At 37.6% G+C, this 72,089-nt stretch overlaps 1 protein-coding gene across 2 annotated transcripts; it reads left to right on the forward strand.

The window, feature by feature from the left end:
* The first annotated feature begins 8,884 nt into the window (after window positions 1-8,884).
* Window positions 8,885-40,637, forward strand: SLC17A6 (solute carrier family 17 member 6). 2 transcript variants are annotated; one of them, XM_061999718.1, is made up of 13 exons: window positions 8,885-8,970; window positions 9,046-9,048; window positions 11,831-12,083; window positions 13,159-13,277; window positions 29,692-29,806; window positions 31,434-31,521; window positions 31,621-31,707; window positions 32,609-32,751; window positions 34,781-34,930; window positions 37,568-37,700; window positions 38,336-38,446; window positions 39,820-39,947; window positions 40,308-40,637. In XM_061999718.1, exons 1-13 carry the CDS (start codon window positions 8,885-8,887, stop codon window positions 40,635-40,637), a joined length of 1,746 nt encoding a protein of 581 aa, XP_061855702.1. The 2 variants fall into 2 exon arrangements, with proteins under 2 accessions (XP_061855702.1, XP_061855703.1); XM_061999719.1 differs by lacking the exon at window positions 9,046-9,048.
* The last annotated feature ends 31,452 nt before the right edge of the window (window positions 40,638-72,089 follow it).

Raw genomic sequence — 72,089 nt, forward strand, 5'->3', positions numbered from 1 at the left:
AAGTTATGGCTAACTGTATCCAGAGACACCTGCAAAGGAAGGGGAAGGACAAGTGGATCAGAATCTTTCCTGTAAATGTGTGGATGTGCTTGTCCTTAATCTAATAGATCCATATATAAAATTAAGGTGCTAAATAAGAGTCCAGAAGCACTCCACTCATTGAGTTTGTGTCTGCAGAGCCTAAGCATGCCAGAGCAATGCCATTGTGGTGTGGCTGTCAAAGCTGGCATCACCTCATGGCCCTGCACAACACATCTGGAGCCACAGCTTCCTCTGGTGGAATCACAGAGTTAATCCACCTGATCTGTAATGTTTTGTTTATAACAATGAATAAGAAAAAATAGTTATAAAATGCTTACACTTAAATGTAAGATTATGAAATTAAATATACACGAAGCCTAAGTTTGAGGGTGTTCCCTGTGACATTTAGAAAAGAGATCTTAACTGATATCTTGGTATTTTTAGTTCCTTTTTGAGATCACAGATATCTTGACATGGATGTGTTGAGTGCTTTGGCCCAAAGCTAGCTATGTGATACCCCAATCCTGCCCCCTGCTCTGTGGAACACAATGTAAACACCACTGAGCTCATTAGCAGTGTCCTAAAATAAAGCAGAGATTTTCCTGTCATCCTGAATTATTTGCTGCTCTAATGCTTCCAGAGGAGAAAGAACATCTTATGTATTCCACAAACCAGCAGTGCTGTGCTCAGATTCCCTCAAAATCTTTTACAGTGTGCTTTTCCTTTGTATTTTGTGGTAAGAAAAAGAACATTTGGACTTTTATGCCTTCAAACCCATGGACATGTTGTTCAAAGAAGGTATCTAGCACTTCCTAAGTATTTATTGTGTAAAAGATGTAAAATCTTTGTGGTTTATAGAAAGCAGAAGAACAGTTTCTCAAAAGATAGGGTAATATCCAAGATAGCTTCCTCTATTAATGAAACATGAGATCAACAAAAACAACCTCATCTAATGATGATTGTTTCAGTCCAGTTTTCTAATGAAATGAGACTTACACCTTTGTGTGTATGTTGATGTGTATGTTGAGTATTTTGATCAAATTTGCCAGAAACATAAAAGTGACAGAGATAGGAATTCCCTACAATTTTCAGAAAAATAGTTTACCAAAAGCAGTTTTTTAAATAAAAGAAGACACAGTGAGGGAGAGGGAAAAGGCATGCTGATGACATGACAGGAGCTGACAAGAAAGTGTTAGGGAACATGCAAAGGAGTACTGGAGTTCTCATAGATCCCAACCAGGGCCTCTACTACCCAGGAAAGGGTAGTAGAAAAGTTGGAGGGGTACTGAAGACAGGAAGCCTCAGGGAGACAAATGTGTTCCTCCTGATACTCATGGGACAAGCAATATTTGTTTTTATAATATAAATAAAAAGATGAGAGTCTTTTGATTAAAATATTAGTCATGTGAGGATATGCTGGCATTACTAGCTTGGATTAGTGTTGTCTGTTGCAGATGGAAGCACATGACATGAGAAACCCTCCCAGATTCCTTATTTTCCTATTTTGGATCCAGATTGCAGACAATTCTATTAGGATGATTCCAGGGAAATTTAAGAGATGAAATGTGATTACATTCAGTCTTGAATTCATCTGATGGTTGTCAGCTTGTCAAGAGATAAAACTAAAGAAGGAAACATAGGATGGATGGAAGCCTCCCTCTGTGAAAACCATGGGTTTTTTTCTTGGGAAGACATAAGATTCACTTTATAAAGACTCCACTAACCCCAAACATCAACTAAAGACATGTGTTTCCTCCTTATTTATGTTTTTTGCTGCAGTTATACACACTGTTTCAATATCCTTCTACATAGAAAAGCCATGGTATAGGAGACAAAAATGTACAAGTGTCCTTAGATCACTGCAACCTGTTCTGGCAGAGTCTGGTGGTGAAGGCGGAATGTGTTGGCTGTATCACTAGCAAATTGTACTTTGTGGGTATAGATTACTAATTACAGATTTATGTATGTGTTTCTCCTTAAAGAAACTGCTTTACATGTAATAGAATCTCCATATAATCTTCTTACACAGCATTTTATGTATTTTGGTTGAATTTAGTCTATTATCAAATCAGTATTTGTCCTAAAGGATTATTCTCCCTTCTTAATAACCAGAAAAAATGAGGCATGCAAAAGAAGAGTGACAAACTCAGACTGTAATATCAATCCCAGACCTAACGGTGTAGTCTAAGAGTCTGCCTGCAAAATCAGGTGTCAGTTCCCTGTTGTACTATGCACAACTATTTTCCACATATCTATTGTGAATTGTGTTGGGTTGTTTTTCCCCACAGGAATGGTTTCCTGATCAAATGATGTATCCAGAATTTACCTTTGGTGTGTTCTCCTAGCAAATGAATGTCTAGAATAGATTTAATCTGTTTCAATCAGAATGGCCTGTGATCTGAATCAACCGAAATTCCACCACAGACTTCTCTTAGTCCATTTAAAAAGAACAATAAGCAACAAGTAATCAGAAATGAAAGGACTACTGCAGCCTTAGAAAATCTGGTTCCAATTTTCTAATTCTAGTAATGAAAAGGCACCATAACACAGTCTTCTATTTGAACACTCCCTTCCAGGTTTTTCATGCAGTGAGAAGAGACCTATCGCTAAGACCACACTGGCTCTTCTGTAAAAGCCTTGCTTAAGCACTTAAACAAATGATGGACATCATGGAACAATAAAATAATGATATAAAGGATCATTAACCATCATGTTAATAAAAGACAGGATAATATGATGCAAGCCTTGGCTAAATTTCATTGTGGGTAACTGCATCCCACTCACCAAGTGTTGCTTAGCTTCCTCATGTACTAAGAGAATTGCTGCTCCGGCCCACCCCCAGAGGTGGGTGCATTTCTGTCTAACATGACAGATGGCTTGAAGTCCTTTGGGATCCTTTGCATTTAACTCATGGAGCAGTACAGGAATCCAAAGGAACAGATGTTCCTGTAATATCTGGGAAGAAGATAAGGCCTCCCATTTACTTTTATAAGATAAATAGATTTGATGCTGTCAAATTTCCCCACAGATATAGATATGTATATATAAAAATAATAGATGAATCTAATATGAATGTCATTGCTTTCAAAATGCACTTGCCATTGGGTGGATTTTTATTAGATTTGCTTTTCAATCTAGTTGCTAATATTAAAAACAAACTAGATTTTAGACGGAAAAGGGAGGACAGAGGAAATAAATAAATATTTCATGCAAGAGGGAAATTTCCAGCCATGGAACAGCCATATATGGTAACTTCAAACCATCTAGTGGCTTTGGTGGTTTTTTAATTCCCAGTGAAATAGGCTACACTAGTAGAACATAAAAATTGCCTGCACTTCTGGTGCCTTAGTGGCTTTTACCACTAGACAGCTGAAGCAGCAGCCTCAAATCGAAAAAGAACCTGCCCTGCTACAGGAGCTAAATACACCTCATCTGAAAATTAGGCATTGCCATTACAGTTAAAACTATTGATTTATATATTTAAAATTAAGATATTCCTTAATACAAAAATATGCAGCTTTCAGATACTTTTATGTCTTTTTTTTTTCCCCTTCTGTTTAAATGACCATTGTTACTTCCACAGAAAGCAACAGCAGCCATTCAAACACTGTAGTTTGTGGCAAGTCATTAGAGTATTTCATCATCTATGTTAGTGCAGAGATTACTGGGCAAATTATCTACAGTTCATCTTAAAACTAAAACTCACCCTGAAATATCAGTGTGCAACTTTGGTCCTCTGTTATGTGCCATTTCTTGTGCTTAGTAGGCAAAGCAATGGGATTTCTAGCAATTGAATGGGGGCATCTGAAAGAGAGTAGCCCAATTTACAAGCTCTAAGCTGTCATATATCACATTTAGCTGAAGTAGTGGAAAAGCTACACAGCTTTGCTTGACAAAATCCATAGTCATATTTTACTTTGCTTCTGCAGCCAGCTTCCTGATAGATTTTTCTATTTGTCTTTGTGATCTTGGCCCAAAGTTCCAGATTTCTATTTCCAAGCAGTACGAGCTGGTTGAAAGTGACCTTCTGTGTGAATATGTCTGTTCTGTCCAGCCACATGCATTCCTTAGCATGTTTCAGCTCAAGTCTGTTCAGTTTGGAACAAAACATGAGAAAGATGAACAATTTTTGTACTATTGTAGAGATACAGTGCCAAGATCTGACCCAACAGTTGAAGTTCTGCCATGTTTGTTTTATAGCATATAAATTACCCATCTGGCCCACAGTTCAGGAAATTAAAATCCCATTCAAGATGTAAGCGAGGCAGATCAGGAGGAAACAGGAATTCTGTGAACTTTTGGCACCACAGCACATTACAGCTACACCATTGTGTGATATGCTTCTCAGCAGGACATCACAACCACATGTGCACACAACCTAGGTCTGGAGTTACATGCACAAAAAAGAACAAGGCAGTTTTGTAAAATGCATGTTTAGCTGCTGGTGGATAGATCTCCAAAACCAAAAATCATTTGCAATGTATTGTCAGCCCAACTTTATGTAGTCTTAGCTGCAGTTTGGGAATCTTTACAGGTTGGAGTGCAGGACTCAGCATAGACATATCTTTAATGTTTCAAAAGATGGACACTACATCTAAATCATAGAATCATAGAATGGTAGGGGTTAGAAGGGACCTTCAGAGATCATCTAGTCCAATCCCTCTGCAGAAGCAGGTTCACCTAGATCAGATCGCAATCTAAATCAATCTAAATCTTCAAATCAATCTAAATATAAATCTTCAAATTGCTTGATTATATGATTTTATAATTATGTGTCCAGTTGTGGCTGTGAATCATCATGACACTGGAGGCTACAACAGCCGCCCACTTTAAGTTATTCTAGGAAGTGACCTTCACAAACTTTCTAGGAGAATGAGGAAGCTCCTGGTTTAAAACCATCTTTGTCCCCCTTTTCTCCCTCTTCAGTCGGGGGCTTGGCACAAGACTTTATTTCACTATTTTTAACTATTTAATAGTTATTTTCAAGAAATAGTTTACTGCAAAGGAGTTTACAAAGCTGTTGCTTCTTCCAGACAATTGTCTTCCTCGTGGTCTGACAAGCAAGTTCATTATTTTGGCATTGCTTTGGGATTTTGCAGTTCCCTAGTCTCAAAGAGCTAAAAAAAATGCTGTGCTCTTAAGGTGACATCAAATACCACTGGATTCAGAAGACAGCTACCATAGACAGGAGTGAGAATTAGATCATCATTTTTGAGCCATGCTTATGCCAAATGACTCTGTATTACAGACATGCATAACTAAGATATACTAGATAACTAAGATAACTAAGATATAACTAGATAACTAAGATCACTTTTGAGTAGATGGGGAAAACAGTTTCTTAGGTTTTATCTATATGATCATATAAATCTAAAGTAACATAGATATGTTTGTTTATCAAAATGGATCCTTAAATATGTATTAATTTAAAAGCTTAGAATGCATGACACTTGAGAAAGAACAAATCCATATTGCAGTGTGTCAGCAGCAAAGATCAGATCAGAGATGGAATTTCAATATTCTGTAGTTTTAAATCTCTGGTATGTACCACTGATGAAAATTTTAGCTTAGGATATAGTTTGCTTCAGCAAGACTAAAACTTAGAGAAGAGAAAGATATATTGCTGTGTTGACTTTGTAGTCTTCTAAAAGGATTACACTATATTTAGACACTATTCTTAGTGTTATTGTGGAAAATTTTGATAGCAATAAGAAAAACCAAGCTAAGAACCACATCTGTAATTCTTTCAATTAACTTGTTGAAATAGTTCAATCAGAAACTTGCAAAAAGGAACTATTTATAGAAATGAAAGGGCAGGTAAGGACTCAATCCTTTAGCCTTCAGGGATGCAAAAGAAAAAGAAAGTTTTATCAGGTGAAGAGAATTGTATTTAAGTACAAGATTTCAGGATTAAGCAATAAGCTTTCTGCTCCATGTGAAAAAACTGTTGGTATCTGCAGCATCCTGCACCACACCATATGACCCCACAGGAGCTTTTTCAGACCCGCTTTTTTTTTAGTGGGTGACTTTTGACTGAATCTCATTCCTTCTGGTCAATATGTGAACATTTAACAGTGATATCTGAACTAGAATTTTCTGCATAGCATCCTATTTCACCTGCCATTGACACGAGTGGAAACAAGTCACAGGGATTTCACTGGAGCTTGAGTTAGGCCTTTTGTGAGAGGAGTCTGTCTGTGACAGATATTTGTTATAGAAATAATTCTTGCTTCTTATTCTGATAACATATATTAACATTGTGTGTTATTTCTTCTAGATATGGTTTATTCTACCAAGGCTAAATAACTAATATATAATGTTACTAAAAGAAGACAAGTCTGTACATATTTTAAAACACTAAGGATATTCTTTTTCTACTGAGGCTATTAGTGTTGGTTGCATGTGAAACCAAAACACCTGAGTTTAATAAGGATGTGAGTCAGTAGAATAGTCTGAGTATAACATATGATAGACTTAAAATTTCTGCTTCAGGTGGCTACAGCAGCAGCCCAGTCATTACACCATTACTACACCAGAGTTGTTTGCTATTTTGCATATTTTATTCAATTAAGGACCAACTAACGTTCCTGTAGTGAGAGACTACACCCAGGAATGTCTAATCTGGCCTTTAAATTCATATTTGTGTGATATGATAAATTATTTATCTGTCCCAAATCAGTCATAATTTACTTATTAAATGCTATTATTTTAGCAATAATTATTGCTGCTACTTAGTAGCCATAGCATCAAAAACACACCAGTGCTGAGCTTTCTAAAAAAAGGGGCCAGAGCTCATTGTGCATGCAAAGAAACAAAGCACCCTTGCCCTGCAGACTTTGCAGTCTCAAATTCCAGCTAGGAAAAGTGCTCAGTACTTTCCTGAAAGGCTTGTGTTACGGAATCCAATCCCATTTCATCCTTGCTAAACAATTTCCTGCTCCTGCTGCCCCTCCGGAAAATCTATTCATACGGGTTTCCTTTGAGCATCTGCAATGGCACACTGGAGCCATGAATCACTGGGAAGACTTGCTTATATAACTGTGCAGCTTTGCATGTAGAGGGAAAAATCCTTTTGGTAAAATGGTAGAGAAGCTGCTGTACTGAAACCTATGCCAAAAACCACATTCAGTACCAACCATGATTTAGAAATCAGCTCTGTGTTATGATGCTAATTAGCAACATTTCGATTCCAGAGAGTTTAAATTTATTTTCTACTCTGTACTTTATAGTTCTTTTACAACTTTGAAAGGAAATATTGTAATTCTACATGGATTAGTCATGATTGGAATTTCAGTATTAAAATAATGGGTCTTGTAGAAATGCACTTTGCTGTTGCAAAACGTCATTAACCCCCACCAGAGGGCAATAGCAGGAAAAATATTTATATAAGTCCGAAAAGCAGTTAGATGTGTTGCAGCTACAACACATGTTTTCGTTGGGGAATCTTACTTTAAAAACACATTGTTTATGCTTTGTCACCAACTAGACAAATTGCTAGTTGATGTTAGCAACTAGACAAGTGAAGAAACTTAATAAAATCAGAAGGATTTGTTTAGAGCACAAGTTATACATTATTTTCTTTTTAATTAATGAGTCTACAGAAACTTTAACATGAAGGATAAAAAAATACAACAGTTATGACTTAGAAAGAAATACTACATTTTGTATCTTCAACCTACTTCAAAGTGATTAAAATTGGAAAATTAATATTAGATCTGGAGAGAAAAATAATTGTCTTCAGAATGTGCCCAGCTCATTCCAGTGCTGTAAATACCACAAATCAAGACTAAATTGTCTGGCCTACTCAGAGGCATGGAAGCAATAGACAGGCATGGACACAAAAGAAACATAAATTATTAATTGCTCGAGAGAAAGCGGACGCTAACGGATGCCTCATACGGTATAAAATACGCTGTTTGAGTAAATATAGGGATCGATGTACCTTTAGAATAGATGTTACCTATTTATACCAAGAGCAGTATTATTTGCAGCTAACGCCCCGTTTCCCCAGACGTGCTGCTGCCTGCACGAGGGCCACGTCCTTCCTCCGTGCCCACAAACCGGCACCCCCCGCCCCGACGTGCGCAGCCCCGCGGCTCTGCCCGCGCCATCCATCCGCCCGACCCGGCGCGGGCGGAGGCGCGGCCGCGGCTCCCCGTGGGCCGCCGAGCGCGGCGTGGGCGCGGCGCTGTCCGCGGTGCTGACGGGGCGCGGCGCTGACCGCGGTGCTGACGGGGGGGGGCGCGGAGCCCGGGGGCTGCCGCTCGCCGCCGCCGCCGCCTCGGGGCGCGACCTTCGCTGAGGCTAACTCGCTGTCCGAGGGTTTTAGTCAGCGGCTCTGGGGCGCGGGGGACTTGGCCGCTATCTGCCTACAGCAGCGAATGCACCCCTCCCCCTCCGGCTCTACAGCCGTGGACACCGCCAGCGCCAAACCGAGATTGCTCTGAAACGCTCCGGCAAAGGGCTCACTGTCCCCCTCCCAGCAGGGCCTGCCACTGCCTCCACTCGCCACCCCTGAACCCTTCAAGGCCGAGAAGACTTTCTGACCGCGCCTGGCAACTCCGCGCTGCCGGGAAACCCGGGGGCTGCCTGCAGAGCTCTCCGGCTCCTCGCTCGCCGCCTCACACAGGCGCGCTCCCCTAGCCCTCACCCTCTCCCCCCCCGGCTCCGCACGCCGTCTCTCCCTCTCTCTCACACACACACAGGCGCGCACGCTTGCTCTCATTCTCCCTTTACCCGGAGGTGCACTGTTAGACATTTAATGAGGGGGGAAAGTTAAGAGATTAAACCACTATGAACCATCATTGCTCGTAGCAGTGCCCTAGCCAGAGCCCAGCAGAATCCAGCGAGCAGCCCTGCACGAATGGAGTCGGTAAAACAAAGGATTTTGACCCCTGGCAAGGAGGGATTGAAGAATTTTGCTGGAAAATCGCTTGGCCAACTCTACAGGTAAGACTGAGATCTCTTATAGGACTCTACTTCCTAGAAATAATTGGAGCTTTACTTAACTGCCAGTTGCTGAAGGAGGTCGAGTGCTTTGGGGAGGTTAGTGACAGAAGGGCTGGGAGCTGCTGAGATCCTGCTGATATTATCTGGATCTTGGAAACTAGTGCTGAAGCTTGTCAATATGGCACCCTCGTAACTTCTCTATCTGATTCATAGATGGTGTCGGTAAATATGTAGGGAAAGATAACTCCATCTTTCTCCCACAAAACCAGGATCCCATCTTGAAATCACAATCAGGAGGGAGAAGCCCCTTGTATTTTTGTTCTATGTTAATTTTTCAGTGCAGTCACAGGATCTTTCCCCCTGCCCTTACCAATCATTAAATAATAATAATAATAATAATCTTTCCTGGTTTCGATTAATCTTGTCCCTTGTGTAATTTGTCGTCAGAGGAAGATAAACATGGAGATGTATAAATAATTGATATTCGAATGATTTTTTTTTCTCCTGAAGCTGAAACATATAGGAAGATGTGTTTAATTATTTATCCACCTGCTTTGAGAAGCATCTACTTGTCTTATAAGTAATACACAGCTGCAAAAGCTAAATCCAAAAGCACCACTCAACAGTATGTTTCTGTGTGTACAGAACATTTCTGCCGTCTTCGAGCTCTGTACAGGCGGATAAACAAGCCTCAATTCTAGCACACTTAAAAAGTGTCTGCACTAAAGTTGACACATCATTCTCTCTCCATCGAATCTGGCGACTTTAGTGACCTCCAGGACGATTGAGAACAATGTGTGAAATTCCAATCTATTTTCGACTATCCTCTCTGCTAGAAATTATCCCGAACATTGGGTTGGGTTGGGTTTTTTTTTTTGAATTTCAGAATAAAGGTAACTGCGGATTTATCCGGCTGGAGTAGGTCACGTAAAAGTCTTTTTTCCCCCATCTCTCTGCGGCAGTGCTGGGCACAAGCACAAAGCTCTTCCATCGTGTGAGTCACAACTTCTGCTGCCATTTGCAGGAAAGGGGACACATCAGTTAAGTGAGAAAGATGAAATTAAGATTTCCATTTTAGTAGGAAGGGTACATTTTCGAAAAGCCAAAAGCAAAATCAAAGTCATCAACAATGCAGTGAATATCCAACAGTTTTTCGTCAAATTTAAGGCGTTTGCAATGGTCAGAGAAAGAAAAACACTGCTAAGCCAGAATAATCGCTTAAAGTATAACCAATGAAATAAAACTCTTTTTTTTTTTTTCTCCTCAAAAAGACTACCACATATAAATAAAACAATTGTGTCTCCTCCTTTTTATATAGCCACACAGCAATAATGGAGAAACAGTGAATATATTTTCCAGCAAAAGTCCGTTTGAACTTCTCCCTTGATTAAAAAATGCGTGATTTACTGTTTTTCTACTCACGGGACTGAAGTATTTCGTTTCCGATTATTCGAATTAAAATCGTTTTCACGTCCCTTACACGTCCCTTACACGCTATTTTCAGTGTCTTCCCGAAGACAAGAAGCCCATTCAGGGAGAAAATACTTCCACATCACCTTTTATTCGCACGAATGAATTTGGAACTTAAATCCATAGTGTTTTTATTTTATTCATAACTGTTAAAGCATTTTTTAATGCTGTGGTCTGTAACCATGGAAAGAATTCTCCCAGAAAATAAAACTGGCTAACTATTGGAGATCATCCCTCTGTTTTCTCCCAAACACGGAGAACCTTTTGAGCCTTATTCTGCTAATTGTTACTGCCCCATTAGCCGAGTGAGTTAACCTCAGAGAGATGCTCCTCCGAGAAGGCTTTCTGACGTGAGGAACCTCTCCTGGAGCAGAGGAGAGGGTGGAGGGAGGGGAACTGCAACACCTCACTCCCCAGGACGACAGAGCAGGGGGAAGCCGTTTTCTGCCTTTTAAATACCTCAGTGATTACAAAAGAAGATTAAGAGATTCAGCACAGGACACTTGTTCGAGAAATTCGATCTTTACCACGGACACAGCATTTTAAAAGCTTTTGCACCGAAGAAGAAACAATATTAAAAGGTCTAAGTCACCTTTGGTGGATGGTAGAGTTTGGGGTTTTGATCGGTATCTTCCTGTTGATTCGAAATACCTGTAAAAACACATTTTCTCCCGCACAATGGAGGGATTCTAGATTTCTAGGAGCTGGGATTTTCGTGTGAAAACAAGGGAGTGGGAGAATGAAATCTAGTTTAAAGCTGATCTGAGAACATGAAACCTGCTAAGGGATCACACATTCACATCGTGAGGCTGAGCAGATGCGAGGAGGTGCCAGTTTTGTAAAGACGGTCATGTTTTCTTCCAGTGCATGTGACAGCCATTTTGCAAGTGGCAATATCTCCCTCCTTTTGTAAATATTTCTTTTGTTCCCAGACCTGAAGCACGATGCACACCAAGGTAACTCCCCTCGGTGTGTCTAAAACAGCAAGGAGGCAATAAAACCTTCTCCAAGAGACTGTTTAGCTGCCCATACTCTGCCTCTTAGGCTACCCAACATGGCGCCTCTGCAGTGGTTACAGATGATGTCTTCTTAACGCGTCCTACATATTTCAGTAGAAGTCTTTAATGATAGATGAGCATTTCTCAGTCGGAGCTCCTCCCCGGGCTGCTGCGGCGGGGCGGCGGGGGGAGCCGGGGGTGACTAACCGTGACTCCTACAGGTCATTGCTAGAGAGCACTTGAAGGTGAATGGAAAACAAGGAGTAAATCCTCAAATCAATCCAAACCAAGCCAAAGGGGCGGGGGGAGCGGTGAATTTAAGCCTTCAGCTACCTGAAGGGGCCGTGCGTTCAGACGGCCAGGGCTTGACTTTCCTTCCTTGTGTCGGGCAGAGTCCTAGAGAAGCGGCAGAAGCCCGGGGACACCATCGAGCTGACGGAAGATGGGAAGCCCATGGAAATGCCCGAGAAGAAAGCCCCGCTATGCGACTGCACCTGTTTCGGGCTGCCCCGGAGGTACATCATTGCCATCATGAGCGGACTGGGATTCTGCATTTCCTTCGGGATCCGATGTAACTTGGGAGTGGCCATCGTGGATATGGTCAATAACAGCACCATACACCGAGGAGGAAAAATTATTAAAGAGGTGGGAACCCTTCCCTCGTAATTCCCGTGTCCTCCCAGTACAAACTCTCAGGTCAAGCAGCTTCGCGCAGGCGAGGTGGGCTCGGTGGTTCCCGGTGGTTCCCCGCGCTTCAGCCCGCGGTGCTCCCGGGCCGGGGTGGGCGCTTTCCACCTTCACTGCCCGAGGGCCCTGCACCGCCCACCCCCCCGCACTGCCAGGCCCTACCGCTGTTTTTCGTAGGACGGAAACACCCTTCTTGAAGGAGAAACAATTTCTAGCTATTATTCCTACTTTTTCCTTTTCGGTTCCCAGCCCCATTTCGCGGTACAAATTTGTGGGCACATTTTTATTTTCCATTTTGCACACCATCTTGAAAAACGCGGCTATCTCGTAAAATAAATGTAGGGGCCAGGGAAAGGAGGGCGTCGAACGAACTACTGACGGAGGATGCGCCAGGCTGTAAAGAGGACACGGAGGTTGTGTAGGAATGTTTGGGGGGGAAAAAAAAAACCACGGTGAAAGAATTTGCGTTGATAAAAGGCATTAAATGATAAGATCCGTTTCAAAGTGAGTTATAGCATAGTGAGAAAGAAGTGAATTCCAAATATAGATGAGTGTTAAATATGTACGTCCGGAGACAAACCAACCCTATAGCTTAGTCTTTGCGCAGGCAAGAGGTAACTCCGTACAGCCACGGCCGTGTGGGAATCACCCCCGCCCCCCTACGCCCCTGCAGGTCTCTGCTCGCCAGCCCGGGCCGCTCCAGGCACACCGGGCTCCGGTCACTCGTTAGCGACCCTGCCCCACTCCTGTCCCACAAAGGCACTATTTTAATTGCTATCATCGAAATTGTTCTGCTGCTTATTTATCTGGCGGGCAGCTGGAATATTTCCTGTGGTGGTCTAAGACTGGGCGAGCAGCTTTGGGCACTCGGAGCCCTGCGTCCCAGTGCCGCGGCCACAAAGTGCAACCGCCGGCGTTAGAATCTTCCCCTAGACTTCCCGGCGTGAAGTTATAAAGCGGATGAATAATCTGGCTCGATTACAGCCTTTCTCTTCTCTTTTTCTTCTTCTCTCTCGGTCCATTGCGTTGGAAGAAAGCGAAGTTTAATTGGGATCCTGAAACAGTCGGCATGATCCATGGCTCTTTTTTCTGGGGATACATAATCACCCAGATTCCCGGCGGGTACATCTCGTCCCGGCTGGCAGCTAACAGGTAACGATGGCCTAAAGAGCTCCAGGCTCCCGAACGAGTCCGAGCGGGGGAGGCGGGGGCAGCACCCTCCGGCCGCCGGCACCGAACCCCCGGAGCCGCGGCGGGGAGGGACGGGCGCAGCCGGGACTTCCCCGCCCCGCTGCAGCAACCTGGCCCGGGTTCAAGGGCAGTGGCGTTGAAAACGGCAGGGACGCCTGCATGAGTTGTAGAGCCGCGGATGCCCTGGTGGGCTGGTGATTCACCTCCAGATCTTCTGGGTTTGCGGGGGATGTCTCGTGTTTTTCTTTAAAAGGGCATTTAAGGAGGTTGTGGCAATGATATACACACAAACCCCCATTCAGAGCCATATTCAAAGATTCGTTATTTCATCAAAGCTTCAGGGAGTTGTTTTGCTTTTGTTTTTGTTTTTCCCCCCCCGTGATTGAATGAAAGAACGTTATGATTTTTGTTTTAATGAAAAGGAAAATCATCAGCAGGAATTTTCCATTAATGCACAAATGATTTTAGAATGGTGGAAAAGCATTCTTCAATGAGACTTCCCCAATCAAAAGAAAGTGCAGATGGTGCAGGGACTTAAGGACTCGTTTCTATGGTGTCTGGCAATTTTTCAAGCACCGAGGGTGCGATTCTACCTGTTAATTAGATCCACTGAGTATTCAAGACACATGAGGCTTTCACATTCACGCTTAATGCCATAGGCTCATCGTTTGCAGAAGTAGCAAAGGTCCTAGTGCCACTCTTCAAAACAACAACAAACTAAGTATAAATGGATACTAAACCCAGTAATATATAACTTTAAGTCTTCCTAGGAGTGTTTAACATCAAAAGTAGGCCTGGAAAGGGAGAGAGGCTGTTGAGAAGGATTCCTCATGTGTCTTTGAAAAAGAGAAGGAGAGGGGAGCTATAGCAAAAACACTCTCTCCAGTGTAAATGTCTTTTAGTCAGAGACTCACATTAAAAAGAAAGAGTACATACTAATGGAGAGATGCTCTGTAAGTGAGACAACCCTAATATTCACCTTTTTAAAGCAAATAAACCAGAACACACCACTTATCACACTGAGGTATCTTTTGCCTGTTTACAAGTACCATCTTTCTGACAATGGTTCATAAACATAAAAGGCTATTTCAAACAGCAATTAACAGACAGTTAAAGAGTTCTTTTCCTTTTCTTTCTCCTATCAGCATTTTTGCATTTTGAGACAGTCTGTAACTCCTCAGGAGCAATTGGTGTTTCCCTTGAGTAAAGACTGTAGAATTTGAATGAGGGAATCAAAACTGTCATTCACCTGAGCACCAGTAACCCCATTTGAATCAATCCAGACTTAAAGTGATGCAAATACAAAGATTTGCAAGACATTAGCAAGGACATTCCAAGGAAAACTTGGTAGTAGAAACACACAGCCTGGCATAATTTTTTTCTTCTCTTCATAAACATTTACATTTACAACACTTAAGGAAGGCTAGTTCCAGTTATTAAACTGGGTGTATTTTGACTCGGCAATTCTCACAGATTAGGGACTAGCTATTGCTATTGTGGAAGTCTCTGAGACAACAGATGATTATGTAAATCACAGATTTAATTAAGGAACTATCTGCAACATGCATTCCAGTAACTGCAAATAGCGAAATATGGATAGTGGCTGTGATTTATATTTAGTGGGTAGATTAAAATGACAGAGAATAGAGTGCTGAGTGGTTAGATGTGGTGGTTGGAATAACAGGGTATTGAAGAGGTGAAAATACAAGTTAATTCCTAAACTCTACAAAGAGATTTTGACATCTACATATTCAACTTGGAGTGAACAGGATGACTCTAGGGTAAAGTGGCACCCAAAGCAGGGTGCAAGCCTTGATATCCACCCCTTATCAAGAAACTACATGAGAAGATGTCAGACAAGTGAGTATACAGCCCTAGAGGCCTACAGCCCCCATGGAATATGAGCTACTATAAAAGTCTCTGCTGATTTACATGTCTTGTGCTACAGCCACATCTGGTCCCTCTACACTGTGGTGGATCACAGCCAAGTAACCTTTTTTTTTTTTTTTTTACAAACCACACTGAATAACTCCATGGTGTCAATGGTTTTCCTTTGCATTCAGAGCAAGTCTGAATTTATACAGAAAACCATATTCAGACGTGCTCTATATAAAATATAATAGACTGCAGAGTCTATCTAGAGGGATATTCAGAGTGATCTGTGAGAAACTCAGTCTTGAGCTCAAGAAAAAAAGAGATTTTCAAGTGATTAATTCTTTGGAAGGGGGGAAAAATGATTATATGGAAAAGATGGCATGAATGGAAAACTGTCATAAATTGAGACCACAATGGATCATAAGCCAATTATAATTTTATTAATTGTAGCAAGTAGAATAAGAGCAAAGACAGCGCTGGACGACAGGGGAGTCTGCGCTCCGCCAACTGCCGTACTGATTAGTTTAAACAGTCCTTTTTATACATTTTACATCCGTGGCTGTGAAGTAGGAAAACTGCTCTGCGCATGCTTCAGTTGCTGTGAGGGGTCGGTTTTTTTTCTTCTGTTTTTCGGTGGTTACTGAGTAAGAAGTTTTCCTTCTTTGTTCTCACTTAGAGTTGTTTATTTTATCTTCGTCAGTCCCTTAGAACATCTTGTAGTCATCCTTGAGCAGTATCTCTCCTGTTTACACAAATGGTGTCTGGTATGTGAAGGCAATTGCAGTTATCTTATCTCACATGAGTGATGTCCTGCAGCTGTTCGCATAAGTACTTTCCTTTCTTTTGTCGCTTAACCTTTACATTGAACTTAACATAAATTTTAATAAACAATACCCTAATTCATAGTTTCTTACAAAAACTGACTTCCAACTGAAAGAAACTGGGAGGAGTGTTAAGGTAGGCTTTGCAAGCTTAATTTGTTATTGACAAGGAGTTCCTAAGTGTATGGCACTGAGTTTGCTTGACATTAAGATTCAGTCTAACAACCAATTACATAAATTGGGTTGACATAATCTGAAAGTTTCTCTAAGATGTAACACATGGAAGAAATTACTCTCCTGTGGTATCAAGAAAAGCTTTCTCCACAAAATGCAATAGCTTCAAACTGAGCTGATAACCTTTATTTTGATTCTGACCCTGTTTCAAAATGCTTAATGCCAATCAAGAATTAGCAGCCCTCAGCTCTGAACTCTCTAACATATTTTCTTCAACTGAGGCTGTCAATGGGTAGCATTTTACTCAGCTCTTCTGCTAGTTGTAGAACTGAAGGCTGCTGCTGTCTGGTTATTCTATTCTGCCTTGACCCACTGCTCTTATCACGACCACTACTTGTGACAGATCACACTTAGTGCTTTACAGATTTACCAGTAGTAAATGGAGTTTTGCACTTGATAGCTTGGATTCCAATTTATCTCATTTTGCATCACTGGCAATTTTCTGTTCTAGAGTATTTTCAACTCAACAGTAGGAAAATGCTTTACTTAAAAAGAGGTTTATTTATGCTGCTGTAGCACCAACAAGGTCAAACAAAAAAGTGTTCAAAAATTGCAGAGAACATTCAGAAACAACACATCTCCTGAGCATTTACCTCTCAGGTGGGCAGGAGAAGCTGGGCCAATGTTACAAAGGTTTGTGCTCCCAAATGCTTTCAACCTCTGTTGACTTCCATAGGAGTAAGGAACCTTCAGGACATTGCAAGATAGCACAGTTTTCCAAAAGACACGGATTGGACCTCAGGTGCTCCCTCATTTGTAATCAGTGAAACTTTACACTTGCATCCCTTGAGTAGTGTGTGAAAATAGAAGGATATAGACCTCTTCTCCCAGAGGAGGATCTGCCTCTGGAATATGCTGGTGTGAAACCACTGTGCAATTACCCACAGCAGGCTGGAGAAACAAAGGAAGCAATGCAGGGTCCCATGGGCAGAGTTTATTACAGATACACCTTTTCTCGGGGTTAAGTTCTCAATGAACAATAAACCTTGCCATCACTTCAGCATGACACAATGATAGCAGAGAGTATTGAGTAGGCTCTAGTAGTTTAGAGAATTATAGAATCATTTTGGTTGGAAAAGACCTTTAAGGTCATCGAGTCCAACCATTAACCTAACACTGCCAAGCCCACCACCGAGTCATGTTCTTTGGCATCTTGACACACAGACATCCAGGTTAGCAACTGATCTAGGTTCTCTCTCCTATTTGAACATATGTACAGCCTTATAAAAAACACCCTTCCTCACAGGCTGCAGTACACTGGGAGTAGAATTCCCGGTCCCTGCAGATATGTTTATGTGACTGTCTATGAGCAAAATTAGTTTATGATTCAGAGCTTTAGAGACTGTATGGGAAAGAATAGACAAGCAAATTCCAGAGGCAAATCCAAAATAATATAGGTTTATTGTTTACAACCCCTTCTAATTAGTAATAGTAAAGCTTTCTCCCCTAAAAGTGGACAAGAAGTGAGACTCTGTTTTTCAGTAAAGCACAGTGCATTTTGACTAGTGTGAGCAAGGTTTCTATGAGGAAGTAACTGAGTTGCTTTTTTATTGTTTAAAAGTATTTTCCCTTGTAAAATACAAGAAAACATAGAAATTCAAGTGTGATGCCCTAGTAGCATGTATCCACAGTATTTAATTAGCTGAGCTATTACTCATAATGGCAGCTAATGCCATTTAAAAGCACATAAATCTAATTTGAATGCTTTTAAACTACAGGGTTTAATATCAGCATTATAGAGACTCTCACCAGAGGAGTTGTGATTATATGATTACAATGAGATGTGAACAGAAAAGGTATGAAATTCTAAGAGTTCTCCAACCCCACCTAGTCTTAGTTTCTTCTTAGTCCCTGAAAAGAACTTTTTCTTGGGCTAGTCAGAATTCACCTAATCTTTATAGATTTTAAAAACCAATCCTCATTCTCAGTGACAGACTTTCTCAGAAAGAAAAATAAATTTGTGGCTTGGTGGTTCTTCAACTTTATCATTCAAAGGTTGTTTTAAGAGGAATGCATCTAAACATCAACGGCTTAAGAAGTTCAAATGCACAAAGAATGCAATACTCTAATCTTCACAATTGTCATTGAATACTTTTTAGTATCTTAACAGTTATATTATGAACAGATTTTACTATTCTTATGCTTTGAAAATAGCAAACTGGAAACTAGTGGAGTTTTTCTTGACTTGGAGCTCCTCCAGGAAGAGTTATACTCTTTAACTGAGTTAACAAGCACTTCAAACCTCAGGTGTATTGAGTCATTCCCAGTTCATACATATCTCTGCCTGTATACTTTATGGGGACCCCAAATACTTGTGGTATTTGCCCGGGTCATCACGATGTGTGATAGAAACCCTTTCTTTTTGTGTTTTGCACAACCAAGGGGGTGCCTGTAACTGGACTAGTGATACTTATCACATTGGGAGACTGATGATTAACTGGTTAGTATTTATGAACCTTTCAGAGATTGAGACATAGTTATGGTACTGCTGAGTAGTCCAATGAGATCTGCTGTGAATGTCATGATTCATCAGCCACTTTAGGAACATGTATAACTGCTGATAAACTTGTGGCTACTAAAAGGAGCATACAATCAGACTAGACATTAAACACCATTTGGTAAACTGAATTCTATTCCATATATATGACAAGTGCAAAGTAACATCAGGGAGTAGGGAACCACTCCAGAAAGCAGTCACACTGAGTGGGATCTTAAGCCATACTGGACTAGAAATCTCTTATGAGTCTGCAACACAATGCTTTAATAAGGAAGTCAGTGTAATCCTGGGATATTTCTTTTGCTATATTTAGTGCAGTGAATGTATTTAGCTCAATGACCTCAGATTATTGTGAGTAATTTGGGTACATGCATATTAATATGAATGTAAAAAAAACTAGAGACTGATTTAGAGACCTTTAATTACTTAACAGATGTTAGTACATAATGTCACTGAGAGAAAAAATAGCAAGTACTATATATTCAGGATATCAGTATATAAAACCAGAATACTAGGAGGTAGAGTGATTAACAAGTATGTGTATTACTCCACTGGAAAAAGATTGCTGGGTATAAGTGTGTGCTTTAGTCCCATAGAAAAATACAACAAGAATCAGTAAACGACAGTCATGTAAATGCAGAAAGCTTAAATATTAACAATAATGACTAGCCACTCCTAGTCTAATCAAAGAAATTAGGTGCTCAATTCTTCTTTGGCTGTTAAATTCTTATATTGGAAATGATATTTTAGCTATTATAAAATGCTTTCCGTACAGGGATAAATAAGCAAAATATAAGGAATAATCAAGCAAAACATAAGAGTGAGTATCAGGCTAGATGGCCTTAAAACTAGACACTTACTTTGTTTTTAGTGCATAAATAAAATGATTTTATTTAAACTAATGTTTCCTGATCGAAATTCATGCTATTGCAAAGCTACAGCTGTCTATGAATAAACTACCTGCTGTGCAGTCATGTATATATGGAAAGGTGTGAAACTGTTCTGGTTTTTACCATCTCATCTCACGATAATTTAAATATTGTTATATTTTAACTTCTGACACACTCTTTAAAAATCCTTCAAAAACTGTGCTAGAAATCTATAATAAACCCTAACTGTGCCCTAACAAAAGCAGCACCAAAATGCTGTCACAGTATTTCCTTACTGATTTCCTAAGTGAGCAGTTTAAATAGTGGAAATTTTTAGTGACAATTTTGGTTCATTTGTGTACACTCAAACATCACAATTTTTTTACACAAAGAAATACAAAGGGTAGAATAGAATGTAATATTTAAAAAAAATAAAGTCATTCTCTGCTACTGACATGTATTTATTAATATCTGTTAAACTTCAAATCTGGCACTATTCACATTAAGAATTGTCACTACATAACTACAGCAAATTTCTTTACAATGCAATTATCTGTCATCTGTGTTGAACCCTTCATTGTCACATTCTAACCTGAATGAAAATATATAAATCAACCTTTCACTTCAGATTCATCTTTGTTTTTAAAGTGCCATTCTTCTTGTTATTAAAGGCTAAATCCTTCTTCCCAGCAAGTAATCCAATAGGATTATTTGCATGGATAAACTGACTGATATTTCAGACAAATGTGTCACTGCATCTCATCTCATCTCAGTTTCACTGAAACTGTGTTATTAGTGTGTCTGTGAAATCAAAATGTTTCTCCCTAACTCAGTCTTAATAACAACACATGCAAAAAAATGTAAAGTATTGGTTTAGAAATGCAAGTACAAGGATTTCCTAGGACTTTACATCTTTATATTTTTCTGTTTTAAAAAGATAAATTGCTCCCATATTTTGTGGTTTTCTGATTTGCAAACAATGGATAATTCACAGCATGACCAGGGGTTTTGGGGTGGTTATACAAGAGCCAACTCCTGAACTTCCAAAGATATAAGCTGACTTTGCACTTCGAGAGAATCCCCAGAATTGTACTTGCCAACATCACCTTTCATATTCAGTTCAAAATCCTGCAGATTGAGCTCTGATCCCAGGCACTGGTGTTGGGTTTGTCTGTTTCCAGGCAAAGAAGCCAATATTGCACAAAACCCCAAGACGATTTTGTCACCAAATTGTGGGGTCTTTTAAGCACCAGTCACTGCAAGAAGGGGACTGGGGAAACATCTACGGGTGCCTGGTACCACTGCTCCCTCTGCCATATGGCTCAGGGTCCTTTCATTTTTCTGTCATGAATGATGAAGCTGTTTTCACAATTTAATGATGCAACAAGGGATTTGGACGGGGGTTTTGGCTGATAAAAGGGAGCCTCAGATGTGTGACAAAAATTAATAATGTATCCAAGCCCTTATTATAGTGGATTAGATGGTGGGAGGTTGGCTTTTACATATTAATGCTTCATGAAGGGCTTATAATAGGATTTAGTATGAAGGGCACACAGACACAAATCCCCCTCCTGCCTTGTACACATATGAATGAAAGGAACCTGTTTTATCACGTTTAAAAAAAGCCAAATAAAGCTGCTATATTATGGCTGCTGGCCACAGACTGTTATTAAAGAGAATAGGTTTTAAATGGTTCTCTCATGAAGCATGTTCAACCTGAGATTGGCACTTGGGAGTAAGTGTTCTGCTCTAATGTCAAAGGTAGCTTATTCTTTCTGTTTTGCTAGGTAGCTGAGTTCATCAACCACTCTAATACTCGTGGCATAATCCCAGCTTTGCTAGCCCTATGCCATTGCATGCAATCTAAGGGCCCAGTTCAGAAAAAAACCCACTACATTCTGTCCATGATTTATGAAACCATAAACTGTCAGGTTGAGTATTTCACAGAAACATGTCTACAGTAGAGGGGTCAAGAGAGTTATCAGGAAATCAACCTGTACTAGAGAGGAATCAGAATGACGATCTATGTTGCAGAATAGCTAAACAACATCTCCCTATGTTGGGTTTGTTTTCACTTAGTCCATCTCAAATACATGAACAGAAACAGAAGTTGTCCCAACAAAGGTGATCAGCATGATTACAGACTGAATTTTATCAGGAGTATTTAGGTTATTAAACATCAGTACAGGTAATGTAAATGGCAATGTACATGTGTAAATATTCCAAATGAGTGGCTACTCACGGTTTGCAGTCACGGAGGAAACTGTTGATGCAGGAAGAATCATCTGGGAAAAAAACCAAAACCAAATGTCACACTCTATTACAGAGGAAAAACAATATTTTCAGTAAAAGCACTGTTTTTGTTTACATAAATTGGAAACAAGTAAACCATCATTAATGGTGTTGAATATTTAGCCTCCAAGTAGCCCTCAAGAAAGAACATCACAGGCTAAAATATGATTTTCTCTGTTACTGAGAAGCATCTAAATAGCACTTAGGTGACAAATGTGGAGTTTTGGAAGTATTCAGACACAGAATGGCAGTGATCCTCAAAATACAGAGAGCTCAAAAGATCCTCTAAATATGCAGAGAACTACATTTACTCTTGACAAATTACTTCTGGACCAAGTATAATAATTTCAGACTTTGTCCTTCCTTGTTCAGACCTCATCATCAAGAATAGGATTGTGTCTGAAATCTGGATTTGTTTTTGCATTCCATCCTCCATTGATCCAAATCCTTTGAAATTAGTACCTATAGAAAATTTGCTGCACAGTTTATGTAAAATTACACCAGATACTTTCAGATCAAGCTGGTAGAGAAGCCTATTATTTATTGGGATTATATTACCTAGATATGCACAATAATGTCAAAAACTGGTCTCAGTTCTCTCCCAGGCCCCAAGCATCTATGAATCCCTACTGCATGTATGATATCTCATAACCAGAGTCCCTTTCAGAGAGGAAAAGACTAAACTTCTGAAACAGAACCTGCATATCCCTCCAATACAGTTGGTTGCAGACACTCTAACAGGTATCCTTAATCACCTCTACCTGCCTTGATACTTCACCCCAATAGAATATCTACACTGGATTCCATGCAAAAAATACTGTTTAGGTTGCTTGCATAAAAGCACTAATATCACAGTCACTCTGCTCTGAAGTAATCTGCATTTGCTCTGAGCAGTCCAGGTACAATCAGCAGTAAGATGTGGTCCATACATCAGGAAATGCTCCACAGGGCTTTAAAGATGTAGCTTTTGAGTCCAGCACATCACAGTTTCCCCCCAAACAGCTCCAAAAAACCATTTCAAGGGAAAAAAAACACAGGCTTTTTCTTTGATAAGTGCATTATATATCTCTAAATCAACAGAGACAGTTGAATCACAGTCTCAGCCTCAGGACTTGGTAAGGTAATTTGAATGAGATGGTCTTGGTTTGAAACATGATCTAGCAGATCACATATTTAAAGAGCAAGCCATCCCAAAGCTAATGATCTAGAAAGAATGAGTCAGAGTTTTATCTAGGCATATATAGATATAATGAGCTGTAAAATAAAACCACAGGTTTGAGAGATTCCCCAGATGAATTCAAATAGGAGAGAAAGAGGGTTCATAGGGTGATCAAACGAGTAAAGAATAAAGAAGATGAGGTGAAGAGGGCCTGGCTTGCTTGGTGATGCAAAAGAAAGAAGACAGGATTGCTATTTGGGTAAACTGCAGAGATTAAAACTACTAAAATAGAATCAGATGAGTGCAAGATATCTACTGGATGTAGAAGTAACAAGCTGGAAAAACCTCCAAAATAAATAGGGCAAATGCTAATTACTTCTGTGATGGAACCTGATCTCCTTATGAAAGAATGATGTAATGTACTTGCTGGTAAGAGCAATGCTCAGAATTTAATGACCCAGGAGTCCTTTACATTCAGCATTGATTGCAATAGTGTTGTCATCTCACAGTGCCTAAGTTCTTCATAAAATACACAGTGGTATGTCAAAAATAGGTATGTGGACACACAATGGAAGGTGCAGCCTGAAAACTGTTTAGGATCTTGATTTGACCTGTATGAATCAGAAGTGTTAGGGAAGTATGGAGAAGGCAGAAGGTGAAAAGCACTTTGTGTTACTGATGGACATTGACTAGTGCTTTCTCTGGCATTTCACTCTGGTGCTTGATCCAGTCTTTGTATGGCCCATTTTGCTAAAAGACTTGTGAATGTCTTGGGAATACTTTATCTTCAAAGCTGGCAGAACAATCCTCAGCAAATTCAGGCCATCAAAATGTTAATGTTCTATATTAAAGTCTTAGAAGGCCCTCATCACCCCTGACATGGGTAGAGATGCACTTTGTAAGAGGGAAGTGTTAACTGGCAGCTAAACCCCTGAAAGTTCTATACATTCAGTCACTACACAACTCAAAGAAAAGACTAAGTTAAAAAAGATGATCACAAACTGTCATTGCTAACAACATTTGCAGAAGGAAGGATTCCAAAAAACTGCTGCATGCCTACAGGTATTCCAGCTATCTCATGTCCCAGTTCTGCCTAGACATTATGTTTTACTCAAAAAATTAAGCATTTAATCCACCATTTGACCCTGCAGTTCCACTCAGACAAGAAATTCTTTGGGTTGTATAAAAATATAACATAATCAGTTCTATGTTGTGTTGTTGGCCTTTTGCAGGAGGAAGTGTGTCAAAGATGAATGGCAGAAGGTAGAGTTAGAGTAAAAGGTAATAGAAAAGGTAATAGAAATCTTGAGCTGACAGAACAGTCTAAAAAGGTTACTTTGCATGATACGTGTTCAGCTGTTTAGAGCTGCTGCTGTTCTGGAAGCTTCCCAAACAAACACTGTTCAGGAAAGAAAACCAAAGGATAGTCGTTTATTTGATATATATACATATGATAAAATAAGTCTTTATTCAACATATTTTATGTGTTTTCTGTAAGGAAAAGGAATAACAATAACCAACTAGAACCCAAATAAAGTCCTTTTTCTTTTTTTTAATGACAGATTTTTTTCAACTCATCTTTAAATTAGCTTGTGAAAACCTTGCAAGGAAAACCCATGTTTTCACTTCTCTTTAGTTTCCACCCTTACCTAACAGAGTTTTCTCATCTATTAGAAATGTGTTATTGTTGTTTATAGATAAAGTATTTCCTCAAAACAGATATTTAACAATGAAAAGAATGTAATCTATAATGTGATCAATATTACTGTTCAGATTGTCAAGTGTAGAGGTTGGATGTTCCAGAAAAGACCATTACATTTTCCATGGGTTTCTGTTTACAGTCAGAATAAATCACTTAGAGTGTTTTGATTCAATTTATTGTAGCCGTGTGAAATGCTGCTCCTCCATCCCCCAAAAAACCCCCAACCCAAAAACCCCAAACCTAACAAAATAATCAAACTTTCTATTCCATAAATGGGTCTTCCATGAAATGACGATCAGTGACTTTTTGGAGGTGAAAGCTATTCAGTTACGGTCCTGAATTCATTTTCTATTGAAGCCACTGAGTGATACGAAACCTTCTATGTCTTCAAAGTTTTCAATGTTATGATTTTAAAGCATCTGCAATCTTTTTTCTTTAGGTATTTGTCAGTGGTCAACACTTACTATCCTTTAAGTAGTTGGGATTTTAATGAAATGGCATTAATAATTCATTGATACAGCATGTATTTAAGCATCTTAAAGCTAAATTACTCTTTGAGTTTTATTTTTCTTTAAAGGATAAGCTTTTGTTAAGGTACTTCATATGCTTTAGAACAGATGTTTCCATAAGAATTTCCCTTTCACAAAGTTGGATCACTTGTTTAGAGAATAGAGACACAGATAATTGTGGAATTTCTCAACTATATTAAAAATTATATATATATACAGGATTCAGACATATGAGGGATTGTCTCCTCCCCAGATAAATATAAAAGGGGTTTTAGCTTTACAGTCATTGTAGCAATTTTCACTTCCAATCATGGGGGCAAAAGGATGTTTCCAGCCAGGACCCCTGACTTTAGATATCATACGTTTCACCCAATACATCACTCATTTGGCATTCAGCACTTGGCAGGCATTGGTGTTCCCACTGTTCTCAGCTCGCTTTTTCAGCTGGCACTTCTTCCAGACGAGTAACAATATCTGTAATGCACTTCCATGCAGAATGCTCATGTATTAAGAATTGCCAGGAAAAGGTAGATGAGAATAGTGAGGTTGCACAGATGCAGAGATTAGAAATCCAGAGATGAAAATAAATACATTTCTTTCTCTGTAGTTTGTCTCCAAAGAGAAAAATGAGCCAATTGGCTTGAAACCCAAAAAGCTTAATTCCCCCTGCAGCCTCATTCCATTCTAAGCATTTTTCCTGAATTGTCAGAGTCATTTCCTTCCTCTGCTCCCATCCCAAATGTCTCTTAGTCAAATATGATTTTGCTATTATTACTACTTGTATTACAGGAGGACTAAGTCACAGCTCATGACCTTCATATAATGCCAATGTCAGTAAAACACCGAGGATCAATGTTAGATTCTGTCCTTTGGGACTGAGTCTACTGACTCTAGAAATAGAAATAGATAAGCAAAGCATAATTTTTTGTCTCATGTCTTCTTCTGATCACTTATGAGAACCAGGTTTTACCTTTTTTTTTCTTCTTGACATACTGCTACTGTATTTATTAATTTTTCTTCTTCTGTATATGATTATTTTCTTCTATATACAGCTACACTATTGCACATTTTGAGTCAGAAAGGATTTTTCCCTCAAGCCCAGAGGCCACTGAAGGCATGTCAGGGCACTTTAATTCCCTCCTAATGCCGAGGTCAAGATTGATGGCAACGTCATGGACCTCTCTGTGACATATTATACTTTTCCCTGAGCTTCCCTTCATCCCACTAAAGCTCTTCCTTTATGCTCTGGCATTAAAATATGTTTTGTGGGATGTGGAGTGTGTCCAGCATGAAATGGACATTCAGGGATACCTCTGAATGAAAATTCAACAGCATAGACACATGGATTTCCTAGGCTGAGATCAATTGAAGGGACACTATGAAGCAAGGCTTGGCTTACTGTCTCTTTAAGAGACCGGAACTCTAGTGATGTTTGTGCTTGAGGTATAAAGCCTTCTCCATGACCCATGCCACTGCAGCAAGCATGATGGAAGAAATGCACAACAGACATGGAAGCTTTAAGACTCTGCAGTCCATACAGACCATACATGGTGTTATTGGAATATCAAGAGGACAAATTGATACATCTAGAGAAAAATACAGGGAATGTGGGACAGGAATGAATGCTCCTAAACAAGCTGAAAGTCTTGGTGTAGACAGGGATCTATATCTGTCTGAGAATGAACAGAATCTATTTTAATTGCAACAAATGTAAGTAGGGAACCACACATACCATCAATTTGCCATAGAAACATGAGGATCTTAAAGAAGAATGTGGTTTCTAATCCATTGTTGGAGGTATCGATGTAGCAAAATTGAACAAAAGTGAATTGTTTGAGAAGCAGAAATGAAACGTAACATCATAAAAACTCTAGTTTAATAAACATCACAAAAATGTAAGCACAAAAAAGGAATGATGCAATTTTGGAATTTGATATTTGAGTCAGTAAAACACCATAGAAATATCTTAGGGACAATCAAAATATTCTATTTCCCAATTAACTATATTTAAATGTGAACAGTATTCAAATATATACAGATTTATTGTAGCTCAAAATCTTTCTTATTTGAACCAAATCATAACAAATGTAGTTAGCTGAGATATTTAAAACAGTAAGTTTAGGAAGAAGAATTTAGTGTTTATGGAGGTGATATAAATATACCAAGATAAAAAAGCACAAAGGATGAGTATTGATTATATGTATGCCTGTGCATTGAGAAATGCAAAGTAAATGTAGGAAGGTATATTTGCTCTTGACTAAGTTATAGAGGAAACCAACTCACTGAAACAGCCACACACTAAATTAATGGTGCCACGTTTCATATGCATTCAAGAAAAAAAGAAAAAGAAGAGTCATTTCTTATAAGCATCAGAATGTAACTCTAACTTATTCTAACCTTCAATCCATAGATTATTTTTGGGGGTGGAAAATTGATCTTTTTTTTTGAGAAGGCTGTTCCTATAAAGCATAATTCTGAGAGACAATTGACTTACAAGTGACATTGTGGAATTATTTCATCATCTGCTGATTAACTAAATAGTCACTGCTGCTCATATGTGTAAATATGGGCAAGATTTTAATTTGGAAGATGCATGTCTCTGATAACACCTTAATTTAAATTTCCCTTTCTTTTCTAGAAGGAACAGACTTGAGGAAACAGCTTCTTTCTAGTGAATATGAGAACAAAGGCAATTCTGGGAAACACAGCTTTCAGTTGTGGCAAACAGAGTGAAAAATAAAACTAGAGTATATTTCCTCAAAGAAAGCATTGTTACCATAACAATTTTCTAAGTGTCACCCTTATAAAGAGGTGGCATCTTTTAATGTTCAGTCTTCCAGGAATACTGACTTAGAATGAGCTGCAGTGATTCACACCAGCTAAGAATCTGCTCCAGCAAGTCTATGCACAATCACAAATTTAAAACTGTACTGCTGCATTAAGCACTTACCTAAATATCTATTTAAAAAAGAAACAGAAAAGACTACAAATTAAAGTCCTGCTTAAAAGCAAATATGGATTTTCTTGATGAACCTTTAGAACAGTTACAGTCTATTGCTCTTCAAAAATTGCTAAGAGGAACACCTTTTTAAAAGAACTTGTCAAAATCACAATCACAACCTTTCTCATTAATAAATAAAGACAAAAAAGCAAATGAAAACCAAGTCATCGTTGTGGTTTATGTGAACATATGGTGGTATTAAACTGTAAAGAAATGAGCCACACACACTTTGAGAGTAGAAAGTTACACATAAAGAAATTAACAGTAAAGACAGAATTCAGGTCAAAATAGTTCACAGTGCAAATCAAACACATGCACCAAACATCCTGCCAAACAAAGCCAGAAATGTGCTGCACAACCAGTTTGATGTTTAACATGAGCTGGGGATCATGGTGAACACAATGAGGAGACCAGATTTAGAACTGTTTAACAAAGCTTCCTTACTGTGACAAGAAGATTTTTATTCTGCTGCCCTTTAATATTTGTCAAACAGAAGAGGTGTACACTCAGTTTGCCATTTAAAGATTTGTATCAGGCTGCAATTCTAAACAGAGAATGTGAAACATAGATGTCTTTGGGAAGAATTTTTGTCTTGAAACTTAACACGGCTTCCTGCTTCTTTAGCCCAAGGTCTGTTTCTCACTAACTTATGGCACTGTACCAATTTCTGAAAAACATATGCTAAGGTTAAAGGTTTCTGTCAAATCAGTTTCACATCAGATACCCTGATGTCATATGTTAAGACATCTCCATGATTTATCTGAGCATTACATAGTTTTATCTAAAGAAAGTGGCCAGTCATTGCTACTGGCTTCATCCCCTTGCATAGTTCCACTGAAAGGAAAATGAGGGGGAGGGGGAAGATTATTTCTACAATAAAGGAATGAATGAAAATTAAAATGAATATAATAATGCTGGAGAAAAGGCTTCCTGCACAAAGGGCAGATGTTAATTGAATCAAATAAAAATTCAGTCAAAGCAGTAGAACTTTGACAATTATTCATCTCTTCACATATTTATTTAGAGCTTGTGTTTTATTTGAAGCAATTCCTAGGATGCTGTTGGAATTAAAATCAGCAATATTCAATGAGTAGCCCCTGAAAAAACAGCAGAAAGAATGATCTGTTTTCTGTGGATATGTGTTCCAGATTGATTAACCCCCATGTCTAAGAAAATCCCAGCTCTGCTTGAAATTCTTCCTGCTGCTTTGGCATTTACAAAAGTGGATTATTTTCTGCTTTATAAATACAGAATGCATGGTGCCGCTTTCTGAAAATTAAAGCACTAACAGGAATCTCTCTTTTACTCGGCTACCTGTTTAACTAAGTCTATACTGATGTGAGCATATGTGGAAAAAGTCAACTGTAAGAACACTGAAGTTACCTCCTGTCCTTTTTTTCCCCCCCACCTTTGCAGAGTATTTGGTGCTGCTATACTGCTGACATCCTCCCTGAACATGTTAATACCGTCTGCAGCCAGGGTGCACTATGGTTGTGTCATCTTTGTCAGGATCTTGCAGGGCCTTGTAGAGGTATGGACAAATTACAAAATAACCAGTAAATGTGACAGATGTTTGTTAACCTTTAACTAGCAATTGTAACTTTTGGGGGTAATGTACAAAATGCTGTCGGTTTATTACTGTTTATCACCTTATGGATTTCAGTGTATGAATTATAGCTATTTGATTGTCCTTCATCTACAAAATCACATAACAAAGTTCTCTTCTGTTAAGAATCCAGTAAGATGTGTGTTTAACTATGAAGTTTCTCTAAAATCCTGTACTGTATGAGACTCATACTAGTATGATTCTCAATAGTTATTTACTGTTCAGCCTCACAGGTTAAATCTATAATAAAGAACTCAATTTCTATCATAGGTCCTATCCATGCTGTGTTGGAATTAATAAGAAATTTACCATACTTAAAAAGAGAAAAAAATGGAACCTGCCTTCTAAATTTATTTGCTTGATGGTTTCTTTACTGAAAGAGAGATTTTTAGGTATCTAGTCACTGGTTCTTTGTTCCTCAGGGCTACACATTTCTGTTGTGTGAGATTATTTTAATTCGTGCAATTTATTGCATAAAAAGACTGCAAAAGAGGGTGTAGAATGTGGCTGAAAGTTAGATTACTGGCAATCAGGTTCTTAGAGTATGTATTTAGAAGTCTGAATCCATTCCTGAAACTGATCTGTGTGTAGAGAGCTGTGCTTGACTGCAAAGAGGAGAGGAACACGAGCAAGTGTGTGGTTACAAAACAAAATAGCTCCTTTAGACACAGTCATTTCTGTGATACTATTTGAAGGAACTGTGAATGCAAAACATCTCAAACAGGACTGTTGAAAGAGGTTTACAATTAATCATGACAATCCTGAGATTACTTCTTTATATTTTTTGAAAAATTGACAAAAGGACTGAAATGAACATAAAATTTGGTATATGATATTCTTTCAAGACTGTAAAATACAAGAAGAATGTATTTTAGAGCCTTTTACATATTAAGATTTAAAATCTCAGTGTTTGTAACCTTGACATATGCAAAAAGGTTTTTTTTCCCCCTATCTTTTGTATAAGAAACAGAAGAGATTTAGAGAAAAGTGTTTCTGTGTAACTATGCATGCCCTGAATAATTCTTAGGCAGGAATTTTATGGAAAATTGCTGTATATTTAATATCACATTATCTTTTTAAGCTTCAATTGATCTTATTTTCTAGTTTTAGAGCAGTGGAACATTAATTTGTATTTTCTAAATCCAGTTGAATCGTTAGATCAGAAAAAGTTAGAAGGTCACCAAAACTGAGGGTTGGACTGAGCAGCCCAGCCTTAGACTCCAGAGGGTCTGTGCTTTTATCCTTTGACACTGGTACTTGTGCATTAAAATTCTTGCTTTTTAATTCTTTATTGGAGAGTGAGGGCAAAAGGAAATAATTATGTTTTATATTTGTTTCATAAGGCCTCTATAATGATACAATGATATACAAAACCCATTACAACTTTCATAGAAACTGAAGTTTGTGCATGGCTGTGCTGAGACTTTGCTATAGAAATGCAAAGAATTCTCAACTTCCTGTTTGTAGCAATATAACAAAAATAAATCATGCAAAGACAATGAACAGAGTGATTGATCAGCATTAGCTAACTTGTGGCACACCCGTTCTCCAGGGGGTCACCTACCCTGCCTGCCATGGTATTTGGAGCAAGTGGGCCCCCCCATTAGAAAGAAGTAGGTTAGCAACCACTTCCTTTTGTGGTGAGTAACTTTCTACTTTTTCCTTTCTTTCATTTGTAACAAAGAAGTATTTTAAGACTTTTTTTTTCCCTTTTCATCTCCACATATCTTGTTTTGTAGGTTCCTATGCAGGAGCTGTTATTGCAATGCCTTTAGCTGGAATTCTAGTGCAATATACTGGGTGGTCTTCTGTGTTCTATGTGTATGGTATGCATTTTTGCTCATCTCACTGCAACATTGTAGCTTACTCTCTTATTCAATATTTACCTTACCCTACCCTATCTAAAAATGTAAAATCTTTAAGAAAGAAAAAAAAAATAGAAAAGTGTGTCCCTAAAGCCAAAAATACAATCTAGAGAAAAGGACAATGAAAGAACAGAACTTAAACAGGAGGAGAGCAACATTATTGAATGAGAAGCTAGGTCACGGTGAAACCTTCATCACTTCTAGTACAAGAGTGTATAGTGCTATGCAGATCTATAGAATCTCAGACCATATAATGTCACTCTTTCACTTATACAACTCTAAGTTTAGAATATCTGCCCTGACTAATACATCTTGTTTTTTATCTGAAGACCTACATAACTTCATTTACACTACTTGTGCTACCTTAACTTACAGTGATGGAAAAAATTGTCCCAAAGGAGTTCATCCTGCAATGTAAAATTGTTGTGAATGTGGGGTAAACCTTATAGAAATTTAATAAACTACTCAGGAAGTGCATTGTTATGTTGAAAAAAAAAAAATCACAATATTGTATTTTGCAGTAATCAAGCAACAATGGCTTAAAGCAGAATGGAACTTCATTTACAGTCTGGTGAAATGAAATAGAAGCTGTTTCATTGCATTGCATTGTACCAATTGATGTTAAAATATCAATGAATAAACGCTTAGAGTGAAATCATTCTGTAAATGAAGCAGAGAAGACTTCACTGTGCTCCATCTTTGCACAAATATTGTTTGCAGGATCCAGCTTTGTTAGAATGACTTGGTAGAAGGACAGTAACAACAATTGCCATTTAAATTTGTTATAATGATTCACAGATTTTTTGATTTTTTGTTGCTTTACTATGCATTTGGTTTTAAAGTCTTTCTTTACATTCCAAAGGGAGCTTTGGTATAGTCTGGTACATGTTTTGGCTTTTGGTTTCATATGAGAGTCCTGCAAAGCATCCTACAATCACAGATGAAGAAAGGAGATACATAGAAGAAAGCATTGGAGAGAGTGCCAACCTCCTAGGTGCAATGGAAGTAAGAACTCACTTTTTTGATAGTTATAAAATCTCCAAAATCCAAATAGAAAGAACCAAAAATATTAAACACCCATTCTTTAGAACAGAAATGCATGTCTCAAACAATGGATTTTTTTGGGAGGTGGAGGTATCTGAAATCTGCTGATGGATTTCTGGGCAGATATTGCTTCTGCACAAAGAGAATACAAGTTTCAGTTCATCTAGCAGATCACTCATAGAATTTATGCCTCTTCTGCTATTCCAAAGTATAAAAAAGAGCTACAGTTACATTTGAAATTGAAGCTTTATTGCGACTTCTATAGTATTCTGAGGTCAAGTGGTTCATTTCCCTCCTATATAATCCTTTCTGGAAGGTTTTCATCTTCCTCAAAGTAAACTGGAGGAAAACTGCTACTCAGTATTTCTCGATATCCTCAGAATATCAGAAGAAGCAAACCCTGACCATCTGTGTTTCATCTGCAAGAAAAAAAGCAAGTTAGAATAGAGCATGCTAGGAGATCTGCACAAACATTCCCTACTATTTTGATGATTTTGCTGGAAACATGCAATCAAGTATCTCCGAATCTGTCTTGGTTCTGTACTGGTTTAGTTCTCAAGAACTCCTATAAAACCAGTTATAAACCAGATAGAATTCCTAGCTACTTAACAATCTTGTCATGCTAAATAATAATTTTCTTATTTCTGTAACAATTGAGAATCATTAAAGAAACTTTCACCATGCTTCCTCACTCAAGAAAAGAGAAAAAAATGTTCTTTAGGCCTCAGTTCATCTGCCTAAGTTTTTACACCAGTAGACCTTCACTACCACTCTTCATTACGTTTTCTAATGTTGGTCCTTGATCAAATTCCAGAATAAACCATTTTTTTCTCAGTAAGAAAACTTTGATCCTAATTAAACGGGGAACTGGAACTGAGTCATTTGATAACTGACATTTTTAGATGTTCTTGAGGGAGTGTCTGTGTTGATATTCAGTAGTGACCAGTGGTGTTCATAGTTTGTTATACCTGTAAGTGTTTTTGGAAATCTGACATGAAATGAGATACTTCAAAAGATGTCCATATAAAGCTAACCAGGACTATATAATTTCTGTCTATATTTAATTGTTGCTTTCTAATTAAACATCTTTTTTTGGAAGTGATTAGTTTATATCAATGCTTCAGTCACTTCTGAAATATTTAGACTGAAAGTCTTCTCATAGTACCAAGTTAGCTTTTCTATCTGGCGTCTCATTTATTAAGTCACATTTAATCATTAGCTCTCACTTAATTGTAATTTAATAGGCATACAAAGTATTGCATCCATTCATCTATGTGCTATTTTACTTTGAGGAAAAGCCAGTATTCAAACCAACATTAGACTAAATTCAGCCTGAAATCTTGCTGAAGTGATTTTCAAACACTCATCTGGGTCTAGATTTTGTATTTGGCTCAACACAGATGGGCAGAACCCTGGGCTCATGGAGAGGTGCTGGGGCTCAGCAGGACTGTAGTTCTGTCCATCTGTTTGGCTGGTTGTTTTTTTCTTTTTTTCATTGTGTGATTCATTTTAAAAACACAATAAAACAAACAAAAAATATGTTGATCCAGCAGTTTCAAACTGAGGTTTGATGAAAAAAATGGTTCAGAATTCTGTGATTAAGATTTAAATGCTAAAATCCATGCTTAAAATAAATCTGGATGAAATTGTGTGCCTTAGATACAGTAACATTGTGTTTTAAACATCTATGACTGATTTGAGTTTAGTATGTTCACGTTCAGATGATTGAGATAAAGGCAGTTGTGCAGGAGTGTTGTGACACAGCCAAATGTCACTGGGTTTCTCCATTGGTGCATTTTTTAGTGATTTTTACTCATTTATGCTTATAAATTAGACCTTGATAATCCAAATGGACTTTAGCATAATTGAAGTAATTGGAATTCAGATACATAAAGCTCTGTATATATGAGTTTGGTAAAACTATCAGACAGGAAAATATGTAGTTGATAATGACTGAAGCAGTGACTGGATACCTCTTTCTATGTTTCAGAAATACAAAACTCCATGGAGAAAATTTTTTACATCTATGCCAGTCTATGCAATAATTGTTGCAAACTTCTGTAGAAGCTGGACTTTTTACTTGCTGCTTATTAGCCAGCCTGCTTATTTTGAGGAAGTGTTTGGATTTGAAATAAGTAAGGTATGTAAAAATGTTGTAAAGCTTTTATTTTAGCTGTGTAAATATCAGAGCTGCATTTGTGGCAGCTGTTAGAGGAAGGAAAGAAAAGTTTTCTTTGTTTTTATCATGGGTTTACAAGTCTTAAATATTATTTCTCCCAGTTATTATTCCTTTTACCAGCTCATATAAGTGAAGCAACAACAATGACAATGAATTGGATAGGGGTAGGTGAAGGTAGGGTTATATTTAGTAATGATCTACTTGGGGCCATATTACAAAAAGACTTTCCGTTAGGTGCTTGAAACCAGATCATGTATGGTATTAGAAAGGTATCAAAAGGCTCATTACACTTCTGTCCCTGATACCTCAGGAGATGCAGGATCCCACCAAAGCTGTAAAGAATGCATTGGCAAGTGGTTCCACTTTTCCAGGTGCATTTTACAAAGCAAGACCAACTAGTTTTAGGAAGGACAGTACAATTTAACACCTTTCTATAACTCTCTCTAACGTGTTGAGAATTGCTGTCCTTTTTTCACTTAGGAAGTGAAAGAGATGGTGGCAAAATATGAGATGCAAGGATGATCTAAGGTTCTGCATAATTCATATGAATTTTGGATCAGACCTGTAATGTAAATATGTATACATGCAAACAAGCCTTCAAATGTATAATAAGCTTTCTACTAATATAGATTTCCCTCTTGTGAAAGTGATGGGGAGAGACCTATATTCTTTTGATATTGTTCCATGAGGTATTGTCATCCTAAATTGTGTTGTAAGTGACAATTAAATGGGTACCTTCCAAAGTGTTACTGTAGTTAGGAGTACTGTCAAAATTATTCACTACCATCTTGCATTTAAAGATGGGCTCTCATCTTTAGCTGGAGTTATTTTAAGAAGCTTTGCTATGCTTGAAATATCATCTGTTATGCATGCAATAAAAATAGTCTCATGCTATAGAATTAATCTGGTCCTCTTGTTGCAGAAGATTTTTCTTGGAGTGTATTCAAAGAAATATGGAGCTTTGTAAACAATGACAGCAAAGCCAGTTTTCACCTGTCGTGGTGAAGGATGCCCATAAGTGAATAGTTATCATTTATCCAGGAACATCTCAAAGCAGTAACCGCAAGACCATAGATGTGTCATAGCTAATATCTGGCTTATTGGGAAAAATGTCTATTAACATGAAGCTAACTGTCACAACATAGTCGTCACATATATAAACTGCAGAGAAATGCACAATTTCACAACTTTAATTGATGAGTTGGGAAAACTTGTTTTCTTTTTGAGTCTGTGGGTTCTGCATACTGATGTAACCCAAGTCAGACATGATGACATGATACACTGTTCATACCTGAATTATGGAAAAAATACCTGTGCTTAAGCACTTTTTCAGATCTACACAATAATCAGAATTGCCTGTTAGAACAAAAGCCATGCATCATACCAAAGGGACAGAGAACTTCTAGAGAGAGTCCAGCATAGGGCAACCAAGATGATCAGGGGACTGGAATATCTTTCATACGAGGAAAGGCTGCAGGAACTGGGGCTGTTTAGTCTGGAGAAGAGGAGACTGAGGGGAGATCTTATTAACATTTACAAATATCTAAATGGTGAGTGTCAGGAGGTTGGGACATCCCTCTTTTCTATAGTAGCTAGCAACAGGACAAGGGGTGATGGGATGAAGCTGGAACACAAAAAGCTCCACTTAAATATAAGAAAAAACTATTTCCCTGTTCAGGTGAGGGAGCCCTGGCACAGGCTGCCCAGAGGGGTTGTGGAGTCTCCTTCCTTGGAGGTCTTCAAGACCCGCCTGGACGTGTTCCTATGCAACCTGATCTAGGTGACCCTGCTTCTGCAGGGGGGTTGGACTAGATGATCTCTAAAGGTCCCTTCCAATCCCTACCATTCTATGATTCTATGATTCTATGATTCTATCTGCAAGACAGTTATGTTGACAGGTGATAGCAGGTGGCAATTCATGCTATGCTTACAGGTACCCTTTGAAGGAATGGTCTTCACATGTGTTATATCTTGAAACAGTCATCATGAAATTACTAATATTACTAATATATTACTTTGCTAGTATGTATAGCATTTTGAATATTGCCAATGGATATTTAGTGTTATTTCTCTATAAGTACAGAGTTTCTCAGACGTATATTTTACCCATATCACATTTTAAGCTTGAGGGATGGTAAGAAACCAAAGGCAAATGGCCATTGTGCACATGAGCATGATCCACAGGGAATCAGCTTAGCCATGTTAAGTTTGCTGGCTAGTGCTGTGCCAAACACATCACCGACAGAAATGTAGCAACTCAGTTCAACACATTTGATCATAAATTTTCTGAAAGGGTAGCGGGGCTATAATTCAGAGTAAAAAAAAGTCATTAGCTCAAATAGAAACTGTGAAGATAATCTATTATCAAAAAATGTCATGACAGCAGGTGTTCTTAAAAACTCTGTCTGGCCTTCATAAAGTACAATAACAACTTAATATCACCAGTTTTGTTCATTTAATAAACTGAGCTAAGATTTTTAGGTTTAGCATATAGCCTGAAATTGAAGAGAAAGAACTAATTAGTTGCTGAATGCTTTGAAATGAAGAATCAATATTTTCTTATGGTTTAGACTCTGCTAATTCTAACGATTATTTTAGGTGGGTATCTTATCTGCTGTGCCGCATTTAGTGATGACAATTATTGTTCCTATTGGGGGACAAATTGCAGACTTTTTAAGAAGCAAGCAGATTCTTTCAACCACTACTGTAAGAAAGATAATGAACTGTGGAGGTAAGTCATCCTATTTTCAGATCTACACAATAATCTGACTTCCATGACTGTACAGTATGCCATATACATAGATGTACAAACCATGGTTTTATGCACTTATGAAGCAACACTTTGTGTATTTCTTTTGTGTATAATAGATGCATTTACTAAATAAAAGGAAACAAAGTTGTTCCCATTCCAAGTTTCAGTATAGATGTTTGGTGTTTGAAAAAGCTTCTAGGCTGTTAAAGCAACAGATGAGCTTTTGGAGGTTAATTTGCCTATCCTTAGCCTTAAAGTGAATCTTAGCTCCTTGTATAAACAGCCTTGGCAGTAAGAGAGCCCAGACAGCTGCCTGAGATTATGTATCTGACTTCTGAGAGGTTAGAGTCACATGAGGAGAACCTTGCTGTAATAAAGGCTGCAAAATTCATAAGCAGGTTAAGTGTATATTCCCATTAGGGTTGGGTGGAAAACAACCTAAGCAAATCACAGGTATTTATTTTCATCTTAAAACTGACAGGAAGTAACAAATTTGTAGCATACAAAGAATAAAATAAGGATTACCTGAGATAGGAAGAATTTGTGATTATTAAGGACAAAATTTGAGAGGGCATTAAATCTGATGTCTGTGTTTTTTTTAATGATTTCCTCAGGTTTTGGTATGGAAGCAACTCTTCTGCTCGTGGTGGGATATTCTCACAGTAAAGGAGTGGCTATTTCATTCTTAGTGCTTGCTGTAGGCTTTAGTGGATTTGCCATATCTGGTAAGACTATACCACTGGTCCTGGTAAATTATTTTCTCTTAAGAGAGAGAATATCTCATTTGGTTTTGATTCATTGATAGTAATTTAATCAAACTGCAGAATTCCAAATGGCATTACGTATGATCATTACAATCAGTACCACATCTTTATTATTAGGTTATTTTGGTTCAAATACTTAATTCAGCAAATTAGACTTTTTTTTTCAGTGAGGTGTTAATGTACACCATAGATTGCTCTTGAGATCAAACACATAACACAAAGTGAACTGATACAATAATTCCTAAATTTACACTTCTTTGCTAGAATATAAGCTTTTAACTATTTTTTTTCCACTGTATATTAGCCAATGTCTGTTAGTGTTACATTGTTGTATTGCTTTGTGGTGTAATTATTAGTGGTTTCTTTCTGATGTAAAATTCCCCTTTCCTGCTGATATAACACCCCTTTGCCTTTCCCAAACACAAGTTACCTGGCCTTCCTTGTTTTCCCACTGTGATCTTAGTATTCTCTCCCATGCTGCTTCCTTATGTCTAAAACAGGCCCTCTTTTCTTTTGTGACAAACATCTAAACTCTCTTTAATCAAATCTGTCCTTAATCCTGTGTATTCTGCAAGGTATCATGCCTGTTTTGTACGACTTAAAAAGCATAGTGCACCTTATCCATATCACACTGTCTGCTTTTACTCTTTGATTATCTTTCTTTACCCAAAGGTTTGGTTTCTGTTTTCATTTACTTAAGTACTTTTGAGGACAATGAGTTCTGCCACTTCAGAGAAGCATATGTTTTTTTCTAAGATTAATAAAATAGTTACTGCATAAATTTTAACATAATTAAGCTGCTGGAAATGCAAGAGAACAAATATTTCTGAAAATAATTCATAAATCATTTATAGGTACTGTCCTCTTACTCCATTTTACCACTCAAGAACGGAAGGGACCTTGCTCCTTCTGCCCTGTGTGATAAAAAAGAATGTGGTCAATAGGAAAAGAAAGAGGTACATGGTAGAAGAAGAAACAACATGTTATTTACAGCATGAAATGGTCATGGATGACATTGTAAAACATGAACTTTCTCCCTGCCTAAATATCTTCTGGGCTCTGTACTTCAAACAGTCACTCCTGGGATATTTTAAAACTGTGATTTTGGGAAGAAAAATACATTTATTATCCTTTTATAATATATTTTGAAAAGAAAATGAAGACCCAGAGACTCTCTAGGAATATTTAACCATTGTAAGCCTTTTAGAGAAAAAGAAATGTAATTAAACAGCCCAGATGTGTCATAGTAAAATTGTCAAGTGACAACATTACTTTTTAGGATTGAACTAGTGCTCTGCTTTTGGTATGAATGCTTGCTGACCTTTGTATTGCAGGATTCAATGTCAACCATTTAGACATTGCCCCAAGGTATGCCAGCATCTTAATGGGTATTTCTAATGGAGTCGGGACCTTGTCTGGAATGGTTTGCCCTATAATTGTCGGAGCAATGACAAAGAACAAGGTAAACAGCAATACAGTTTTCAAATCTTCTAGCTTAACACTATTGGCTCCAAGGAAATACCTTTTTATAGCACAACTTGCCATAATAGCTGTATTAAAGTCTGGGATCTCCAGGGAATAGTATCTAGGAACTTGCAAATTTGAAGCATGCTTCACTAAATGCTCACCAGGTCAATGCTTTTGTAGTCTAAAGAACAGTGATTTTTCAAAGAAAGATGGATATAAATAACTGGAATCTGGAGACTTAAGTGCTTTAGCTGTGATGACTATCACAGCCACAATCTCTAATTTAAATGTTTAACCTCAGAAGAGTTAGATAAGTCATTGGACTAGTCTGATTTAGCAAATTTGTTCTTTACAGACACGTGAAGAGTGGCAGTACGTCTTCCTCATTGCTGCTTTAGTTCATTACGGAGGTGTTATCTTCTATGGCATATTTGCTTCAGGAGAGAAACAACCCTGGGCAGACCCTGAACAGACAAGTGAAGAGAAATGTGGCTTTATTCATGAAGATGAACTCGCTGAAGAGACAGGGGACATTACTCAGAATTATGTAAATTACGGTACCAAGTCTTACGGTGCTACAACCCAGGTCAATGGTGGCTGGCCTAGTGGTTGGGAGAAAAAAGAGGAATTCGTACAAGAGGAAGTACAAGACTCATACAACTACAAGGAAAGAGATTATTCATAACAAAACTAAATATTGGATATATTTTGTAGTGTTTGTGATTAAATTCATTGTGATTGTTTGCACACAGAAATAAAATGTGGTATAAACATGTAAACACATATCAAACAGGAAGGTCTTACTGTAAAAAAAATACATCAAAGTGCAATCTGTATGAGTTGTGACATGTCATCACTTTCATTAGGTTATATTTGTTCTATAAACATTAGAGTTTTAAGGGTTTACTGGTCAAAATTATAGAGGCAATTAGATACTTACAGTATACAAGAGCTAAAACTCATAACTAAGGATTAAAGCACAACTAAGCAACCAAGTTGGCACATCTAATGCTCTTTTTAGAAAGCCAAAATTACTTGATCGTTAAAAATGCACTTATATATTTGTTACACTGTATTGAAAGAGATTGTGTTAAATACACACGTTTACTCAGTGCAATGTAGGACTTGTGTCTTTAGTCTAAGACAAAAGCTTTTCTAAAGAAGAAAGGTTGAGTCCTAGGCATTTACAGAGGATCGATCCAGTTCCTTTAATGGTAATTGTATCAAGCCTAAGGAACAAATAGGACATATTGTATGTTTATTGTGATTACATGCTGCAGGCTACTCTGTGATGAATAAAGGAATTATTTAGGAGTTTTATACTGAATGTTTGGGCACAAATCCTTCTTTCTATTCTTTACAGAATCTTATGAAATTATAGGCATTGTCATGTTCTTCCCTGCATTTATTGACTAATATAAAACCAATATATAACTTTAAGTCTGACTTTTCATGCAGGCTGTCAAATCCCTTTTAAAACAAGCTTTATTATTCTATTCTTTGCAGTATATTCCAACTTTCTACTGATGTCTTTAGAGAGAGAAAAAAATGATGTAACCTAAAAAAAGTTATAGTCTTTTACAAAATTCCAAAGAGAAATTTACTATGAGCACATAGCCCTAAGAAAAAGGATGTATTTGCTTTGCAGAATATTTTAAAGTCAATAGAAGAAACAGAGACTAATTTAACCCTTATTCTTCCCTTAATAGCTTTCATATTTTTACACATCGTGCCACAGTTGTATACATAGATATAAGTTTATTGCAGATGCTGTTATTATAGAAAATGTTGCTATTTTAGAAATCCCTGAAATTAAAAATATGTATTTGTCTTTCAATTAAAACTAATAATAATGGGCACTGAATATGGGTAACATATACACTCACAATAAACCAAAGTGGTAAATAACTAGTGTTGGGTTGAAGGATGCCAACAAGCATCATGCTTGTCTTTTTAACATAACTCAACGGTGACTGCAACATTAGTGTACCAAGCAATAAGTGCAATGCATTATGAAGTGCATAATCTTCTAGACTATATATTAACCTTCATTTAGCTTGTTGTATATATTTGGGGTTGTTGGGATTAAACCAAACCAAACCAACTGAAGTTAGCAACACCAGACCACTTCTTAATACTCTAAAATGATGACAACGATCCATTTCTTAATTCAATCAAATGATTATTATTGTATGTAATAATCCATCCTGGATTCTTGGTCTGTTCATTGTATTGTGCTAGTGATTGGAAACCCTGCTACCGCAATATACAACTTGAGGATTGTTTCTTCTCCTTTTTATTTTTTCTTTTAAAATGCGAATCATACCTTGACCTTAAGAAAAAAAAGTATTTTGCTTTGTGCCTCAAAGTGATGTAAAATGTGACCATAGCTTTTGCTGTGTTTAATGAAAAAGATGTGGACTGTGTCACTTTCGTTGCTGCAAAAAGTGTTAATAAAATGCTCTATTTATCCTTTTATATAAAAAAGGACCACTGTAGTTTTTTGTCATTTTTTTAGATGTGTTTCAATATTGATGATTAAAATTATATTCACTGAAGAACAAATTCTGCTGTCAACATGGAGATAATATCTTATGCCCCAGCTGGGAGCTATGTTGAATATCCAGTGTCTTGCATTATCTACTTTCTCTCACTATCCACAGGTGTTCGGTGAGAGGATTGTTCCTCCTCTCATAAGGATGGCTGGAGTAGGTGTGGAAGAGAGAGAAGCAGGAATATCAGTCTGCCTCCCAGTGAAGTGAAACTGGGAAAGATAGCCTAATCTGTACTGGCTACAGAGCTGGCATAGATCAGCATTCTTTAAAGAAAATGAAAAGCATCACAGACTGCTGTTGGTGGAATTTGTTTCCTTTCTTGCTCCTGTAACAAGTGAAACGTGATGTTACTTTCAATTCACTTTGGATAGATCCTACAGGAATCAGTAAACTCAATAAATCCTATAATAAAGCTAAGTATTTTTGTAGCAAACCTTTTACTCTTCAACAGTTTTCTTGCACCAAGAGTGTAGAAACACCAAACTGAACAAAAGGTGGCAAAACAGTAGGCAGAACAGTAATGGGTCTAATGTCTCTCACCAATAGGCTAGTAGGCATGAGATGCTGAGTCAGGTAACACGCAGAGTTGCTGCTAATTGTTTCGATGGGCTGGCATGATGTTGCCATAGAAACTTCCTGAAAGACTCAAAAGTGGGATTAATAGAGGCTGTATTTATTGTCCTAAGTGGAGAGTTCAGAAAATGAAAATTAATTAACAAAATTAAAAATCAATTTTTCTTAGTTTCAAAGCTAATCTTACAAGTTCTCCATCTTTTGCAATGATTTAAAAAAATTCCCTTCATTAAGTATAGGTAATTTTTTTTCTTATTAGCTAGACACCTTTTAATTAGTTAGAACAAAGGAAAGACTAATCCAGGCATTAGACACTGCATCGTTCAGCCATTCACAATTCAGTGGGAACTCAGCAACTGCCTTTAAAAGCCACACCACTCTAACATCCTCCACAGCCTCTTTCTAGCTCTCTGCTTCTGCTTTGACTCGTTTACTTCCCCTTTCAATGACAGTGCAGAGGCATCTGCTCTTCTGGGAAGAAAGAACATGACAAGTTGTAAGATTTTTATTTCTACACAGATTCTTGTTCACAGAAAAATACAGGAACAAATCATCAGGAACATGACTGAGAAAGAAGAAGGAGACACGCAGAAAATAATTGGGTTCTTGCAAAGGATGATTAAGTAAAGACTCGCAGCAAGAGCTGGATCTGTTTCAGAGAAAATGAGAGTTGAAGGGATGTGACTCTTCAACTAAACTCCTATATTTCTTCTCAATAAATACGCTTATGTTTCTCCCTTGCTACTTCATTTTTTTTATAAAGTAGCATTGCTAAAATACACCTCTTCAGCCTCTTCTGAATTGTAACCTTTCTGCCTCGAGACTTCCTTTCCACATTCAGATTCAAAGGCTAAGTCTGCAGATGTGGTTCACTTGTATGGCACAGTGTTCCTCTTTTGGTGCTCTTAGCAGCTCCAGTCATCCCCATTTATAATCAGATCATAGTCAAAGACATTTGATTGTTTTGTCCTGTCACCTGTTTCTCTTCTGTTCCCCTATTTGGTACTGTCTGCCCTCTTTCTATGTTGAAAAAAAAGGAAAGGAATTGCTACTCACATTTTTACTTACCTGCTAGTTATTTTTTCACTGAAGAACAATAAGTAAAAGGGGCAGACTTCAGGCTTCACTAAAATAGTTAGAAAAGCTTTGAGTTTAGATGGGTTAAAATGTCACCTCTAATGTTCACCTTCATGTCCTCAAATGATTTCATACAGATAGTACCACTCAACTAGCGACAATTTTTTAAATATTTGAATCTGCATTGGTCTGATCCCTTCTGTTAGCACATACTCTTTGTTGCAGAGATAAAACTATCATCAAGTGCTCTTTGTTTTCAGAAGTGATCATGAAATTCAATGGACCAAAGTTCATAAAACCACTGTTCTACGGGGGAAAAGAAAGCCTCAAAGTAAAGGTTGAATAACAGTGACAAAAGAATATCTGCAAATATGAATGAAGTCTTCCTTCAGCGTGAAGCTAGGAATAGGAATGGATGTGGAAATCAGAATAAATGTCACAGTTCAAAGCTGTACTGCTGGGAAGATAACATCACAGTCTCAGTTGCTGCCTCTGAAAGATGAAATGTTTTGTTCCTTTCAGGATAAGCTGTGAAGGAGTTTGAAGGCTAGTCTAAGTCAGGATTAGCTACTTAGGAGTAGGTGCTTTTGTATTTACTTTGAATTTGTTTGTGTTTTTTTCTTAAATAATTTTCATTGCACTGAGAGATTGAAGAGTAAATAATCAAAGGACTTAGAACTAGGACTTAGTTATTATAATAGTCAGATATTTTAATTGGATATCTATGTATATCCTCTCTGATCCAGCTAATGTGTCCGATGTTGCTATTCCAGCTTTGCTTAACACTTTTTCACCATCATAACCCAAGGCACAGTAAATAACTAAATGTATTCTGTATTTGCATATGTACAGCTACTGAAGCCTGTATACTTAGTTATACTGAGGTCAAATGCTTGGACAGTATCTTCCATGTTTGAGAATTAATGCTACATAATGATTGCTGGCAAATGCCTCCTTGAAAAGGCTTTTAATATTAGAAACATGTAGTTATTGTGATTTTTGCTTTAGGTGAAGACTTATTTTCTCAAATGCTATGGTTGAGGCATTAGAAAACAATAGGCTCTTATCTATAAGAAAGTAAATAGAGAATAAGTATGAAAGGTAGATGTACTGTCAAACATAAAATACAGCAAGTTAGACATTACAGGAAATAAAACGTTGTAGGAAATGTAAGGAAAAGCTTATAGAAGAGCTGCCAAAGTTCCTCACTTTTGCTTCTAGTGAGAAGAAAAAAATCTGAAAGTCCTAAATATTGGGTTTCCTCTATGCTGAGTCTAAGGTATAATCAAAAGTTATCTCAGAAGCTGATTACCATGTTCTGGCTGCATCCTACTTTGTTCTGACATAGTTTCTAACACATTTCTCTGTCAGGCCCACAAGGGCACTTTTAGGACTTAATTGCCCAAGGCATTCTGTCCTGGGATTCCCACTTGCACTCTCATCCATGACTCAGGAGCCCCATTTCAGCTTAGGCCCAGGCTTCCCTGTTTCTGATCTGTCCTCTAAATAGAAGTTGACTCTCTGTTGTGTCCTTGTGCCTAGTCTTGCCTCTGGCCTACCTCTTACTGCTCCAGAGAGTGTTCTCTGGATGGACCCTGAACTTGATTCATTCCTTGTGTCCTCTGGGACCGCTGGTGGAGCTGGCACCCTGCTCTGTCCACTCTGCCCAGACCACATTCACTTATTTGAATGGTTGCAGTCTTCCTGCAGGATTTTCAAGCTTCCTGTGCATGAAGCTTATTGAAAAATGTGAACTGATTAAGTAGGAGATGCAGCAGGAAACATTGGACTTAATATTTCCATGCAGATGAACACCACATGTGTGGTAAAAAATGTGCCAAGGTCCACAGAAATACTGTCTGTTTTGAAACAGTGTTCAGAAGATGTGAGTGGATGGCTGGATGTCCAAGGATGCAGAGAGAGGAAAGAATATTTCTGTGTGATACAAGGAGTGGTATCTAGAATTCTTTCTGTAGCATGTGGGAAGGTCAGTAAATGGAAGAGAAAGGCCACTGTTAAGAAAAAAGTAGATGTAAAAAATGTAAAAATGATGATTGGAAAGAGAAAATGCACTGGATAAGAAAGAATTTAAATCTAAAACATAGCTTTGTTACAATTGGAAGGTTGCCATTTAATTAGAGTTTGTCTTGTATAATCAATTAAATGTGTCAACGCTGGATGATTGCCATAAATGACCATGAAATAAATAAGTTTTTGAGGAGGGAATAGTAATATTTTCCAAGGTTAACACCAGAACAATCATCAGAATTGTTTTCAGGTTTAATCTGGAAAGTTACAAAGTTACTTTGTTTTTTGTAAATGCTGTTTTGTGGAATTAAAATCAAATCAAATAAAGACAAGGTCAATTGAAGCCTAACTTTTTTCTCAGCTGTGTTTTTCTGTGCAGTTATGTCTGATAGGATCAATAACACACAAACTGTTTACCCTGTAGAGATAAAGCACCAAATTAAATGTGATGCATGAAAAGATGCTTGTCAGCATAAGTAAGTCTTACACAGAAAATCACAAGGCAGCACTGTAAAATCAAGACAGACCATCTAGCCCTACTTGTCATGAGGAGCCATGAAGACAATGATCCACCATTATCTCTTGACTAGTAGTGTGATGGTAGATAAAAGGATGGGACTATGAAGAAGTGGATTGGCTGTGCTTTGTGAGTTAGTATTCTCCATTCCATTTACATGTAAATCCTGATAGGCGTTGACATTTGCCCTTAAATAATAAAAATATCATATTAACCTTTGCCTAAAGTCTAAAAGAAGAGCTAATTCATACAACACATGTATATCCATCCTCCTAAATCTTTGCAGTTCATTGAAAGCCACCTGAAAATGAAACCCACTGAAATCTGAATTACATATATTATTTTTTAAAATATGTGTGTTTCAGGAAACATGGTTTTGGTTTTGTTTTGTTCTTTCTCTTTCTCTCACGTCTCAATCATGACTACCCAATTAAAACTAGATCTCTCTCTCTTCTTCAGATGTGACCTGGGTCCTGCTGAGAAGCTTAAAATTTGACTTGTTCACAGATCAATACACCTATCTTGTCAAATGAAATAATCATTTTTATAGACTGAATACATTCAGTAATGGATGAGACAGAAATAAAAATCTAAGAAACCAGAATGACCTCTTTAGGACAATTATTTCAAAGGACTCTTTGCGTGTATGCATTTGGGTTTCATATGAATAAAAGGAAAGGGTATGTGTTTAAGAAGCATTTTCTAGTTCATTTATTTCCTTGTCTTCAAATATCTTTATTAGCCTAGAAACTTGTTCATACAATGACAGTCTTATTGCAACTGCCATTTACTGTTTATATTACTAAATGTAAACACTCCATATTTTATTTAGAACAAAATCCTTTGGGCCATCGGCGGTTTATTTGTTCTTGTGCATTAATTTGATGTGAGAGGACATAAAAACTACTTAGTAAAAACCATACAAGCTGAAATAATTAGTGTAGAGTTGGAATACCAGCACTACTTATCATCTAACTATTGACACTCATTTAAGATCTCTTCCCTGACTAAAAATTTAATGCACAGACCATGACACTTTGAAGAATTGTGCCATATCTTCTATGAAAATACCCAGTTCCGCTCCCTATGGAGGCAATGTGTTTTGAAGACACTGAGAAGACACTAATTTCAATATCAGGAGGATAAATCAAGTTTCTCAAAACTGCCACTGTCATGCCCATGACTGGACACTGCTGTGCACCAGCCACACTGTAAGCATTGAAATTCTGTTCTGGAATAGCCACCACCAGGTAGAAGATTGTGTGCTGTACTTCTTGCTAGATTGCAATCTATAATCTCATATAGAATGGAAGAACTGAAACAGAGAGAAAGCCCTAACTATATTTTCCTGAAATTCAGAGCTCCTGGTATTTGTTAGTTCTCTGACAGAAGGAAAGTTTTATTTTCACAGGACTTCACAACAAAAGTGGATCAGCTCCAGAGTCATCCTGGGCTGTGGCTGCTGCTGCAGTGAATCAGAACATCAAATGTAAGACTCTCATATTTCACTGAATTGATCCTCTCTAATCTCCTGACCTCTTCTGTTTACTTAGCACGGATTGGTAAGAGTATCTGAAGTTATAAGAAATGATGTCTTTGTGACACAGAGAAGAACTGGGGAAGGTACAGCTTCTGGTCACTAAGTGATGTATCTGTGTCCACCTGCCACGATGCTCAAACAGTGGATGTTCTGATGTTCTTCCAGCATCAGTTGGGCAATACACCTTAATGTATACCTAAGTTTTTGACAGTAGTGACAATAGTAAGTCATATAGGAAAAACAGTCCCATAAAATAACAAGTGAAACAACTTGGAGGCCTTATGTCATAAGTAAAAAGCCACAAAAGACTAATAAGTGAACCTGGAGGAACTGCTTGAAAATGCTTATTTTGCCTTTTGTTACTGATTCCTTTAATTCTGTGAATCTATCACTTTCAATTATGTTATAGAACGAAATAGTGGATCATATGTGTTGATAAACAGCAACACGTTGGTAGCATGATGTAGTCATTCCCTGTGGGATTGCTATTCCCTTTCTTGTTTCTTTCAGTTCAAGTAACCTTTTTCTTTTTTTCTGCAATGAAATCATAAATCATGTGATTTGTCTTGGAATAATCTCATACAAACAATAAAAAGTCATGCAAAACGGAAGATATAAGAATGAATGAGACAAAAAAGAATCCTCCAGCTGACAAAGGGGAGAGATGTAAAGATCACCATCAAAAACAGGCTGCAAATGCAAACATCAAAACAGACAATAAAATCGATTAGTAAAATTGTATTGTTGGATGTTTGAAAGTCAACCAGTTTAATTACAAAATATGGACACATTATTCACCCAAACACTTTGAGAAACCTCAATTTCTTAAAAAAATAAAAGGCCTGTACAATACTTGTTAGGAGCTAAACTGTCGTTTAAAAGCTCTTTTGATGTTCATATGTTAGAGTCTATGTGGACAAAAAGTGTTCATAAAGTAACTTAAAGCCTGACACCCCAATCCCAAAGAGTGACTTTGCTTCTGTTGCCTGAATAAGGAGTGTAGAACCCACTGAGACTGTGTCATCTGTAGCAAAATGGTGTTGATCTCCAGGGAAAAAACGCTGGAGTCCATCATTTCATTTGCTCTGCGTGGCCAATAATTTAATTTGGGGTTACTAGCAAAGTACAGGAAGATACATACAGATGAATTATTGATCTGCTTTTGGGCACTAATTAGAACAGGTTTACAGTTAATCTCTAAAGCACTCTTGATCTTGTACACAATAAAAAGGAAAACAAATTTAATTTGTCCTCTGCTGTTCTTATGATTAATTGAATGTATGAAAACGAATCGGCATTATATTCCTAATGAGGCATTTGCAAATGAACACTTTGGTTTGCAGACATCATTCTCCTTATTCTATATCTGTAGAAAGAAGAGAGATTGTCAGTAAAAACTCTGACAGGAGGCAGGGCTTGTTATAAATTTAGCTATATGCTATATTTGATTTGCAGCAGAGAAAATGCTTTAGCAAAACAATATAGCAGAAATGAAAAAAACTGACATTTTGTACTAGTATAATAGTAACTTAGCATATGATTATATACTGACAATGCCTTTCTCCTTTTCCTTTCTCCTTCCTCACTTCTCTGAGCCTGGGATATGACATTTACTATCATATGAGAGCCAGGACGAAGCTCCACTGAAGGCTTCCTCTGGGGCTGTGCTGGTGTCAGCTGTGTGGGCAGCACTGCTGCAGTAGAGCTCCTTTCTTCCCTTTGGCATGAGGAAAAACAGTTTAAAAGAAGAGCTTTGGCCATAGATGTTTAAAATAAGGAGTCAGACTGTGCTGCCAGCTGTCACATTTTACTATTAGGATTTGTTTTCAATTTTTAGTAACCTGTAATGGTGCCACACTTCCAGACAAGCAAACTTGGACTTCACAAAGCACCATCTTCCAGCAGGATCCTCTCTTACTAATTCATTTTTACATTATTTTTAAAAGGCAACATGTTTTAGATGGTCCTCCACTCTGACGTAGTCTACATATTAAAAGTAAGACTTGAAGATGTCTAAATGAAATAACAGTTCTAATTTGTTTATCTTTATTACTTTTCAGATTCAACTAAAGCCAATTAAATTAATGGGATTTTTTTTCATTAACATTCACAATTACCTCACTAATTAGTATTGTTAGATTTATTATACCTCAAAGAACAGAAAATCAGAGAATTGTCTCCCTTTTTTCTCTTGAGGTTTAAAAGCAGGTTTAAGTCCACAAACAGAAGAATGAACTCTCCTTGTAATTCCTCCTGCCTTCTGCCACCTCCAGATGATGCTCAGACATCAAAATAAGCAAGTGCAACATACACTCATGAAGCATTCTGGTTGCTACACTGTGTGTTTATATGCATATACATATGTGTTTATGTGTGCAAAGAGTAAGGACTGCAAAGACAAGAGTTAAGAGAAATCAGATTTGCAATTTGCATGTACAACTCCAATGGGGTCCTTGTTCACATATATTCTGAAATGATGCATGATGAATTAATGTATTTTTCCATGAGACCTCCATGTCACTCTGCACACAAATGAATAACTTAAATTAATGAGCAGTTATTGAAGATGTTTTCTCCTCCTTGTTCAATGTTATCACCCCATTTAAACCCTGATTTCAAGATAGAATAATTAACTTCTGTTTACTCTTCAGTAATACTCATCCCTACAGTGTCCTAGTACTTCAGACATTGATCCATGTTTCCTCATTACCTATATAATATATCAAGGCCTTCACTGTATGCTTAGGTAGAGAATTAGATCAAAAAAAGAAAATTAGAGCTAATTTATATACCACTAATTTGAGAGGTTTTTAACCTGACTTCTCAGAACAACTGAACTACAAATGTTTATGATACAACTTTCCCTATTAGCTGCTCTAACAAATGCTCTAATGCTGTCAATCACATGTATCATCTGACCACAACCAAACTGTACCGTCTCACACTACCCTGCCAGAAATAAGAAATACAGCTATTTAATATCTATGAGAAGTTTTGTTTGGTTTGTTTAATAACTTGTTTAATTTCATTCTAGAAGTTTTGGAATCAAAAAGAAACTCACTTCATTGGGATGGCATTCAACAGCATCAAATAAAACAGCATCTCCTTTTGTTAGTAATTTACTAGCAGTCCTTTGCCTCAGTCATCACACTGTTCTATTTCTATTCATCTATAGCAACTGTTTTCTGTGTGAAGAATCAGTCCATGATTTTACAAGAACAGCAGTGTCCAACCCCCATCCCGTGCTCCTTGACTCACTCTCCAATGGCCCAGCTCTGCAAACTGCAATTACTGGTCCCAATCTATAATTCCAGTGCTATTTGATTCCTTAGTCCAGGAGACCATTTGAGTAGTAAAATTGTTGTGCCTCATCTACCCATTTGCCAACTTTTTGTGCAATTGGTAAGTGCAGTTGATAAGAGCAGCCATAATGGTCTATATCACCCATGGAATCTTTTTCACATATTATCCATAATATCTAGAACCCCATAGGGAATGTATTTCAGTACATTTGAATACAATGATGTGGTGCATCTTCTGCTAAATTTCAGTGGATAAATACAATGACTGTACATGCTGGAGCCTAAATGTTTGAAAGCATGCTTTCAAAAATCTCAAATTTTATTAAGTATTGCATATTGATTTAATTGTCTAAGCAAGTAATGGTCAATTTCTGTAAGGTTTCCTTCTTACTTTGTGAAAGAACATTTTCTTTTTGTCACGTATACTGCAGAAAAGGACAGAGTGGATAAGATATGTGATAGTAACAAAGCAACAGGATTGGAAAGAGACAGTCATTAAAATTTGGTAGAGTAGCTCTACAGTCTGCAGATGACTCACACCAGTTCAATAAGTATTCATGCTCTTGCTGAAGAGCATCTCTGCAGAGAGAGACCTGGGAGTCCTGATTGATAATAAGCTAAATATGAGCCAGCAATGTGCCCTCGTGGCCAAGAAGGCCAATGGCATTCAGGGATGCATCAAGAAGAGTGTGGCTAGCAGGTCAAGGGAGGTTCTTCTCCTTCTCTACTCTTCCCTGGTGAGGCCTCATCTGGAGTATTGTGTCCAGTTCTGGGCTCCTCAGCTCAAGAGGGACAGGGAAGTGCTGGAGAGAGTCCAGCGCAGGGTCACCAAGATGATCAGGGGTACAGAACATCTTTCATATGAGGAAAGGCTGCAGGAACTGGGGCTGTTTAGTCTGGAGAAGAGGAGACTGAGGGGAGATCTTATTAACATTTGTAAATATCTAAAGGGTGGGTGTCAGGAGGTTGGGACATCCCTCTTTTCTATAGTAGATAGTAACAGGACAAGGGGTAATGGGATGAAGCTGGAACACAAAAAGTTCCACTTAAACATAAGAAAAAACTATTTCCCGGTTCAGGTGAGGGAGCCCTGGCACAGGCTGTCCAGAGGGGTTGTGGAGTCTCCTTCCTTGGAGGTCTTCAAGACCCGCCTGGACATGTTCCTATGAGACCTGATCTAGGTGACCCTGCTTCTGCAGGGGGGTTGGACTACATGATCTCTAAAGGTCTCTTCCAACCCCCACCATTCTATGATTCTATGAATAAGAGCAAGAGCATCATCCATACATCTGTTATTTAAAGCTTGGAAGACTTCATTATGTGCATCTTTTATGAGTTAACACACATTGAAGAAAAAGTCATGCAAAATTCTAAGAAACAAATCAGTGCATATAAGATGAAATATTGGAAGTGAATATAATGAAACTGCTGAACTACTTTATAAAGGACTTCTGTCTTCAAATAGTTGGGTTATTTGTCATAGCTATTTACCTCAGAATCAAAACTTGCATGTAGATTAAAGCAAATGATGAAAAAAACCCCCCTTCATGACAAACTGAATCGTGTGCAGGAGTTCAGTCTAAAAAAGGCAACTCCACAAGGAGCCACTAGAGTATAAGAAATTTTGCTTATTTGTAAATTCATGAGAAATATAGTTAGTGAAATCCAGACAATGAATTATGAATGGTTCTGAGTAAAGGGGGGAAATGATACATACTGTATAACTGACAAAGAATAGTTTGACATCCAAATACTGAGAAAAAGAATGAATATCATAAAAAGTAACTTACAATATGAAAACATTTTTCTGTCTCAAAGCTGTCAATGGAGTGGTGATGTATATAGTCTGAAGATGTTGTCCGTTGTTTACATATAGAATGAAATGCTAGAGGCATGAATTATGTCATCTATCTGTCTGTGGTATTTCTGAGTTGCTTCCCCATCTTTTGGTCAGTAATATCTGTTTCTCTATACAACTACTTTTAAAGAGAAAAAAATTGCCATAGCTACATTTTTTGGCATACAAAACCCCAACAATGTGGCTACTGTATTAGATAACAGCCAAAAAGGGCTGGTAACATGATGTGAAAAAGGTCAAGTGTTGTTGCATGCTTCTAGCTACTCACACTTTTTCATACTTCTGAAATGTGTCACATCCTTCATTTCTGATTCCTGGTAGCTGCCAGACTACCCACTCTTTGTCAAGTTGATAAAACCATATACACTAAAGACAGGAGCTTGACATGACAGCTATTATGATTTTCCTTTCAGAAAGATGAATTCCTTTCAAGATTTTCAGATAGATTAGATTGGAATGAAGAGAAATAATTGCCTGACTTAAAATATTAGACACAATTCAACATCAGATATGGCAAATGTCTTGAATTTCACTTACATTCACTCATGAGCACGGGTTTCCCCTGTATCCTAAAAGCATATTAAACTAAATATTTCTTCATTTTCTCCATTTCAAAATCATACTGTCAGGACTCTGGCATAATAAGATCTTGCAAATCCACAGCATCCTAATTTTGCACCACCAAGAGCTGTGTGCACACATGGTTTTCTCCCCCTCCCCCAGGTCATATGCTTTGCTGACAAATTCAGCATTTGGAGGGGAAAGGATTAGTCACTGGAGCAGTAAGGGAAAACTAAGGATTCCTTACAAAAGAAGTGTCTTCAAACTGTGTGTCTGCTACTCATCACTCCCTTCACGTGAGAATTCAAAAATACTTGGCATGTTGTATGGCAAGTTGCCTTTTTAAAAAGAAAATGATAATAATGGGACCTCTCTGACAGCTGCTCTGTGGTTTGGAATACCAATACTAGTCCCAGTGGAGGCAGATTAGATGCCAAAGTGCAGATGAAATGCAGAGACGTGAAAGGTTATTAGCTTCAGATATGCATCTCCAAAGTGTACTTTACAGATCTGCACCACATAGTTATGCTGCTGTATCTACCTGACATTTTTAGTTTAGGTTGGGTGTACTTTAAAATAGATTATCTCAAAACACAGCCTTTAACCACGTGGTACACCTGAAATAGCATTTAGCAATCTTTAGAAAGTATTATGAATCATAATGAAAGCTTTATGGATATTATGTATTATAATTTGACAGTGCATTAATTACATGAAGAGGAAAATGTTTAGATCTTTTTCTTTCCTTTGTTCATACATTATGTTCATGTTTACCCAAAGCATGCTCTTACCAAATCTTATTTTTTCTGCTGTAGTGTTTGGCATTCAGGAACAAATACTGATAACTACCAGTAATAACTAGCAAACTGATTTTACTGCAGGGATAGTCTAGGAATAGATGTGCACTATTGACCCAGCAGCATCAGATATTGTACAGAAAACCTGTGGAAACTTCTGGGAGCAGCTATAAAGACTGGGAAATAGGGTATGCTATGAAACATTTCAATCGTTTCATCGTCTGATGTAGCACATATGCAAAGCAGCGCATTCCTTACCTAGTCTAGCCTAGCCCAGCAGTCCCTTTACCAAGAGTAAAAGAAAGCTGAGCACTTCTTTGTTTAGGCTGAGCACCTTTTAAGATGATATTTTCAGTGGAACCTGTGTACTATGTTGAAGGATTTATGCACCACTGATGCCATACAAGGAGAGGTCTGCTAAAATATCACATTATATAATTTGTTTTTACTTTTTCCTTTAAAATATACCTGATACCAAGTAAATATATATATAAAACTTCCTAAAAGAACATTTTAATTAAGCACTTGACATTTGAGAAATAAACGAGTTATAGATGCTTATGAAATTTCAATTTGTGTATTGATTCAGCTCATTGTCAGCAAGTTTGCTGACGACACTAAACTAAGGGGAGTGGCTGACAGACCAGAAAGCAGGGCTGTCATCTAACGGGACCTGGACAGGCTGGAGGATTGGGCAGAGAGAAATCTAATGAAATTCAACAAGGGCAAGTCTTGCATCTGGGAAAGAATAACCTCATGTACCAGTACAAGTTGGGGAATGAACTCTTAGAGAGTTGTACAGGCAAAAGGGACCTTGGGCGTCCTGGTAGACAGCAGGATGACCATGAGCCAGCAATGTGCCCTCGTGGCCAAGAAAGTCAATGGCATCCTGGGCTGTATTAGAAGGGATGTGGGCAGTAGGTTGTGAGAGGTTCTCCTCCCCCTCTACTCTACCTCTGTGACACAGCATCTGGAATATTGTGTCCAGTTCTGGGTCTCTCAGTTCAAGAAGGACAGGAAGCTGCTGGAGAGAGTTCAGTGCAGGGCCACCAAGGTGATGAAAGGAGTGGATCATCTCACTTCTGATGAACGGCTGAGGGGAGCTGAGGCTCTTTAGCTTGGAGGAGACTGAGGGGTGATCTCATTAATGTTTACAAATATGTAAAGGGTGGGTATCAGGAGGATGGAGCCAGGATGTTCTCAGTGATGGCCAATGATAGGACAAGGGGCAATGGGTATAAGCTGGATCATCAGAGGTTTCAGAGAAGCACAAAGAAGAATTTCTTCCCTGCTCAGGTGAGGGAGCACTGGAAGGGGCTGCCCAGATAGGTTGTGGAATCTCCTTCTCTGGAGACATTCAAAATCCACTGGGATGAGTTCCTGTGTGACTTACTCTAGGTGGTCTTGCTCTGGCAGGGGGGTTGGACTGGATGATCTTTTCAGATCTCTTCCAGCTCTTGAGATTCTGTGATTCCGTGTGATTCTATGATTTCTGTACATGCACAATAACATTTTTTAAGGGTTGACACATTTTGCACATACAGAAGACAAAAGTGCTAAGAGCCCTAAAGGTATTTTACATTTTGTATTTTCAAGTATTTGAAGTCTTAACTTATTGTCTACTGAAACAGCATTTTTAACACATTTTTGCATGAGACTTTGCAGTATTTTATATTGATATTCAGTAAAAGCTTTTACATCCACAGAAACATTCTTTTATCACTCTGAACCTGCCAAGAGGTCCCTGCAGCACTCAGAGAATGATCAATACTGTGGAAAACATCAGGCACATCCAACTTCGTTTTTCTCCTTAAAGCATTAGCATGTAGCATATGTAACTTGATGCTCAAAAATTTTCACATAATGTCATGACTCCTGACAATTCAGTAACACATCTGGCAACTTTCAAAAGCTATGTGAAAGGCTACTTGAGTGGCAAATATTAGTCAATTAATAGTAATACCTTTTTCTCTAAACAAAATTCAGTGCAAGTTTGGAAAAGAAATAGACATTGGTAAGTATTAGAGAGACTTGAGTAGAGCTGGTTTCTGCGTACAGCAGGCACTGTCAATGTAACTAATTTAACCACTGGATCTAACTCAAGAAAAAAAAATCAGTTAATTGTGGTATTACATAAGGACTGACGTCAGTCCATGCCTCAGTACTGGAAAATAATGCAGCCTTGTGGGGCTTTTAAGCCTGGTAGCTGGCAGACTGTGATGTTGACAAGGAGAAAGACTAGAAGCAAGAGCTGGTTTATTTTTAAGTCAGAATTCTCTGTTCAAATCAGAAGAAATCTAGGGTTTTGGGTTGTCCTTTTTTTTCTTTTTCCTTTTATTTGCCCTCTGCCAGTTTGAAAATTACATGGAGGTGATTGTTCCAGGTTCAGGTGTGGCAACTCTGGAACTTGACATTTTATTATTGGTATTTCTTTCAAGTTGCAGATATCGAATTGTGATAATCCTGATACCAAACACAAGTATAAAGCATAGTGAACACAGCCTTTATTGTAATGTTTTTCCTCAAAGGAATACTCAAGAAAAATGTAAGTAATCTTTATTTCTTTATATTGGTTTTGGAAAATATTCCTTGGGCATCTTTTCCATTACGCAATTTGCTCTACTTCGTGAAATGGCCGGTTACTTGGCACACAGTTTGGAGACAGGATGTGGACCATGCTAGGCTGAGAGTTCAGTAAAAGTACTGATCCAGCTGTCTCTCTTATGTGACTATGAGGAATGGCTGATTCACTTGTCTGGGTCCACAAAGGTGGGAAGAAGAGCAGATAGCAAAGAAGAACTGGCTATTGTACAACTGATCTAATATTTTGTTTCAAGACAATGACAGCAAAGTTACTGATTATTTAAATATTACTTGAGTGATCTCAAAGACATCTTCACAGAGAAAAGAAAGCATCATACTCTCCTGCAGGTAAGCATATCCAAGTACAGCAAACTGAAAGGACCAGGACATGTTTACCCAGTAGGCTGCTGGCAGAGATAGGAAGAGAACCCAGTTTCCAGCTCTGATGTGCTATTAAATTCTGATACTATTTTGGTGAAGAAGTAAAAATAGACACATACAGATATACTTGGATTAACTGGATTGGACTTCAGTTAATTTCAGCACAACTTAATTCTTGATTCCAACATAGCACTGACTCATTAGAGTCTGGAAAATCGTGGCTGAACTGCTGGGAATTTCGCTTAACAATTCTTTACTCTCTTTCCTTTAAATGAGACTTCTGTGATATCAGGCTGTGGGCACTGGGGACATTCAGCAACTCAAAGGACTTAAAACTAAGCCATGGTGTTAAGCTCTAAATTATATGATGAGGAAAAATATTTCTCTGTCTCATTTGGAGGTTCCCTTCAAGAGCACAGACTTGACTTGCCACTTATAAAAATCCTATTGAGTGAATAGAAAGAAACAAAATTTTACTGGGCACTTCTGTAAACCACTTTGAGCTTCTTGGCTTTGCAGACATGCAATGAATGAGTAACAAATGCTCCTTGAAGAATCAAAGCAATTGCCAGTGAATGAGATTACGTGCCACATCTTACTGCAGTCTCTCTTGACAGCATTCACAAAGGGGAGCTCTAGAGGAAGATATTAGAATTACATTTCTGGGAGCATATACATTTCTAAACATGATTATTATCTCCTACAAAACAATATCTGCATTTCATGTTCTACATCTCTCAAAACACATAATTTCAAAGAAAAAATGCACAAGCAATCACAGCCATCCTATGTGAGAAAATTCAATTTTACTGAATTTTCTGCAGTCCTATTTCTTAAAAAGCTTTAAACACTGCTTATGTATTTTCCTCAAGGAATATCAGTCTGTGAATTCCTTTCTTTGAGAAATATGTTCATTTCTGCAGAAAAAAAAAAAAAGCTACAGAAGAATACAGGATGCCTAATAGTTCATCATTGAGACAAATGAGCAAAAGTGCTCTTTTCTTTCTCATTCCTAAGCGCATGCAAGTATATTCCTCTGTGCTATAAATCAGAACTATGCAAGAAGTCCAACCAATTTGCCAATAAAATACATCTCCTTTGGATTTACTGTATAAAATAGAAGCATTCTATCCTAAGATAATGACAATGCTTTTATTACAATGAGGTACTGACCTACACAAACCAAAAAAGGGCAGATGTAACTTGTGTTGCCACCAGCTTATGCGGTTTTTCTTACCTTATCATTAGGCTGTTCAGCAAAAAATGAATACAGGTAGTTACCATGGTAATTCTTGCATTATATGATAATCATAAGCAGTTGTAGAGACACAGAAAATCATGTATTTATTGATGCATATAGATAACAAATAATCTGATTTTAGGTAAAATTCCTTGTTCAGTACATTTTAAATTAGATGGGAATTTTAAATTAGGTGTGAAAACTTTAGCATGGAAAAGATCATGTCACGACATCCCAAGCTAGAGAACTATAAGCGTGAAAACACATTTTCTTGTAACCAGTTCAGTGGGCACAAATGATTGATCAGATTTTAAAACCTTAGAACAGAAGTTGCATTACTTTCTTGAACAGTGTAAATGATGGTGCATATACTTTGTAAATAATCATAACAAAAATAACCAATCGTTCCCTTTGTAAAATAGTCCTGAAAGTCCTTAATAGATGGGATAAGAAGGTATCTGTATGCATGAAATTAAAGTCCCATAGTTACACAGAAACAGCAGAATTAATCTGATTTTGAAATTCTGGGTTTTATTTTTCCAATATGGAAGTAACAACTTCCTCTAGTTAATCATGTGTTTTAGTCATTGGTCACAACCTAAACACCAGTGACTGAAGAAAATATCAAGGTTACTCACACAGAAAAAAGAATTTCAAGCTTAGCAGTATGCCCTTGCCTCAGCTTCTACCTCTGAGAACAGAGCTTTTTTGCTTTTGAAGCAGCTTGTCTGTCACTGTGAAGCCATCTCTCATCGGAAAACTCTCTCTCTTAAGTTCTCATTTAGGTTGACCTAAAGCAACATCTGGTGTGTGACTTGGGAAGGACATGAAAGGATGGACAAAATACAAAATGCTTCATTAAAGGATGTTTGCTTACATATGTGGGGGTAGCAAGGAAGGAGATGGCAATGATAGTGTTATCTATCTGTCTATCTTGTTACCTTTTCTGTTTCACTAATGTAACTACTGAGTTTTTGTGTGGCTCACAACATGAAGAGCAGCAAAGCCCATTAGGCAGCCTTGTTGCTGTTCTCTACACAATAGAGACAAACAGGGCTTCTTCTTTTTCTATTTCACATCATTTACAACCTGCGACAGTGATTTTTCACAGAATCTTTTTGTACATTGGGCCAGACATACAATAAAGAATAGAAAGATGAGCTTGGTACAAAAGCCTGGCCTCTTCTAGCTTACGAACCATAGAGATGCAATTCAGCGTAAGAAAGTGAAAGTGATATTACCACTATTGTCTACCATCAAGATTTATCCCAAATTCAAAAGTATTGAAAATGGAAGTAACCTAGTGAATTTTTCCCACTGATCCAGTGGTTGCCTTTTAATCCAAAAGCATTGGCTCCTTGGCCAAATAAACTGAATTTACTTCATGTCTCTACACTTGATCTTTGTCTCTTAAATATGCATCCTAGGCCTCTCAAGGCCTACTAGCATTGCTATAGCAAATTTGAATGCATTTTAAAAAGTTTTCAAATCATTTAAAAACTATTAAAATCTTACACAATCCCAACACCATACATTGTGTTTGTGCCCCTCTCATGAACCTACTGCTATTGTAAGTATTGCTATCTCTCATCACCTGGTTAGAAAAAACGATCATGTGATCCATCACCATAACAGCCTAGGAAAACTTTGGTTTTCTCTCTAAGTGGAATCACTGTGCTTTTGACTCTTCAAGGCCAGGTAAGTGAAAGGTAACATCTTGAAGCCACCACATGAGATTAACACAGCTGTGTAGGTTCAGTGTGAAAGCACTGCTAACTAATTTTTTAATTATTTTCTTCATTTCTTAGTTAATTTTAAGAAAAAAACCCTACAAAATGGATTGCAGAGATAGTAGTGGCGTCCATCTGAGAGACTCTGGGTAATTTCTAACTTAAAGCCAAGTCTGGTAATCTTTGACAAGTGAAGGCAGAGACAGAGAAACAGAACAGCTCTAACTAGGGAGAGAAATTAATAACATTTGATTCTGTATATACATAACTGTGTAAGGAATAGAGAACTTCAGCTTCTACCAATACCTGAAGACAAGGAAGGGTCATAAGCACTTCACAAATGCTTTTTCCAAATTTTGAAAGGTCAGGTTTGGGGTTTTTTTTTCATATTTTCTTTGTTTACTTTCCATACACCAGAGCAGACTCTATTTCTCTTGCTCATTGCCATAAGCTACTTAGAGTTAACAAAACTTAGTCTCAGGAAAATGTCAAATATAATGAAAAAGAAGGAGGAATAGTTATAAAAGAGAGAAAGTTGGCAACAAGTTCTCCTATGGGTCACATTTTCACAAGTTCTGCAAGTTCTTCTGTTTCATCCACTAGAAACCATGCTACCACCTCAGCTGCTTCTGCTGCTGCCATTGCTGTTCTGGTTTGTGTCACCAGGGTATTGTCCATAAAAAAAACACCTCCAAAAGCACTGCAAAATGTCAATGCTGGTTGACAAGGTGGAAAAACAGCTTTACCCTTAAAAAACACCAAAAAATGAACCACTGGGAGTTTACCGCTTTTATTTCTTTACCATGAAGTAGACTGTGAAAAAAATGGAGTATGATGCTGAAGAAAGAATAAACTATTTAGTCTTGTAACATAATGTTCAAGGATAATTTTGAGAATATTAGAATATATGAAAGATTCAAAACTCTAGAAGAGTCCAGAAAAAGTTTTGAGGTCCTCTAATAGGATTTCCAACACTGAGAAGCCTGAAGAAAGATGAAATGCCTCTGATTTCTCAGTTAGATATTATCAGTACAATGGACTTTGTTTTACCTCTTGAAGAGATGGAGAGACACAATTTACCAGAATAAAAAACCAAAGTAATGATTGAACTAGGAGTCAGTGGGCAAGTGATAGAAATTATCAGAGGGATAATTTCAGAAAGTTTTTTTGTTAAATTGCTTGTTGATTCTGTATGTTGGCAACAATTGGTTTACACCTAGATAAAAATTAATTAAAAGGATGGGAAAAAAAATTACCTACCAACCAGATCCTTACACAGATATATCTGAGGATCTCCACAGAGATTCCAAAACCTTGGAGACTTTAAAATGAGCCACAATGAACATTAAGGTTCTAATGACTATGGGGAGAAAGCGATTAAATAGTTCTATTAAAAATGAGGGGAAAATGGGACTCTCCATCCATTATTTACTGATATTCATGAACATATTCTACAGTTGTAGAAATCTGCAAATCTGATTTATCTCAATATCCTTCAGTGGTAAGAGGAATCTGGAGAATCTGAAACTTGGGACAGTGTAAGATAAGGACTACTCTATAAACTCACATGCAATTTATTAAAGTTAGAATATCAATGGTCTAACCATCTGACCAATACAATCTTGGAACACTTTTCTGCATGGATGTTGAAGAGAAGAAAACTTAATACTTTTGAGATGAAGTTTGATCATTTTATGAAAGTGTGTATGCAATCTAGTTGGCTGGATAGCAGCAGAGTACCTATGGGAGATATTGTTAACACAGGCCTCTCAACCTCACTTCCCATCTACAACATGATGCTATAATTACCTTTTTTTAGTAAGCTGGGTTCTGTTGTAGAGTTAATAGTCTTTGGTTTTCGTTTACAGTAAATTGCTAAGAATTAATCATTAGTCTGAATAAGAGTTGCTCCAAATGTTACTGATCAAATGATTATTATAAAGCTGTTAACTGATCTTGCTAGTGCTTTGGAAGTGACATACATGTCTTCAGTTGGCTTTTGGGTCTAGACCAAGTACAGCAATACCAGGCAGTTTTCCATAGCTGCTGATCACATTGACAGGTACAATATTATCTGTTCTCTTTCTCTACCACATGTTTTCTGATCATGAAAAAAAAAGATTTTATTCTCTAAATAATTAAATGCATATTCTAACTTTCAAGTATATCAGAAAGTCTGTGAGGATCAAGATGAATCATTTGACACACACGTATTTCAATGAACATGTGGGTGGACACCAGAATGTTTTACCTTTACTGCTGTTAATTTTCAGGCTACAAAACTATCAGGTATCAAAAATATGTCATTGATTCCACAGAATCTTCACTAACAAAATCTGCCAGGTGATGACTAAAGAATTATTCTGAGATCAGGAAGATTTAAACTGAGCCCCATGTCAGGATATAGGCTTCCTATGTGATCTCGTGCATATTACTAAGTTCATTTAAATGTGATGCAGAAATCTATGCTTTCTTCTCTGTGTGGGGAGATTTGCTTTCATTTGTCTCAGAACAGTTTCTAGTCATCAGGGAATAAGGTTTGGTTTGAACACAATCTTTTAACTCATCTTTACTGCTGAAGCAATTCCACATGCACGGAAGGATTAAAGAAGAGTACAAGAATAGTCCTATTTGTTCAGATCACAGCTTACCGCTTTGACTCCAACAATAAACAAAAGTGAGCATCCATGGAAGAGTACAAACAAGGCAGGCATATGCAATATTTCCCCTGTTAATACTCTCTCAGCCTCCAACAATGTTCAACTCGGAAAATTCTCAAAACCTTTAGGTATTTGTCTGCTAAATAATCTTCAATGAATGTATCTTCCAAATACTCAGTAGTTCCCTGAATATTTTATTATCCAAAATGTTTTAAAGGAAAGCATTTTAAGGGTCTTGTTTTGCTTTTACTTGTTTTGCTGTTGGGGTTTTTTTTTGGTCAGCCCCTATTGTCCTAATTTGACGGTCCTGATTTCTTGTGCTGAAAAAGACAAATGAGAGCTCATGCTTCTACTCATGATTTCGAAGACCTATGTTTGATTCAGTGGTCTTTATTCTTTTCTTGAAGATCATTAGCCTACACAGCCATCCTCTGTGTGGAAGTCATTCCATTCTTTTGAATTGATTTTCTCTGATTTTTTCCATTTCTAGTATATATTTTGTGAGGTCAGAGGACCATAACTGTCCATGATATTTCTGGTGTCAGTAAACCATGGATGTATTCAATAGATTAACATAGTTTTTTTCTTCTTTACCTTTTCTTGTTCCTAATGTTTGATTTTCTTTTTTATTTTTGCTGAGCACTGGGCATAGCATGTATTTCTATACTATGATTCTGAATTCTGCAGTGTCTTGTACCTAAATTGCAATGGTCATGTCAGAGCCGATCATGGTATGTATGTGAGAGTAAGATAATCTTCCTCATGTGCAACACTTCACACATAAACAAACCCAAAGTCTCATACATAGCTTATATATAAATACTTCAGAAACGAGTAGGTGGACCTGCTTTAGCAGGGGTGTTGGACTAGATGAGCTTTATAAGTCCTTTGCAACCCCTACCATTCTGCAATTCTGTGATTCTGTGAGAATCAGAAAGAGTAACACAATCGGTGTCACATGGAAAAGAGAGATCAGATTCCTAATACCTACTCCACTAAATAATTAAATTTTTATATTACTTATTGATTGGAAATAAGAAGCATATCTCACCCTTGTGTCAAAGGGCTGTCTCCCCAGGGCTTCTCTCTCTTGCAGGCATCTATAAATATTTAATTGTTCAACCCAGTGTGGGACAGCTTCAGGCGGGAGAGACTGACAGCATCTTATTCTACAGTATCTTACTGGCTTATGACTAAAACCAGAAGGAAAGGAGAGAGAGAAAATGGAAGGGGTGTGGGAAGGAGGAAGGAGTGAGGAGAGAGGGAAAAGGAAGAGAAGACAGGGAGGAGGAAGGAAGGAAGAAGTTACCATTTGTTAGGCTAAAGAAAGAACTGAATTCTGTAGTCCACATTTGTCCTTGTAGTACTGAGCTAGTAGATACGTTTGGCAGCACTTGCGTCTATTGAAAGAAGATTGGCCTCATGCTGAAACTTTTGATTCCCACAAAGAATTCAGGACTAAACTGAGAAAAGTAACTGATGAGAATGTCTGACAGCCTTTTAATTCCTGGAAAGAAGTTGAGTTCAAGATATGTCTTTCTCATTGTAATTTCCTCTTGGCATTTTACAGTTCCTTGGTCGATACTCTAGCGTTTGCACAGCATATTAGCATTAAGCCTGACTTTTCTTGAGATTTGCCAAGCCTGAGGGACTTCAACTGTGGTTTCCACACAGTGCCAAAGCAAATAAGTTAGGATCTGCCAGGTATGGCATCATGAGACCTAAGGTCCCCTTACCATTGTTATCTCTAAGTCTAACTGAAATCCAGATGGATTTAGGTTTAACAGAGTGTGATTTTCAAAGTCTGATTTTCAAAGTTATTAGGCTCTGAATTAAAACAAATAAAATGGATAATTATTTTTAAGATTTTGGAGATTTTTTTTTTTATATATGATGAAGCAGATATTGAAACAAAGGATGAAGACATAATAAGGTATTTTTAATGTATAGCACTTCAAGAACCTCCACATCAGTTCATTCAGTTTTCCACATGTAAGGTTAGTATGGTAACGCTCTCATTCATGCTACATTTCCATGTGGATTTTATCCTTTTGTGGGGATATGGGTTATTTTACACTGTGTGCACAGAACCTAGTGTAGCAGGGTCTTAATCACAGTTATTGGCAACAGTGTAATGACCACCTGTTTCATTTATACAGCAGCTGTTTTGGCCACCACTTTTATAGTATCTGTCTCACGGAGAGAAAAATACTGTCAAAATGGTGACATTTGTGAACAGCACTGCTGACACATTTTTCTTCCCTAAATGTGAAGAAAAAACATGAATAAAATCAGCAGTCCCTCAAGGTGCTTTGAAAATCCAGGTTGGTGGGATTTATATATTCATTTCCCATTTAAATAAAAAGGAAATAGTCACATATCCTAAGTGACTTTGAAAACCATGTCTTAAGATTTATGACAATGTCTAAAAAGCTAAAAAGGAAATTCTTTCCCCTGCAATAATATGTATTATTGATCTCAAGATTTGTCTGTATTTACATTTTTCATCAAAGAAGAAAATATTGGTAAGCCTACTGATTTTATTTTATGTTATTCCTGGCACATATAGGATTGTTTTCATTAAGGGCAAAGCTTTTGCTTAGCTGCGCACTCTGCATTCTGTACTAAGCTGGAATGCAAACTAAAAGCTTTTCTTGGGTATGCAAAATAGTTTATTATTACTAACAGTTACACACAACCAGGTTTAGCTAAAGAAATATGGTTGGATTTAAAGGTCACAAACCCTCCAAAGACTTGAAAACAATCAGTCCTTTAGGGAGTCCTGGAGCTGTACTGTGTATTTCTACAGTACAGAAATCTGATGTGGATTATAAGAAGAAAACAGTGCTCTAACAGCTTACAGTATTATTTTACATGACAAAATTGCACAATTCAGTGTGCACACTCCATAACAGGGCCTCAAACTGCTCTTCTATGAGTCTCCATTGATTTTAACATTACTTAAATTGTTCAAAACAGAAAGAAAGCTATTATAAATTGACGATGCTTTACTGCAATAGGATGTATAGAATTAGCATATTCTGTGCAACACAGCACAGTTTTCACATGGGCCAAATTTACCTCTGGTTCCAAAGGTGTAGAAGCCTCTTGGCAGTGAACCAGGGCAATTCAGCCAAATGAGGGATTACTACATTTGAGCACCCTCACCAAATTAAAGATGATTATATTTTAGTTCAATGTTTGGGCATATGGAATCTGAGGATCTAAAATTTAATATCTAATGTTTAACATTCACGAAGCATTAGTCAGGACATAAAACCTAAGGGTTTAGGGGGAGAACCTCAATCATTTTCATGCGCTAAAATTTAGTTTAATCAGCTGTTCGGCTGTGCTGTGTTTTTTTGCTTTTATCTTTCTGGATCATAACAATGTAATTAAATTCTGCTGTCCTGCTTTCTTCCATATGTATGAGGACTTGAAAATGGCTTTTTTTCTTTCTTTTTAGTAGAACATTTGTGGTTCTTACTGATCTGTCTGAATTAGGAAGCTAGTTCTTGAGTAAAACTGCTAAGCATGATTATGCCTTTGCTGAAATGCTCACAGTTCAACTAGTTTAAAGATAATTGCCTTAATGGTGTCTTTTACAGCTTCCCAAGGAGGATTTGCTCAGGCCATACTGGCTACATACATTAGGGTCCTACCTCTTACTTACTCTGAGAACAGAACTGAACTCTATCCAGTTTAGTTGTTCTCAGAGCTGAGTCTAAAACCCGTGATGCATTACTAAGTCTTCCACCAGTGTGGATCTCTTATGTACTGTAAAGGGAAGAATTCTAGGACTAGTAAAATATTTTTTAGAAAAGGAAAAGTTCACTATTTGCAAAAAGTTATAAGTCCATGCTTCAAAACTGCAGCTTGGTATCTGCAGGGAAGCAGAAACAAGACAGAGAAACTAATGCTGTCCATTGAAGACACCTTCCATGGAGCCTTTCCGTGGAGTCAGTGCAAAAAGTTTTTCAGCTTGCTTCCAAGCAGAGTCCTGATATTAAAGAGGAAGGATTTTCTATCAAGGAGAATGAAACAAAATAAAAATTAAACTAGAATATATTTAATAAAAATATTTTGCATAACAATGCACTTCTCTGCCAAAAACTGAAACAGTCTGACTTCATCAAAATATCATTTAGTTAAAAAATTAGAAGAAATGTCAAGAACAAACCACTCTATTTTGGCACTTCTGAACAGAAAGTCTGTAGTTTTACTTAAACAGAGTGGATGCAAAACAGAATATTTCAAAATATTTAATTTTTTACCCCAAGAATTTCCAAACTGGTTTTCCCCTAAATGGGGGAGAATGAGTACTGAATTACTACTGAAATCTTAACTTTTCCACAGGCTGAATTTTCTGTCTTCTGTGTAGGATTTAAAGTGCTCCACCTTCTCAGACACAAATGACCATCTTTGATCTACATGCTCATTGCACTGGTGTGCTGAGAAGCAATTCAAAACTTGTGTCATTGAGTTGCAATTTCTACTGTTCTTGGAGAATGAAAAACCACAGTGCCACAAGAAGGCAGCAGCACATCCACGGTATGACTTTAAGTTTCCCAAAGAATCTTGATAATGCTTTCAGAAACCCTGTCACATAAGGTAGCCATAAGACCTGTGCAATGTTATTAGATGCTTGTCTTGTTATTTGGCAGCCTCAAGCTCAGAGAATAAAAGCAAACAAACCAATAATGTCTTGAGCTATATTAAAATAAAAAGACAGACTTAGCAACCTAAAGAAAATTATTGCAGAGCTTCACAATAGTCTTGGAGTTAGTTCTTGTATGCCTTCAACTTGCTCACATAATTAAAGGCAGGTAGCATAAGGTGATGAAGGGAAATCTTTTTCTCAATATACAAAGAAAATAATGCTTAAATATAATGCTTAATATATTAAACAAGCTAGTTTGACCACACCTATGAGTTCATGCTACTTACTACAGATGTAAAACATACGTGAGGAGAATAAAAATGTGTAGATTTATACACACCACACGGTCACACGGGTAATCAAAAGAGATCTGTGGGTCAACAGAATTGCCACACATTTAAAGAAAAAAACCCAAACATGTAGATTATTCAATACATTTATAAATGAAGACATATTTTCCACTATGTTTCCCTTTCTAGGTAAGTTGTAACTGGAACAATGCTGGCATAAAAAGGTAAAGGAATATTAAACAACCTTTTTTGTTATTGAAAATTTTAAAAGTAGGTTTTTTTCCATTGAGCAAAGACATTTTGGCAATATTTACTTCTTCCAAATTTTCTGTTTCTTTGAGGGCAGGGTAGGTATAATGTATCAGGGCCCTTAGCATTTACTCTTCTAACTCATTTCATAGATGCTGGCAAGCTTTGTGCATTTGTCAGAATGCTCTTTGCTCTGCTTGGTTTCACAGTAGCTGCAAAACTGGTCTCTAAAGCCCACGCACACCAGACATTCATGCATATAAAGAGATTGAAGCAAGAGAAAGCTTTCAAAGAGGGGGCTAGTTGTTCCCATCTGGAGCTCTAAATGAGGAGCTTTAGCCTCCTTCTGCCCCACAGGGGACATGCACACCAGTGCAATAAGGTTTCCTATACATCTTGTTAAGCCAGCATTAGATTGAAAAATGCCAGTTTTCATCCACACACCACCCTGAGCCCTCAAGCTTGTCCTCAGGTCTCATAAAATACTTGCTTCCACCTGTTTCCACCAGTATCCTCTAGAGTTTACCATGAATTTAATTGCCTGCCAGTTTTTATGTCTGCTTAAACTACAAGACCTTTAAATAATTTATGTCCTAATTACTGTTCATCATTTTTTAACTAGAAGGCTCAATTCCATTCACACAAAAGAAAATTCATGGGATTCATTGTGAGGAAATACTTTCAAGGAGCCATATAAAAACAGCAAGTGTGATCATGGTTTTGAAAAATGAACTTAAACTTACTCTAATAAAATGTCATAAAAATATTAATCATTCCCTTCTGATATGGATCATAGTCATTTTAGCATTGCTTCTATTAAACAAGTTCATAGTTTGTGTGAAATATAATACCTCAGATTTCTGGGAGACCTTATTTATTGATCATCTCATTCAGTGCTACTATTCTGCTTGCAATTTATATTCTTTTCTCCCAAGCAGCAGGATTAAACCCAACTGATGTTTCAATCAGTCTCAACTAACAAAACCTCAGGCTATCAAATTCATCTACAATAATTCGGAGCAGAAGCCTGTAGTGCCTCTGGGCTACAGTTCAGAATTAAACCTCTTTTTTTTTTTTTTGAAAGGGAGAGTGATTTTGTTTTGCAGGGCTACAGTATTTTCAGGTACAAGAAAGTAATTCTTAAAGTTGCTTTATGACTTGTGGCAGGGTATCTTAGGGAGAGGGGAAATCATTCTAATGGAGTGTTATAAGTTTCTGGAGTTCAACAAGTTAATAGAAGACACATGTCTGGAATGATTTTGCTGTTAGCATTTTGTCTGAGAAATATACACAAAGGAAAAACAGAAGATGAAATTATAGGACAAGGGTAGACTAAAGGCTTTTGAAGTTTTACTGTCGCTACCAGGAATAGCTGTAACTCTTTTACAGGTTTATGGTATTTCTGTTAAGCATATCCTGGCCAATACTTTAACAATCTGATTGTGTATCCATGCATGATTGCTTCTCTGCTTTTGCCCAACTGGGCTTATTTAACAGAATAGGGGCCAAAAATTCCACTGGTCTATGCATCCATAAGGTCCTGAAATTAATTCCTTGTGAATTTGAAATATATATTATTTCACAGAGAGTATCAGGAGTCAGAGGAGACATTGGTCATTAAAACATTTACTTAAGAAAATAAAACTGTTAGAGCATGACCACTGTAGAAGACATGAACAAAAAGAATATGAGTGTTCAGTCATTTTTTTGCATATCTTTACTTAAATGAGTAGCATAACATTTATGAGTAAATTTGTCAATATATGGATGTCCAAACGCTGGCTGTGGGCTGGATCTGACTCATTAACATAAGTCAGTGCCTGCTCTCCAATCCCCTCTTCCCAGGAAGCCCTCCAGGCACAACCTATCATGCAACCTATCTGGTCTTCAGAGTCCTGAAGTGCCACATCTTTGACCAGAACAGGTCCTTATAGCATCATCGGATGAGAACATTTTCACACACATATTCATGAAAGCAATGCTGTGTTTGCTCTTGCACACCCATGCAACACATGCATTGCATGCTGGTGCCTGTCTGCATTTGGCCACATTACAGATATCCTAGTAGTAATGTAACTGGGGGAAGGAGAAAATATGGCTCAGGGTTATTTTCAGAACAGGCTACTGGCATTTCCCTTAACTCAAAAGATTGGGTAGAACTGGAGCAGTTGGGAAAAAAGACAAAAATCACTCGATTGTGATTGTAAGTTATACACTTTTCTTTCTGATTTTCTGTAGACCTTTTGAGGTGGAGGTGCTACAACAAAAAAAACCCCAAATCCCAGTACACTCAATGGCTGCATAATTAGCTTACAGAAGAGATTTCTCAGTTGCCCACATTTATCTTGTTTTACTTGAATATCTCATCACATTGAGCTTTGGCTATCCTAGACTCAGGAAATGTGGTTATATTTTTCATCTAATACTGAAAAAGGTGGCAAGGATTTCTGAGCCTCTTTTCTTCCCCAGCTTTCTCCAAAGGCCAAGCAGATATTCTGCTTTTTCCCTTCAGGAGAAGCAACATATGGAAATAATACAGGACAGAGCTCACTCCAAGCCACATTTACGCTCTTTGAAACCTGACTGTTCAGGCAGTAAAAGTATTTCTTGACACAACTGCTCTCAGCTACTATGTTCTTGTTAAAGCAGACAAATGTTTTCAGCCCAGACAGAATAAATATAATGACCCACATACTCTTTGGCTTGACCGATCAGTCTCTCCCCATATCCCCAGTCAAGGCCATATTGTGGCTCTATTGGTGTCTATCAAAGAAACCATAGTACAGCCATTACAGTGGCTTAACGTAGTGCAAATTCTAGGCACTGGGTGATACTGAAGACTTTTAAAGTTGGTTTTATACTTTTCACCCGTTTCCAGAGAAATACACATGTGTAAAAGGTACAATCAGAATCCCACTTTCACATCTTCTGCCCAAGCTTGTAAGTAACCTCTCTGCAGAAGAATATTTTGTGTAATTTCAAACCACACAGGAGGATTCCCGAGGCCATCTTTAAAGCTGAATAAAGAATTTCATACTTAGTTCAGGTATAGTCTTCTAATTCTTTATCATTAAAATTAAAAGGAAATATTTTTTATTGTCAAATTATATCAAATAAAAGACTTTTACTGTATCTCTGGCTTAAAATCACATATCTGCCTTCATTACTGAAACTATTCATATGAATTCGTAAAAGGAAAGTGACTATATGCAATCTGCTTAGCAATGCTAATATTGCTTCACCAAATGTTTCATCCCTCTAATTTTTGTACCAATAAGGGAAGTTTAGAGGATGCTGCTGTAATAAATTGTTTTTCCTTATAGGGATTACAGTCCTCTGATGGTGCCCCATGTGTTGTAATAACCCTAGGCTACAACAGTTTCATCATACCGTGATAGCCTTTGTTGATTTATTGCTTAGCTAATGGTCTTTAGAGGGGAGACTTGCTAATAATTTTAACTCACTCCACATACAGTTCAACAGGGATAGCATTATGTGTAGCATCACATTGTGAATTTCTAACAGCCCACAAGACT

The sequence above is a fragment of the Colius striatus genome, chromosome 7, assembly GCF_028858725.1.
Source record: "Colius striatus isolate bColStr4 chromosome 7, bColStr4.1.hap1, whole genome shotgun sequence".
Lineage (NCBI taxonomy): Eukaryota > Metazoa > Chordata > Aves > Coliiformes > Coliidae > Colius > Colius striatus.

What these genes read in the sequence shown, in the direction of transcription:
- SLC17A6 (XM_061999718.1), top strand. Translation starts at nt 8,885, where the DNA reads ATGGAGTCGGTAAAACAAAGGATTTTGACCCCTGGCAAGGAGGGATTG. An exon ending in AGCAACCACTTCCTTTTGTG is followed by an intron (nt 31,522 to 31,620) that starts GTGAGTAACTTT and finishes CTTGTTTTGTAG; the next exon opens with GTTCCTATGCAGGAGCTGTT. An exon ending in ACCTCCTAGGTGCAATGGAA is followed by an intron (nt 32,752 to 34,780) that starts GTAAGAACTCAC and finishes TCTATGTTTCAG; the next exon opens with AAATACAAAACTCCATGGAG.